The sequence below is a fragment of the Cornus florida genome, unplaced genomic scaffold, assembly GCF_030987335.1.
Source record: "Cornus florida cultivar Cherokee Brave unplaced genomic scaffold, ASM3098733v1 CherokeeBrave_3.0.0_Hap2_Chr08, whole genome shotgun sequence".
Lineage (NCBI taxonomy): Eukaryota > Viridiplantae > Streptophyta > Magnoliopsida > Cornales > Cornaceae > Cornus > Cornus florida.
Genome location: NW_026775578.1, coordinates 59187425 through 59259513, shown reverse-complemented (window position 1 = coordinate 59259513; position 72089 = coordinate 59187425). Strand labels below are relative to the sequence as shown.

The following is a 72089-nucleotide window of genomic DNA, read 5'->3' as shown; positions in this document are numbered from 1 at the left end:
CAGATTGTTATAACAAAGGATCCAACTAAGAGATTAGTTTCATATTTTCCAAACATGGAAAAGATTGACTAGTATTGTTGTGAATTTCATACTGTGTTCTTAACCTTTGGCATGTCAGCTACTATTAAGCATTCAACTAACTTCAGCTTTAGCATCTTATAGGATCCCAAACAGGCTTCATTTGCATGCTGTGAGATAATAGGATTTGAGTTGCTTTCTCTGGGCTAAGGCATGTGCTAGGTAATGTATGACCTCCGACCTGTTTGTTTCTTGTTAATTATGCAGGTGTTTTTTAACTTTAGCTTTAGCATCAAATAGGACCCCAAACAAGCCCCATTTGCACGCTGTGAGATAATTGGATTTGAGTTGCTTTCCCTAGCCATTAGCCCTCCAGCTTGTGCTAGGTAGCATAGACCTCCGACCTATTTGCTTCTTGTTAATTATCCATCTGTTCGCTGTAATTCGTATTTGGAACCTATTGAATATGTATTTTGTTCAGAACTGAAATCAGTTCAATGCTAATTTTAGAAAATGGAGTTTGTTAGAACATTGTCACTCTTTAGAAAGGCTTCACTTATGCAACTTATTTTTGTTCCATGCCAATTTTGTTCAAAACTGAAATCAGTTCAATGAAAATTTTAAATACCCTCTCTATGCTTCCACTCATTCCGGTCACCAACAACATAGCTTTCCCCTTCAGCTTCAAATGTCATCTTTCTTTCTCTCTCAACAAATTCCTCACTAGCTTTCTCTCTCACCAAATCCTCTCTACGACCTGCTTCAGCCATCACTGGCATAATGTATAATTTTGTTCTCCCTATCCCTCAAAATTTATAGCATTTTTTTTTTTATCTTCCATCTTTGTTATCCCACTGAATTTAAGTCTCACTCCACCTAGATGAAGACATTACGTATGCTTCCATCTCTCTATTTCTTGAGATTGGTCTTTCTTTTTTTAAAAATAAAAATAATAATATTGAGTATAGACTTAGTTTCTTTTGATTGCCTTTTGCTCGAATCTAGTTCCATTTTGAATTAACCTATCACAACAAAAAAAAAAAAAAAAAAAAAAAAAAAAAAAAAAAAAATTGGTGAACTCCCCCATTCGGATACTCTATTTCACAGAATATCATGACTCTAATTATTATTGTGGCTGTTTAATTCTCATAAGTTGTCTTTATATTGTATAATAGATAGATATGTTCTTAGCTCAAATCTCATGTTGTTCTCATAACAAAGTGCAGCTCAGCATCATGAATAATAATACTCTTTTTTAGTGAGGTTGTGAATACTTTTATCATCATAAGGTTTGATGTTTAATATCTCATATATAGCATAATCCATCTATGCAAGATGGTTAGTCCTTTTGCTTGTTTGTTTGTGTCTATCTGTGTGTGGGAGGCTCCTCCATCTTACTATAATAATAGCATAATAATATATACTTATCAAAATAATAATAATAATAATAGCATAATAATATACATGAGTATTTTAAGATTTTTGACTATTTTATTGTCATTTTTAGGGCAAATGAGTTAAATGCGTAGGAGCATTATGGGTGATAGAACGGCACTGGTGACAGTATGAGAGTTTTTGATCAGATAAGAGAAGATTTGGAGTTTGAGTTTATCAAGATTTTTTGTTAATGTATTCTAGGTCTTCATCTGTTGTTGATTCCATTTAAATTCTTTGAGTCTGCTTTCCATTGTACTGCCTAAAGCAAGTATTTTCAATTAAACTACTTCTAATCCATGTGTCATGTGTCGGACTAGTCAAATTTTCGAACAGAAATACACACTGACACGACTAAATATTCATTTTATTAATTATTTTATTTTATCTTTTAGCGTAAAGTAATATTTTTATCTAATAAACTGTTCAATATAGGCATTTAATTCATTTTAAAGTAATAATATAATATGATTGAATGATTGGATATGGTTTTTAAGTATATGTTCAATCAGAAGTGTCGGACACGTGTCATATACCCATGTTTAAGCAATAGGTGTTTAACACACCCATGTCTAAGCAATAGGTGTTCAACACGGGTACTTCACTGCTTTTAATGAGTCTATATAACATAGCTTCTGATATCAGCTTGCTATGTGCACTTATATGACATCCTAGAGTAGGTCTGGTAATTCTTTTGTGTGTGTGGATTATCCTTAGATTTTCTTTACTTTAATGTTAGGCCAGTCAAGTTAGCTGATTTCTTTTGTGAATTTCATACTGTGTTCTTAACCTTTGGCATGTTAGCTACTATTAAGCATTCAACAAACCTTAGCTTTAGCATTTTATAGGATCCTAAACAGGCTTCATTTGCGTGATGTGAGATAATTGGATTTGAGTTGCTTTCTCTGGGCTAAGGCATGTGCTAGGTAATGTATGACCTCTAACCTATTTGTGTCTTATTAATTATGCAGGTGTTTTTAAATTTAGCTCTAGCATCAAATAGGACCCCAAACAAGCCTCATTTTCACGCTATGAGATAATTGGATTTGAGTTGCTTTCCCTGGCCATTAGCCCTCCTACTTGTGCTAGGTAGCATAGACCTCTGACCTATTTTTTATTTATTTATTTATTAAAAGGGTAAGCTTTATTAAAAGGAAATATGTACAACAAAACAACCAATGAAAGAGAATTTCCATGACTTAAAACAATACAAAACACCAACATCTTGCACAGTCAATAGAGCTATTACTAATGTGAGCCTATCAAGAGTTGTAACAGACGAATGTAGTCATTGTTGCAGTAGAAACCATGATTTACCTCTAGCATATGCACATCCTTGTATAAAGAGTTGTTGCATTGCTTCCACATTGCCAATCTTACTCAATTCAGTAGCATTTCTTAACTTGAGAGAAGCAAATCTAGCTCTGATGCAACCTTTGATGAGATTAATGATTTGGTAGGCTGTTGCAGACTTGTTCTTGAAGGCTCTTGAATTTCTTTCTTGCCAAATGAAGCATATGGCACATGAAAGGAGAAGCTTGTGAGTGATGAAGTGTTATTGTGTCCAAGTTGATAAGCACCAAGCAATTAGGTCTCTCCATGAATTTGGTTTGATGTAGAAGCCTGCAGCATGCTGTATAAAATCTCAATGGTACTACTGAACTTACACTTGAAGAATAAATGATCCACAGTTTCACAATTAGCAAGGAATAAGTAGCATGCATTTGTATAGTGTTTCTTCATCATTGGCTTTGTTTCCAGTGTTGCTAACCTTTCTTTCAGTGTTAACCATGCAATATAACCATGCTTGGGAATATGGTGTTTGAACCATATTAAGTGAGACCAAGCAAAGACAAAAGAGGGAGGAGAGAAGTAGTCCAAAGTGAGCTTGTAAGAATACTCTTTTGTCAAACTGGGGAGCCAATGGACTTTATCAGTATCACTTGTTGGTGAGGGGATAGATTGTAGTTGAGAGTTGAATTCCTATGATTGAAAGAAAGGGATCTGCTGGAGAGAATGTGGAATCACCCACTGATCATTGGAAATTAGGCTATCAACTCTAACCTGGGTCCAGTTGAAGAATTTTCACTTCAGTTAGGTTGAGCTGCTATACAATAGGGCCATTTGGTAACCAAAAATCTAACCACATGCTGATGTTGCTCCCCTTCCCTACACTATGCTTTACAAGTCCCCTAGCCATGTCTCTCAGCTTGAGTAGCCTTCTCCAAAACCCTGAACTTGTGCTTGTTGCCTTTACTGTCCAGAAAGATTTTCTCTTGATTAAATACCTGTATGTCCAATCAACCCAAAGGCTTTTCCTTCCTTGAACAAAGTCTCCACAAATGCTTAAGACTAGAGACCCTATTTGTGAGATCAAGGCAAGGTAAACCAAAACCCCCAAGGTTTTTTGGTATACAAATTGCTGTCCATGCCACCTTAGCACCTGTCTTCTTAAGCTCCACACCAGACTAAAAGAAACTTCTTAACACTTTGTTAATTTGATCAATTACTTTCATAGGAAGTAAAAAAAGCTTGAGTCCAATATGATTGAATAGAAATTAAGACTGACTTGATAAGCAAAGCTCTTCCAGCATATAAAAGGAACCTTGATGTCCAGCTACCTATTCTTGCAGTGATTTTTTACACAAGGGTTTGGCAGTCAAGTGCATTTATAGCTGAAGAGGACAGAGGTAGACCTAGGTATTTGATTGGTAATGTACCAATATCAAACTAAAGAGAGGATGATATGGTGTTTCTGGTGTGATTGTCAACCCTTGCAAAGAAAGCTTGACTTTTGGAGCAGTTGATGGATAAACCATAGATTATCAGGAAGTTATCTAGAGCTGTATGTAACACTTCCACAGATGCAGTGTCCCTATAAGAGAAGAGTATTAAATCACCAGCAAATGCTAAATGAGATAAAGAGAGCTTACTACATCTCCAATGATATTTGAAGTTTGAACATTGTGCAATAGCTTTATTAAGTGATAAAGAGAGAACTTCCATGGTAATAACAAACAATTGAGGGGAAATAGGGTCTCCTTGTCTCACTCCCCTCTTCCCTTTGAAAAAACCACACAATTGACCATTTAGGGAGATTGAGTAGGAAGGGGTGGTTATACACTGATTGATCCAATGAATGAACTGATATGGAAATCCAAAAAGGTATAGAGCATCAATTAGGAATTGCCAGTGAATGGTATCAAAAGATTTCTTAAGATCAATTTTGAGAGTACAAGAAGGAGGGTGAGAAGCTTTGTGATAACCATTAAGCAATTCTTGAGCAAGTAAGATGTTGTCAGTGATATGCCTTCCTTTCACAAATGCAGTTTGATTTGGGCTAATGATTGAGGGGAGGACAAGACTCAGTTTGGCTACAAGCAGTTTAGAAATACATTTATACAACAAGTTATAACAAGATATTGGCCAATAATCATTAACTGTGGTGGGGTTGGGGACTTTGGGAACAAGGGCAATATAGGAACAGTTAAGCTCAGCTAGCATTCTCCTAGAGACAAAAAAAATCCCTAATAGCAGCTGTGATTTCTTGGCCAATGATAGGCCAAGCTTGTGTGAAAAAATAGGAGTTAAAGCCATCAGGTCTAGGGCTTTTGTAGGGATTAAAGGAGAAAATGCATTGCTGAATTTCCAAGTCTGTGGGAATTTTAGTGAGTAAAGTAATGGGGATAGAGGGAACAGACTTAGAAATAAGACTAGAGAAATAAGACATACCTGGGTATTGATTGTAGCTTTATCCTAGCAAGCTTTGAAAGTGATTGAGAAACTCATTCTGCATGAGAACACCCTAAACAACATCACCATTTTGATTCTCTACTATGATAATTTTCCTTTTATTCACCGTCGAGGAAAAGCACTTCATAAAATAGGCAACGTTTTAGTCACCGACTCTTAACCAATGCACTTGTGATTTCTGTTTGTAAAACATTTCTTTAGCCAAACAAAGATCGACATACCTTTTAACAATTGCTTTCTCACTAATCCTCAGCAAATCATCAGCAGTGTTATGGTCAAGGCTTATATGGCACTATGAAAGTTCTTTCTTACATGTTTAGACCTTTAAGGTAATGTCACTGTATTCATTTTTGTTGAGTGATCTCAGGGGGTGCTTCAAGGCTCTTAACTTTTGAACAATACAAAACATTTTAGTGCCATGAACTTGCCTTTGCCAACCTTGAAAAACTATGTCAATGAACTTATCATTTGTAGCCTAGAAATTGAAGAATCTGAATGGAAGGTTCTTTTTTGGTGCAATAGTTCCAAGCTTAACCACCATTGGTGAATGGTTTGAAATTCCATGAGGCAGAAATTCAGTTGAGGATTGAGTAAAAAGGTTCATCCGGGCATGATTAGCAAGGACTCTATCTAACTTTTTAGAAATATTTGCAGGTCCAAGGCTGCTGTTGGTACAGGTAAAGAAAATACTCATGAATCTCAAATCCTTAAGCTTATTACTTGATAAACAATTCCTAAAATCATCCATTCCTTGAGTCTACCTTGGTGTTCCCCCAAAAGCTTCATTGACATGAAGTATAACATTGAAATCCCCCATTAAAATCCATGGTACATTGGGGTCATTATGATTCTTTAGGCTCCTCCATAAAAGTACTCTTTCAGAGGCAATATTGGCTGTATAAACAAAGGATACAAGGCATCTTATCTTTAAATCAATTAACCATACAACACAGTTGAGGACTTGACTGTTTTATGTCATCACCATTAAGGATAAAACTGCAGGGTTCCATAACACCCATACTCTTCCCATCACTGATGATAAGTAATTACATCTTATTTGCCAAGAAAGAGCAATGACCTTATGAATAGTCTCCATGTTTGCTGAGCTAACTTCAGTTTCAAGTTTAGCCACTAAACTTAGACCAGCATCTCTGATTAAGTTTTTAACCTCTACTTGCTTGGGGTGAGAGTTCAACCCCCTGATGTTCCAAGCAGCCCAGTTCATTGAGATGAACTGGTGAGTTTACACAATCCCCTAAACCCCTTAAGGGTTGAAACTTGGCTCAAATTTGGCTTAGTAACCTTTGACTTTTTGGCAATTTTGGAATGTTTTCCCATGGAAGGCTTTCTTGTTTTCATTATTTTGTTTACAATTGGTGAGTAAGATGGATCATAGGGTTCAAGGTTTGATGACTTTGCATCCTCTGAAGCAGTATCCTCCATATTTGCAACTTTATCCACATTTGCAGCTTCATCCTTCCCATCTGTACTTGCATCATAACTTAGGACTGTAAAGTTATTGGAGACAGTGATTGGTGCTGGGGGAGGACAATTATCAATATCAACAGACAAGTTGTAACCAGTTAAATCAACCACCAAGTCTAAGGTTTTAAAGTTCATAGTTAACTGAGGTTCAATTTGTAAGAGTTCAATGTTAGGTTCAATTTACAATGGTTCAGCTGGTGGTGAGGGGACAGGGCAGTTTGATAGTGCTGCTTTGGTGATTCTCTTACTGGTTTGCAATGTGCTCTCTGTGGGATTTCTATTTGTATAAGGGATTTTTGACTAAGGGCTTGAGGTGAATGCTTTGTGGTTTGTGGTTCCAGCACTCAACTGATTAAAAGGATTGGGGATAGTTATGCATCTTGCTTGTGACTTCTTCTTCTTTTTGGATATGGTAATCCATTCATTGTCTATTACTTTACCAGTGTCAATACATGAGGTTGGAAAATCACTGCTTTGTTCACTAGTATTTCTACCAGTGTCAATACATGGGACAGGGGAAATACAACATTGTTCACTAGTGTGCCCAAATGAGGAACATTTATAGCATACATTAGGTTTCCATTGATACTCAACTTTGATCTCCTCTTTCAGATTACCCTTAAACTTCACATTAAATGATTCAGGTAAAGGGGAAAGGGGATTGATTTCAACACAAACCATGGCATAATCAATTCTGTTAATGTTTTGTGTGTTGGCATCTGCAAACAAAGGTTTTCCTACTGCACTAGCAATATAGCTCAACCCTTTAGGAGACCGGTAATGAAGAGGTACATTAAAGAATTTGACCCAAATTGAAGCAGTTTTGGTGGATTCAATTGTGGATGGAGTGGATTTAGTGTGCCACAATTTAAAGGTGATAGGCATACTTGCAAAATGCCATTGTCTACCTCTAATGATTTTACAGCAGCTTTCCTTGGAGTTAAACTTGAAGAAGTAGGTCCCTTCTCTGTTAACAATGATTTTCTGCAGTCCTCTGACATCCCAAATTTTGTGAGCAATGCTTGAGATAAGCTTGAAGGGCATTCTCTTGGAGAAGACACCAATGAGACATTCATTCCAGACCTAGTCACCATCTTCAAAGATATTATCCAGAGGATCAACTACTATGCCTTCCTCTTAAATTGTTGGCTCAAAGTATTCAAAGTTCCATGTTCATTTCTGTGCTTGAGCCACCGAGGCCCAACTATCTGCCTTAAGGGTTACATCATTTTCCTTTAGGATAACTAGACTATTTTGCACTTGGTTGGACATGTAATCATGGTGGTTGAGATGGAACAAGAATGATGTGGAGTTAGTTGGATTTGAGGTGTGAAATTCTTGAGCCCTGTGCTGAAGTGTTTGGATAGGACTTTTCATTGGTGGTTGGTAAGATACAGGGGGCAAAATCTAAGGCCTGGATTTGGGGACATTTGACTCACTATTTGAATTTGAAATAAACTATGAATTATCAGGATTACCCTTTTGCTGTCCTCGTGGTGGCGCGTGAAGAGGGACTGTTCCTTCATGGTGGCTTGACTTTACATGCTGATCATGAACAAGTGGCGGATCATGTGTCACAATTTAAGATGCCTTTACTTTTTCCAGTGTTTCCTTAAGCATATCCTGTAACTTTGCAATTTCTAGCTCTTTCTCCTGGTACAAGGACCTAAGTTTTGCTAACAATTCAATGAGCTGGAACTTTGGAGCATCCATGACGCTGCATCAATGCCCTCTGGTAGGCATGGTTGTCAAAATCGCCATTCTGAGTCATAGAATCGCACGATTTTATGATTCAAAATCCAAAATTGATCTAAATCGTAACAAAATCATTCAATTAGTAGAATCAGGGTAGAATCGATAGAATCGGGGGTAGAATCGTTGAATCGTACGATTCTACACGATTCTACAAATTTCATAATATACTGTCAAAGACAATCCCCAATTTCATAATACACGCCAAAGATTGTTATTCAATCATGAATCCTAAAGGTTTCATCACTCCGACTATACTATAGGTGAAGAGAAGAGGGGAATTCACTAGACAATTATAGAAATCAGATTAAAATCACATAAATAGGTAAAACATGGTACCTTCGTCCTTGCTCGCTCGCTGGTAGAACTAGTCACTAGTCTTCGTTGCTGATCGCTAGTCGCTGCTTCATCGGTCGTTGCTAGCAGGTCGCTGGTCTCCGTCGGTAGCTAATTGCTCCCCTCTGGTCGCCGCTCGTGTCGCTGATCCCCTCTTTTTCGTCGTTGCTCCCCTCTTCTTTGTCGCTCCTTTTCCTCTGTGTTTGAGGCTTGTCTGTGTAATTGTGTTTGAGGTTTTTTATTTTTTATTTATCTGTATATTTTTTACTCCCCTAATAATGAAATGCTTTATAATAGAAATGTGAATAAGATTTTTTATTTTTTATTTATCTATATAATTTTTTTAAGTGTAATTTTAATTGTGCACAATTTGGGGGAGGGTAAAAAAATTTGGGGGAAATCGTTTTACTTATTCACGGGACAAAAAAAATCTTTTAAATGTCAAATTTTATCCCTTGATAGGCTATGTTGAGGTTAGATATGTTTGGTTGTGTGTTTTGGCCTTATTTTTGTTATATTTTACAGATCGTCTTATTGTTTAAAAAGTTAGTTTGAATTGTTTTTTCACAATTTGGTAGAATCTTACGATTCATGATCTGATTCTACGACTCCGATTCTACGGAGACCAAAACGATTCTGCGTAGAATCCCGATTTTAACAACTTTGCTGGTAGGAGAACAACATCATTGATCTTTACCCCCGTGGGATTCAAGACTTTATCATTCTGCAGTGCACGCCTTACCTTCTCCTTAGTAGCCCTTGTAACTGAAGGTGATTGAGGTAAGGAAGGGTGATTTGAGTAATTATAAGCTGGTCTCTTGGGTGGTAGTGGGGGTTTGGGTGCTGCGGTTGATTTAGGAGGAGTGGAATTTTTTTCCATGAGCAAGGTGTGGTGAAACATTAACAGGTTTTGTATTGTGGGAGGGTGATTTGTGATGTACTTTAGCAGGAGTTGTGTATTGTTGTGATTTTGTACTATGTGGTGGAAGGAAAGGAGGTTTCAGATGATTAAGCGGCAGGCAATGGAGGTTTGGTGGTAGGGGTGTAGGTTTCATGGTGGGGGTTCTTTTTATTGCTTATCTTGAATTATGTGACCTCTGACCTATTTGCTTTTTGTTAATTATCCATCTGTTCGCCGTAATTCGTATTTAGAACCTATTGAATGTGTATTTTGTTCAGAACTAAAATCACTTCAATGCCAATTTTAGTACATGGAGTTTGTTAGAACATTGTCACTACTTGGAAACGGTTCACTTATGCAACTCATTTTGTTCAAAACTGAAATCAGTTTAACGCCGATTTTAATTACCCTCTCTCTGCTTCCACTCGTTTCTGTAACCAGCAACATAACATTCTCCTTCAGCCTCAAATGTCATCTTTCTCTCTCTCTCAGCAAATTCCTCACTGGCTTTCTCTCTCACCATTTCCTCTCTCCGCCTGCTTCAGCCATCACCGGCATAATGTATAATTTTGTTCTCCCGCTTTTTCTTTTTTTATCTTCACTATCCCACTGAATTTAAGTCTCACTTCACCTAGAAGAAAAGATTGCGAATGCTTCCATCTCTCTATTTCTTGAGATTGGTCTTTCTTTTTTCAAAAATAAAAATAATAATATTGAGTATAGACTTAGTTTCTTTTGATTGCCTTTTGGTCCAATCTAGTTTTATCTTGAATTAACCTATCACAAAAAATAAAAAGAAAAATGAAAAAGAAAAGAAAAAAGAAAAAGAAAAAGAAAAAGAGATAAGTGTTTTAATTTGAGTAATGATAAGTCTTCCGACGTCAATTGCCGACTCCTCCTCCAAATACAATGTGGTTGGGAATGAGTAGAAGAAAAAGAGATGTTTACGGAATTTTTTTTTAAGAGTTCCAATGTGATCCAAGCACGTTGTATTCGAAGGAGGAGTCGATAATTGAGGTCGGAAGACCTATCATTTCTCTTTTAATTTTATTGCCTTTTGTTGGCTTGTTTCTATTTTGCTACTTGGTGAACTCCCCCATTCAGATACTCTATTTCACAAAATATCATGAGACTAATTATTATTGTGGTTGTTTAATTCTCATAAGTTGTCTTTTTATGGTATTATAGATGGATATGTTTTTAATTCAAATCTCATGTTTAGGGCTGCAAATAAATTGAGCCGAGCTTGGGTCTGCTCGGGCTCAGCTCGTTTGTTTACGGAGTCTGTTCGGGCTTGGCTCGTGACGAGCTCAAAAACTTGTAATAAAAGTTCGGGCACGACTCATTTAAAAGCTTGGGCTCGGCTCGTTTAATAAAATTAAATTTTTAAAAAAAAATTCTAAAAATTAATTAGTATTTCACAAAAAAAAAAAAACAAAAAATCCCCGCAGGTAAACTTGTATTAAAAATATAAGAATAATGTACATTAAGCCCATAACATAGCCAAGCCCAAATTAAATGACACAACCCAAATAAGTCACCCCGTGATGATTTCAACTTCAAGCAAAACCCAACCCATAAGCCCAAAAATAAAGCTCAAAGTCACATGTATTTTCAAAGTCACTATCTTGAATCATCATTATTTTTATATATATAAATATGTATAGATGTATAACGAGCCTGAGCCTTGTTTACAAGCCTATACGAGCCGAGCTTAACGTTGTTCGGGCTCAGCTCATATACTAAACAAGCCCGAAAATTGGGTTTGGGTATTTTACTAAATGAACGAGCCCGAGCTGAGCCTAAATTGTTCATAAATAACTCGGCTCATTTGCAGCCCTATTCATGTTGTTCTCATATCGAAGTGTAGCTCGGCATCATGTATAATAATGCTTTTTTAATTTTTAATGAGGGTTGTGAATACTTTTATCATCATAAGATTTGATGTTTAATATGTCCCTTAATCCATCTGTGCAACAGTTGTGGTGGTTAGTCATTTGCTTGTTTGTTTGTGTGTCTGTCTGTGTGTGGGAGGCTCCTCCATCTTGCTATAATAATAGCATAATAATATACATAAGCATTTTAAGATTTTTGATTGTTTTATTGTCCTTTTAGGGCAAATGAGTTAAACGTGTGAGCATTATGGGCGATAGAGTGGCACTGGTGAAAGTAAGAGAGTTTGTGATCAGATTACAGAAGATTTGGTGTTTGAGTTTATGGAGATTTTTTGTTAACGTATTCTAGCCCATAAATCATGTAGTTTATGGATCACTACTTACTAGCTAAATTACTTTTATAGATTCAGTTCTACATGATCCCCCATGGATTTAAACAAACATTTAGAAAAATAACCACTACATATTTTGAACTTATCGTGTATAATACAAATCTAGGCTGACTTCAAATTTTATAATGGCTAAAATTAATATCTGAGGTAATTTTAGTCATTATATGGGTGTATGAACATGGTGACAAGATTTATTATATATTTTTTAATGTTAACTTGATATAATTGATAGATCACAAGCAGTAGTTGTAAGTATAAGATAGTCAAATTCTATTTTTTTTTATTTTTTTTTTATTTTTTATACTGTAGTTTGAAAGACCCGAGTTTGTTTGATTATTTATAAAGAATTACCAAAGGCAGTTCTTTGATTACGGATTAAATTTTTACAACCCAATTTTAAACAAATTCATAATTTTTACGGGCATGGAATATTGGTAGGTAGGAAGGAAGAGAGGTGGATGGAAGTTAGAAAGGAAGAAACAATTTTTTTTTTTTTTGTTTGGTAGAGAGGATGCAAGGAGAAAAGAAAAAAGATGATGGATGAGTCATCCTTCCTCTTTCATGAATTTTTATCTTTACAAATATGAGTGGAAGACAGAAAAATATAGGCTAAGCTATTATAAATGTTTTTAAATTACAAAATTTCTTTATAAATATTTTAAATTTATAAAATTTTCCTTATAATCAACACTTTCTCTTTTTTCTCTGTAACAAACAAAATACGGTATTGTCTTACTATCTTCTCTTTCATCTAAACAAACAAAAAGAGATAATGACACAATCCCTTCCCTAAGAATATTTCATTTATCTCTTCTTCTACCCTTCTATAATTCCTTCCATCCTATTAAATAAAACTCAAAGGAACTGTCTTCACAACATTTAGAACTTAGAAGTGCATGTTCAATTGGCGAATGGCTACCTATCTAGGTCAGTACTCATCTTTAGTTCACATTTAAATTAGTTACTTTTGAAGGCTATTCATGGATATGATCTACTGTCAAGATATTGCACACTCTCTTCTTTGTGTTCACAGTTCTTTTCAAAATGTGTTTACGCATATTTTCACATATAAATGTCGACAACTGCTCTACTCAGACCATATAGAACGTCACAATCTTCCCAGACCATATGGAGCATCACAAGCTCAACGCTATACGAGTAGGTCGTGACATCAACATTTGAAAATGAACTTGTAAATGGATGGCAAAGATTAGTCCGACATGGTGCAAAAAAATTACAAAAACAAAACATATAGGGCCTGTGTAGTAACACTTTTACTTTCTGATTTCTACTGCTAATTCTTAAAATTGTGAAGTAAAAGTGAAAATTATGTTTAGTAATATAATTTTACTTTTTACCTGTTAGAAAGTACTTTTAGATTTAATGAAGGATGTTACTTTTCCTACTTTCTACACTTTTCACAAGAAATGTTTTCTTTACTGTAGCGTTATTATTATAAAATAAAATAAAATAAAAACCTCAAAAATTATTATCACCGATCGGTCCATGCTGCCTCCCCCGACCATGGCCGTCGGCCTATCGCCGCCACCATCACCTCCTCCCCACACCAATAGATGGAATGAAGAGAGAGAGACTTTGGGATGAACTCTAGAGAATTTCAGCTAAACCGTGGCCGGAAGTGGTGATCGGAGGGCTCGCCGGAATCTGCAGAAACTCGCCGGAAGTTGTAGAGATCCGGAAAAATAAATAAATAAATAAAATAAAATGAGAGAGAGAGAGAGACTTTGGGATGAACTCTAGATAATTTCAGCTAAACCGTGGCCGGAAGTGGTAATCGGAGGGCTCGCCGGAATCTGCAGAAACTCGCCGGAAGTTGCAGAGATCCGAAAAAAAAAAATAAATAAATAAAATGAGAGAGAGAGACTTTGGGATGAACTCCAGAGAATTCCAGCTAAACCGGGGCCGGAAGTGGTGATCGGAGGGCTCGCCGGAATCTGCAGAAACTCGCCGGAAGTTGCAGAGATCTGGAAAAAAACAAAATAAAATAAAATAAAATGAGAGAGAGATCGCAGGGAAAGCAAAATTAAAATTAAGGGGAGGTGAGAGAGAGAGAACCAAGTTTTGGTGTCTTGTGGGGTGGGGTGGGGGGAGGTGAGAGAGAGAGACGAAGTGGAGGGCGATGAGAGAGACTGAGATGTGGTTGGGGTGAGGTGGGTCTGTGATGGGTGGGGCGATGAGAGAGACTGATGATATATATATATATATATATATATATATAACAGACTTTGTGAAATATAAAGTAAAATCAAAATTATAATTATTAAACTTAGTTTCTAATTTTTTACTTTAAAAATATTAAAAGTATGAAAAGTTAGTAAACATAATTTTACTTTATATTTTATTTTTAGGAATAAAAAGTATGATTTTACTTTTGAAGAAAGTAAAAGTAAAAACGTTAATAAACGGACCCATAGGCTGGACTTGCAGTTGCACCGAAGATTTTTAAACTCGCTTCCACAGTCGTAGCATAAATGGGCCCTACATCTGAATGTACATTAAAAGTAAAGTATTCAGAAAAGCAAACTTGAAATGACAAAAAAAAGAGTGAAATAGCAAACTGATTGCTTTAAATACAAAATATATAGGGAGAGAGAAAGAGTGAATACCTGCATATAACACTTCTGCAACCTGTAAAACTCAACTAGTCGAACGACGTCCCTCCTGTGACCTGCGTAGTTTCCGACAGAGTCATGAGCTTCACCCTCAAGGTCGCCGAGGAATTGGGTATTCCGAATGTACTGTTCTGGACCACCAGTGCTTGTGGGCTCTTGAGCTACGCCTACTATCGCCCATTGGTCGAAAAGGGTTTCACACCATTCAAAGGTATTTTTGTTAATCATCCGTTGAATCCTCCATAAATTTCAAAAAATTATAAGATAGTCTGGACCATTAATAAATTAAGAAAATCTCCAATTGAGAAAATAGTTTTATAAAAATGTATTAATAAATTACAAAATTTTATGATCCGAGAATTTTCATTAAATTAGTCGCAAATATAAATATACAGTTAGTAGTCGCAAATATAAATATACAGTTAGTTTCTTACTTTCCAATGGCCAGTGGTCTCTTACTTTCCAAAGAAAATTCTGAATTCGAGTTAAATGTGTGTAAGTATCAACTATAAAAAAAAAAAAAAAAAAAAAGATGCGATAGTTAAGTCCTTTCCTTTCTCTTCTTCTCCATTGGGTATTTTTATTTTGTCCCAATCTCACGTGGCTGTCCACCTTATCACTTTATCGTGGAAAATTCCTCGCGTGAAATAGGAGAACTTAATCGGTCCAACAGAGTATTATTACCCCTTTTCAGAATGGAACATAAAAATACCCAATAAAAATAAATAAATATATATATATATATATATATATATATAAGTCAAGCTTGACAAGAAAACGAACTTCCAGATCCAAATAGGAGTAGTACTACTCTCAGACACTCTTATAAAACCGAGGATGGGGAGGTCGTAAGTCAACCTGCCTACGGATTGTCTAGAGTCAGAAGAAGATCGAGAATTTATCGCCCAAATCCCTGATTTTTATAACACAGTGAACATTCTGTTTTCTTCTTGTCTGTCCTTTTCCTTCTCTTCTTTTCCATTGAAGCCCTAATTTTCTTTCTTATTTTAGATTGTTTAACACCAAATTTCTTTGAGTAAAGTTTAAATCTTTAATCGCCACTCTACTTGTTCTATATTTCTATCTAATTTCCTAATTGCAGATCCGTTTACAAGTCTATTCTGTCTATAGCACTATATATATATATATATATATATGTATACAAACTTTAGGTAAATCTTCATCAATTTTAGTCTCAATATATTCCGTTTTCTTATTGTCCCTAATTTTATATCTTTCAATGCAAAATTATTTATGATTTGTTAACAAAGTTATCAATTTTGTTGTTCAATTTCTTTGAGTAAAGTCTATAATTTAAATCACTAGTCTACTTATTTTATATTTCAATCTATTTTCCTAATTGACCGATGTACCCAATTCGTATAGAACAAGTATATATATATACACGGGTTAAGTCTATCCTTCATCGCACAAACTTTAGGTAAATCTTCTTCAATTTTAATCCTATTACGATTCTCTCACCTAAACAATGTCTAATTAGATTTGGTTCGGGTTACATTGTTTTGTTTTGTTATTATAACGACTCAAAACTAATACTTTTTAAACAAAAAAAAAAAATTCGGCATGACCTCTCCTAAAAAAATAGGCCTATCACAACCTGTTTAATTGCATTTTTAACCTGTCATGGCTCAAATTCCGAATTCACGGCAACAAAAGATAATGATACAACCAACTAATCTAGACAATGCTTCAAACTAGGATTATCCATCCATTCCTCAATAAGTTACATACTATCAAATCCTCATCCAAAACATCATCAATACTTTAGTTATATTACATGACAAAGTTTCACAAAATAATTATACATCTTTGCACTTCTAGTGTTTTACAAAATAATGGGGAATATACAAAGATACAAAAGTGGACTTCTAACGCCGTTCAAGCTTGAGGTGGGTTGTCATCCACCAGTTCCTTTCCAAGACCTGAAAAAAATATATATAGATATAGGGGTGAGCATATAGCTCAGCAGGTGATACTTAAGACACAATTCTTGTGTCTTAGTGAATCCAAATAAAGTATAGGCCAATAGGAGATTGGGGACATGCATTGAAGGGGAAAAAATAATTACAAGTACAAGTCAAATTCAATCACACACAAATGCAAATGGAGTGAGATGCAATGCATGCTAAAGTCACTCCCCGTTTTCATTCTCAAAACCATCACGTTCAAAGTTAATGTAACCCCCTTTGGTAACCCTGCCGCGACGAGAGGAGGATTGGCTACCGTCCCTAGGCCCTTGGTGACCCCGTGGCGCCGTCGAGGGGCCCGAATAGCTCAACCACGCTAGGGTACTCTCCCTAATCCTCCCTAGGCTACATTAACCTCCGGCCCGTTGGTAACCTCGCAGCGACCGGGTTTGTCAAAACCAATTTTTTTTTTTTTCCAAAACATTCATTCCAAATCCCCATTTTCATTTCAAGACAACCACTTCCCTTTTTCATGCAACCCAATGAGATGTAGGCTCATGTCATGATCTCAATATAATGACAAATGGAAACTTAGCACAATAATAAATAAGCATGTTCTCATGGCATCATTATAGCATGTTAGTAACCTCAAAAAAAAATGTAAACAACCATCATATAGACATACTTTTCATTCAACCATGTTATACACATTTACATAACTAGCATGTTGTCAATTAAATCATTTTAATCAAAATCAACAACAATTAAACATGCTATAACACACATAGAGGAGCATGATTCATTATAGAGCAAGATTCCATGGCTTAAGATGTCCCTACCTCATAATCCAAGCCGAAATCCCTAGAATAGGTCCTCTAAATTCGAGCTCCAAGGAAGACTCAAATCTGGAAATTGATAGTATGGATGCGTAGAGCTCGCTACAAGCTTCGTTTCGCCTCAAACGGTTCCTAAATCCGATGAAAGATGATTGAGTAATCAAACCTCAAAGTTTTTGTCTCCAAAATGAAAGAAAAAGAGAAGGAACCGAGAGGGAGAGAGAGCATACGGGAAAGAGAAAGAAAATGAGAAAGAAAAGAAGATTTCTTGGCCAAATAAGTTAGTGGTGGGCCCCACTTGAGATTATTTTCCTTTTCTCTTTATTTTTTTTTTGTCTCTAATTACACCACAAATACACAATTGCACCATACAAATGCTACATCACCACATAATTTAAAATGTAGGAAATGTAACTGGACCCAACCACAAACCCGGATGGTAAAGTGAAAAGATGAAAATGCCCTTGCATTAACGAATTTTTAGAAAATTCTAAAATGTTGAAAATTAGAATTATCACAATCTCCCCAACTTATAAGGATTTCGTCCCCGAAATCAAGACATACCTGAGGAAGAAAACAACGCTGGATACTTGGACCGAACCTCCTGTTCGAGCTCCCAAGTAGCTTCCTCGACTCCGTGGTGTCTCCAAAGGACTTTCACCATTAGTATCGTCTTGTTCCTCAACACCTTCTGCTGAGTGTCAAGGATCTGAACTGGTCCTTCCTCGTAGGAAACATCCTCATCAATATCCACATCAACCCAACTCAAAATGTGAGATGGATCCGGGTCGTACTTTCGTAACATCGATACATGAAAGACATTGTGAACTCTGTCCATCTGTGGTGGTAAAGCAAGTCTGTAGGCAACCTCTCCAACCCGATCCAAAATCTCAAATGGTCCAATAAATCATGGCGATAACTTGCCACTTTTCCCAAATCTCATCAACCCCTTCCGTGGAGAAACCCGTAGAAAAACGTGGTCTCCCACCTCAAAGGATAACGGTCGTCTCCGCTTATCCGCATAGCTCTTCTGTCGGCTCTGAGCTGTAAGTAACCTCTGTCTTATCAACTTAATCTTCTCAGTAGTCTCGAGTACAATGTCGGGTCCTAAGGCGGCTGTCTCGCCTGCCTTAGTCCAACAAACAGGAGACCTACAAGGTCTACCATACAACGCCTCAAATGGAGCCATCTGGATGCTCGCCTGATAACTGTTGTTGTAGGCAAACTCAATAAGTGGAAGGTGATCCTCCCAACTACCTCCCAAATCAAGTACACATGCCCGAAGCATATCCTCCAAAATCTGGATAGCACGCTTTGACTGACCGTCTGTCTGTGGATGGAATGTCGTACTAAGATGCAACGCTGAACCAAACACTGCTTGAAGTCCTTCCCAGAACTTCGAAGTGAACTTAGCATCCCTATCTGACACAATGGTTACAGGGACTCCATGTAACCTTATAATCTCTTTCACATAAAATACACCAAGCTTCTCTGCATTGTCTGTTGCCTTAATAGGCAAAAAGTGAGCCGTCTTGGTCAATCTGTCAATGATGACCCATACGGACTCATTGCCCCTTCGTGACCTTGGAAAACCTGTCACAAAATCCATAGCGATATGCTCCCATTTCCATTGCGCTACAGGTAATGGTTGCAACAAACATGCTGGCCTCTGATGCTCGGCCTTCACCTACTGACAGGTAAGGCATCTAGCCACAAACTGTGCAGCATCATTCTTCATCCCGCTCCACCAATACTGGCGTCTCAAATTGTGATACATTTTAGTACCACCTGGATGAACTGCAAAACGGGAAGTGTGAAACTCCCATAGGGTATCCTCACGACATACTGTGGGAACCACCAACAAACACCTGAATCGTAGACCCCCATCTGCATGCAAGGCCCAATCTTTCACCGTCTCACCACTAGAGATCAAAGCGTGGATGGCATCTAAGTCCGGGTCCTGTCTCTGTGACTCAATCACTCGTACAATAAGAGTAGGCTGAGCCACAAGACTAAATAAGAATGCCAACTCACTGTAACCATCATCATCAAAACACTGTAATCCCATCTCTGCCAGATCTTCAAGCATCTTCCACTTCCGAATAGCTAAACTGGCCAAAGTTCCATGAGATTTTCGGCTTAAGGCATCAGCTACAACATTTGCCTTGCCCGGATGATACTGCAAATCAAAGTTGTAATCTTCCAAGTACTCAACCCATCGTCTCTGTCTGTTGTTCAAGTCCTTTTGGGAAAAAAGGTACTTGAGACTTTTGTGATCTGAAAATACCTCGAATCTCTCACCATACAAGTAATGTCTCCAACACTTCAAGGCAAATACAACTGCCGCTAACTCCAGGTCATGAGTAGGGTAGTTGTACTCGTGAGTCTTCAACTGTCGAGACCCATAAGCCACTACTCTACCATCCTGCATCAACACACATCCCAACCCGTCACGTGAAGCATCACAATAGATCACATAACCCAAGCTACGCTCAGGTATCACCAACACTGGCGCTGTAGTCAATCTCATCTTCAACTCCTGAAAAGATGAATCACAGGCCTCATTCCAGACAAACTTGACCCCTTTCCGGGTCAAACGGGTCATAGGAGCTGTCAAACGGGAGAAATCCTTCACAAATCTCCGATAGTAACCCGTTAACCAAGAAAACTGCGGATCTCAAACACATTCTTGGGTCGCTCCCAAGTCAAAACTGCTTCAACCTTTGATGGATCAACTGATACTACACCTTCTGAAACAACATGTCCCAAAAACTTCACCTCCTGTAGCCAAAACTCACATTTCTCGTATTTGGCATACAATCGATGCTCCCGCAAAATCTGTAAAATAATACTCAAATGGACCTCGTGATCTTCCCGAGTCCGTGAGTACACAAGAATGTCATCCACGAAAACTACCACAAACTGGTCCAAGTAATCGTGAAAGACGCGGTTCATCAAGTCCATGAATGCCGCTGGCGCATTAGTCAAGCCAAAAGGCATAACAAGGAACTCATAGTGTCCATACCGTGTACGGAATGCTGTCTGTGGGATATCCTCATCCCTAACCCGCAACTGATAATAGCCAGACCTCAAGTCAATCTTCGAGAAACAACTGGCTCCCCTCAACTGATCAAATAAATCATCTATCCTTGGCAAAGGATACTTGTTCTTGATGGTGGCATGATTCAACTTCTGATAATCAATGCACAACCTCAAAGATCCATCTTTCTTCTTAGCAAATAAGACCGGTGCGCCCCACGGTGACACACTCGGTCGGATGAAACCTTTCATCCTCAAATCATCAAGCTGCCTCTTTAATTCTTCCAATTCAACTGGGGCCATTCGATATGGTGCCATAGAAATTGGCGCGGTACCTGGCATCAAATCAATAGAGAACTCCACTCCTCGGTGTGGAGGCAACTCTGTCAAATCCTCCGGAAACACGTGCAGAAAATCACAAACAACCGCAGGATAATCCTCTTTCCCAACATCATCTTCTTCGGCTATAAGGCTAGCCAAGAAGTAATCACCATAACTTCGTCCATGAACTCCATAAAACGATGAAATGTGGGAATCACTCCGATCTCCCACGAAAAAGAAACAGTCTCCCTCGGAAGTGCAAACTGTAACCCTTCCTCTGTAACAGTCGATCGTGGCATGAAATAAAGCCAACCAATCCATCCCGAGAATGACATCAAAGCTCGTCATCTCCAGGAGGATAAGGTTAAACACGAAAGTCCGCCCGACTATCACAATGGGACACTCCCGCACAATTCGGCTCAAAGACACTGAAACCCCAACTGGCGTATCCACACTCAACGCCCGTTCCAAGAAACTAACTTCCAACCCCGATGCAAGTGCAAATGATAATGAAATGAAAGAATGAGATGCACCAGAGTCAAACAAAACACGGGCCCAACAACCAAACACTGGAAATATACCTCGAAGAACTGACGGTCCAGAAGATGCATCGGTCTGTACCAGTGCAAAAACACGTCCCTGTGGTACCTGTGCCTGAGGACTGCCAACCTGAACACCTGACTGCTGCACTGACATAGTAGGAGTATCCCTCCTAACTAACCGTGAACCCTGTGAAGACATGGCAGGCTGTGGTGGTGGCGGTCTGAAACCTGACTGAACTGTAGCCGACTGAGACAGCCTCTGTCATGACCCCCTGCCACTACCTGTGCCTGCTCCCTGGCCTGGACAATCACGAATCAAGTGACCCTGCTGGCCACACCCATAACAAGCCTTCGGAGCTGACGAAACTGAAGACGATCTCATCGGACAACTGGACTTGTAATGCCCAGACTGCTGACACTGATAACAAACAACTGCACTCCTGTCAGATCCAGCTGGCATAGGAGTGGTAGGAGCAGATCTTGTAGACTGTTATCCCTGAAACTGAGATGAACCACCCTTGTTCTTCTTCCAAGAAGATCCTTCTGAAGATAGCCCTGCACCCCTCTTTTGCTTCCATTGTTCTCTTCTTGCATCTTTCTCTTTATTATCAGCCTCCAACATCAAAGCCCTTTCCCCTGCTTCAGAATAAACCTTAATGAACTGTGCCATGATCAACGGCCTCATCCGATCATTAAGACCGAAAACAAACTTCCGAGTCTTATTAGCTTCATCTCGTACCAATTTTGGAGCAAAACGGGAGAGTGAGGTGAACTTGTTCTCATACTCCGCCACTGACATGTTCCCTTGAATAAGATTATGAAACTGGTCTTGTAACTCCCATCTTTTGGAAAGCGAAAAATACTTCTTATAAAACAGCTCCTTGAACCTGTCCCAACTCATCTCTTCAATCTTGTACTGGTTGGTGATCGACTTCCACCAAACCTTGGCATCCATAGCAAACTTGTAAGTTGCTAGGATGATCTTCAAGTGATCCTCTGTCACATCCATTGAGGTTAGTTGGGTTTCAACTTGATCCAAGTAGTCATCTGCTACCATTGGATCCGCACTGCCCTCAAACACTACCGGCATCAACTGAGAAAACCCTTTTAGGATCTTGAGACGCTTCTGAGCTGGCGTCTCCTTAACTTGAACTGTAGGTTGTGGTGCCAACTGCGACTGAGCAGCAATCGTTGCCCTCACGACATTTTGCAACAAACGATTAAACTCCAGTGCCACAGAACCTTCACCCACTTTTACGGGTACGGGTGTTTCAACATTCTCTCTTCTTGGGGGAACAGCTCTTGGGGGAATCAAGTCCCTAAGAAGCATGTTCTCATCATTTAGCTCCTCCGGATTGGAGCTGGAGCTCTCACCAACATCACCCCTTGTTGGCCTAGGGCCAACTTCTCTAGGTTCCTCACGCCGTGACATTGTGCTATAAAACGAGAAAACGATTCAGAAACATGACACTAAGACTGTGGACGACTCAACAAGAATTGATACCGTACAACACTTAGCATGCAAGACTATGCAAGAAACATTTTAACATAAACAAGTAAGTAGTAAGCACATAGGCAGTTAAGCATGCTCATTTAAGTAAAATATCACGTAGCAAGTAGTCAAGTAAGCAACACAAACAACATTCCATGTGACCCTAAGTAGGCCTCTACCCGTCGTCCTAAAGGTTTTCGAACCTTTGCTCTGATACCAAATTTGTAACGACTCAAAACTAATACTTTTTAAACAAAAAAAAATTCGGCATGACCTCCCTTAAAAAAATAGGCCAATCACAACCTATTTAATTGCATTTTTAACCTGTCATGGCTCAAATTCCGAATTCACAGCAACAAAAGATAATGATACAACCAACTTATCTAGACAATGCTTCAAACTAGGATTATCCATCCATTCCTCAACAAGTTGCATACTATCAAATCCCCATCCAAAACATCATCAATACTTTAGTTATATTACATAACAAAGTTCCACAAAATAATTATACATCTTTACACTTCTAGTGTTTTACAAAATAATGGGGAATATACAAAGATACAAAAGTGGACTTCTAACGCCGTTCAAGCTTGAGGTGGGTTGTCATCCACCAGTTCCTTTCCAAGACCTGAAAAATATATATATAGATATAGGGGTAAGCATATAGCTCAGCAGGTGACACTTAAGACACAATTCTTGTGTCCTAGTGAATCCAAATAAAGCATAGGCCAATGGAAGATTGGGGACATGCATTGAAGGGGAAAAAGAATTACAAGTACAAGTCAAATTCAATCACACACAAATGCAAATGGAGTGAGATGCAATGCATGCTAAAGTCACTCCCCGTTTTCATTCTCAAAACCATCACGTTCAAAGTTAATGTAACCCCCTTTGGTAACCCTGCCGCGACGAGAGGAGGATTGGCTACCGTCCCTAGGCCCTTGGTGACCTCGTGGCGCCGTCGAGGGGCCCGAATAGCTCAACCACGCTAGGGTACTCTCCCTAGGCTACATTAACCTCAGGCCCGTTGGTAACCCCGCAGCGACTGGGTTTGTCAAAACCAAATTTTTTTTTTTTTCCAAAACATTCATTCCCAATCCCCATTTTCATTTCAAGACAACCACTTCCCTTTTTCATGCAACCAAATGAGATGTAGGCTCATGTCATGATCTTAATATAATGACAAATGGGAACTTAGCACAATAATAAATAAGCATATTCTCATGGCATCATTATAGCATGTTAGTAACCTCAAAAAAAAATGTAAACAACCATCACATAGACATACTTTTCATTCAACCATGTTATACACATTTACATAACTAGCATGTTGTCAATTAAATCATTTTAATCAAAATCAACAACAATTAAACATGCTATAACACACATAGAGGAGCATGATTCATTATAGAGCAAGATTCCATGGCTTAAGATGTCCTTACCTCACAATCCAAGCCGAAATCCCTAGAATAGGTCCTCCAAATTCGAGCTCCAAGGAAGACTCAAATCTGGAAATTGATAGTATGGATGCGTAGAGCTCGTTACAAGCTTCGTTTCGCCTCAAACGGTTCCTAAATCCGATGAAAGATGATTGAGTAATCAAACCTCAAAGTTTTTGTCTCCAAAATGAAAGAAAAAGAGAAGGAACCGAGAGGGAGAGAGAGCATACGGGAAAGAGAAAGAAAATGAGAAAGAAAAGAAGATTTCTTGGCCAAATAAGTTAGTGGTGGGCCCCACTTGAAATTATTTTCCTTTTCTCTTTATTTTTTTGTCTCTAATTACACCACAAATACACAATTGTACCATACAAATGCTACATCACCACATAATTTAAAATGTAGGAAATGTAACTGGACCCAACCACAAACCCGGATGGTAAAGTGAAAAGACGAAAATGCCCTTGCATTAACGAATTTTCAAAAAATTTTAAAATGCTGAAAATTAGAATTATCACAGTTATCTTATCATTGGGGCTTCTCTTATTTTGTTACTAGGTTGATATTATTTTTTTGTTATGAAAACTCACTAGATTTTGTAATTGATTAGGTTCTCTTGTAGATTTGTTGACGTAGCTTGCAGTGCTATAGTGCAAATAAATAAATGGTTTTTGATATGAATTCGTTGGTGGAGTCGGACTGGGCATGGCTTCCTAAGAACTTATTGGATGTGATTATGGACAAGTTAAATTCACAATCGGACTGTGTTCGCTTTGGTGCAGTCTGCAAACCATGGCGGTTTGTGGCAATGGAGAACAAAGTTAAATATGTTAAAAATAAATGTTACACACAAGTTCCATTGTTGATGGTCCCTACAAAAGATAATAGCGAAGAAAGGCGCAGTCTATACAACATCACCCACAACAAAATATATGATTTTCAATTACGGGTACCTTACAAAAAGAGGTGTTGTGGTTCTTCGTATGGTTGGTTGTTCACTGTTGAAGAAAACATGGGTGTAACTCTATTAAACCCCTTCTCTGGTTCTACCATTGGGCTTCCTCCCATTAAGGACCCCCCAAAAGAAGAAGAAGAAGACGAAGACGATATAGCTATCTCTAATGAACCTCCTCGTTTTGAGTACCTAGTTTCCAAGGCTATATTGTCGGCTGATCCGACATTGTCTCCCGATGACTACATAGTTACAGCATCTATGATGATCGCCGCCGTTTGGCATTCTTTCAATCTGGTGACAAAGCTTGGACTTATCTAGAGAATGAGGCGTTTGATTTAATCTTTGATGTCATATATTATAAAGGCCAAATTTTTTGGGGTGAAGTCATAAGGATGGTGAATTGCAAGGACGAGACACGTAAAGCTAAAATAATTACACGAAGGACCAAAGTGTCTGCTGACCAAACATATCTCGTGGAATCATCTAGTGGAGACTTGCTTGTTGTGCAACGGTTTATGAAAGAAATAGGAGGTGATTTTCAACATGAAACTGTGGGCTTCAAGGTTTTCAAGCTGCTTCTACCGCCAAACAAGAAGGGTTATACTAAGCGGATTCGAGTGAAGCGCTTGGGCGGAGACACAATGTTTTTGGGAGATAGCCATTCTACTTGTATTTCAGCTTCAAAGTTCCCTGGATGCCAGCCAAATTCCATATATTACACCAATGATTATTATATGTTTTTAGCTTACCCACCGAATGGGCGCCGTGATATTGGTATCTTCAACGTAGAGAATGGAAGCTTTGGCACACATTACATTCTTGATCCTTCACAGAGGATCACGCCGCCTGCAATTTGGATCGTCCCAACTATGCTTGGAAATTGAGTATAGACTTGATTTCTTTTGATTGCCTTTTTGTCAAATCTAGTTTAATTTTGAATTATCATATCAAAAAAAAAAAAAAAAAAAAAAAAATTGTATTTCAATTTTATTACCTTTTATTGGGTTGTTTATGCTTTGCTACTTGGCAAACTCCCCCATTCGGATACGCTATTTCACAGAATATCATGATTCTAATAATTATTGTGGTTGTTTCTCATAAGTTGTCTTTTTGTGGTATGATAAATTTATTTTTAGCTCATACTCATGTTGTTCTCATAGCAAAGTGCACCTCAGCTATAAGCATTCAACTAACTTTAACTGTAGCATGTCATAGGATCCCAAATAGGCTCATTTGCGTGCTGTAAGATAATTGGATTTGAGTTGCTTTTCCGGGCCCCTAGCCCTCCAGCATGTGCTAGGTAACATAGACCTTTGACCTCAGTATCATGAATAATACTCTTTTTAGTGAGGCCTGGGGATACTTCTATCATCATAAGGTCTCCTATATAACATAATCCATCTTTGTAAGGTCTCATATATATATATATATATATATATATATATATATATATATATATATATATGTGTATAATCTGTTTTGCAACTGCATTTGTTAGTTCACGAGACAAAGATATGGTACTGATCTCTTACATGAGGATTTAATTGCCTCTTTTATTATCTTATTTGAGGTTCTCTTACCTCTCAATATGGGAAAATCATCAAAGAGGCCCCTTAATCCTTTTTATTTGTTTATTTGTTTGTGTGTATGGGAGGCCCCTTCAACTTACTGTAATAATAGCATAACAATATGCATGGGTATTTCATGATTTTTGATTTTTTTGTTATCTTTTAGGGAAAAAGAGTTATTGTTTAAGATATTTTAAAGTCCAGCAATATGGGTGATAGAGTGGCAATGGTGAATGAAGAGAGTTTGTGATGAGATAATGATAATGGAAGATTTGGAGTTTGAGTTTATGAAGATGTTTTATTAACACATTCTAGGTCTTCATCTGTTGTCGTTTCCATTTTTTTTTTTTTTTTTTTTTTTTTTTGTCTTTTGTTAATTTATTTTCTTCGGGACACTCACCTTTCACTTTCCATCTTTGAATTAAACGACTTCTGATATCAGCCAGCTAAATGCACTTACTTGATATCTGAGACAGGGAAGATCTGGTAATTCTTCTCTCTCTGTAGATTAACCTTAGATTTTCTTTACTTTGCTGATAGGCCAGATATATATATATATAGGGCCAGTCAATTTAACTGTTAGTTGATTTCTTTTGTCTAAACTTTAAAAAAAGTGCATTGAACCATTAATGTTTATTATCAACTTTTGTGATGATATTTTACTCCCTCCCAAGAATTTTATATCTGCGGTTTAGAACCAAGAGCTCTATCAATTAGTTTATTTCTCAAACATTGAAAAGAGTGCCACATTCAAGTAGTACTCTTATGATTTCCATTCTGAACAATGCATTCACCTATTTATGTCCATCAGTTATTATTATTATTATTAAATAATTGAAAAACGCGATGAATTATATGTTATTCCTCAGATTGTTGTTATAACTAAGGGTTTGATCCAACTAAGAGATTAGTTTCATATTTTCCAAACATGGAAAAGATTGACATACTATAGTAGTACTGTTGTGAATTTCATACTGTGTTCTTAACCTTTGGCATGTCAGCTACTATTAAGCATTCAACTAACTTTAGCTTTAGCATCTTATAGGATCCCAAACAGGCTTTATTTGCGTGCTGTGAGATAATTGGATTTGAGTGGCTTTCTCTGGGCTAAGGCATGTGCTAGGTAATGTATGACCTCTGACCTGTTTGTTTCTTGTTAATTATGCAGGTGTTTTTTAACTTTAGCTTTAGCATCAAATAGGACCCCAAACAATCCCCATTTGCACGCTGTGAGATAATTGGATTTGAGTTGCTTTCCCTGGCCATTAGCCTCAAGCTTGTGCTAAGTAGCATAGACCACTGACCTAGTTGCTCCTTGTTAATTATCTATCTGTTCGCCGTAATTCGTATTTGGAACCTATTGAATGTGTATTTTTTGTTCAGAACTGAAATCAGTTCAATGCCAATTTTAGTACATGGAGTTTGTTAGAACATTGTCACTATTTGGAAACGCTTCACTTATGCAACTCATTTTGTTCAAAATTGAAATCAGTTTAATGCCAATTTTAATTACCCTCTCTCTGCTTCCACTCGTTTCTGTAACCAGCAACATAACATTCTCCTTCAGCCTCAAATGTCATCTTTCTTTCTCTTTCAACAAATTCATCACTGGCTCTCTCTCTCACCAATTCCTCTTTACCGCCTGCTTCAGCCACCGCCGGCATAACTTATAATTTCGTTCTCCCGCTTTTTTTTATTTTTTTTTTATTTTTTTTTTATCTTCATTATCCCACTGAATTCAAGTCTCACTCCACCTAGAAGAAGAGATTACTAATTAATGCTTCCATCTCTCTATCTTGAGATTGGTCTTTCTTTTTTCAAAAATAAAAATAATAATGTTGAGTATAGACTTAGTTTCTTTTGATTGCCTTTTGGTCCAATCTAGTTTTATTGTGAATACTTTTATCATCATTAGGTTGGATGTTTAATATCTCCTATATAGCATAATCCATCCGTGCAACAGTTGTGGTGGTTAGCCATTTGCTTGTTTGTTTGTGTGTGCGTGTGTGGGAGGCTCCTCCATCTTACTATAATAATTGCATAATAGCATCTGAAGATTTTTGATTGTTTTATTGTCCTTTTTAGGGCAAATGATGGCTGATAGAGTGGCACTGGTGAAAGTAAGAGAGTTTGTGTTCAGATGACAGAAGATTTGGAGTTTGAGTTTATCAATATTTTTTGTTAAGGTAATCTAGCCCATAAATCTTGGAGTTTATGGATCACTACTTACTAGCTAAATTAGTTTTATAGAGTCAATTCTACATGATCCCCCATGGAAATAGTCCACCGAATCCATGATTTTAAGCGAACTCGGTCGAGGAGTGGAATGTCAACTGGTGAAGTGTGGGTCAATGACGACATCCACAGCGGCGATTGTCTTGAAAACTTCAGCCGGTTAAGGGTTTATGAAAATACACTGGACCAATTCCTCTTGATCAAGTTTTGAATTGAATTTGAGGTGAGATGCTGAGATTTTCAGGACAATCGCTGACGGATATGATCCATTTCCTCCACCGACCTCAACCCATCGCCGCCGCTGCCACAACAGCACCACCACCTCCATTAGATCCAAAAATAGTGTGTTAATTACCTCTACTAAAAAAAAAAAAAAAAGCAGCAGCCATGTGGGCAGGTCCTCAGGCAAAGCCCTAGACACTCTAGTTATGGAAAAAAAAAAATTAAAGCCTTAGACATTTTAATTATCGAAAAAATAAAAAGAAAAAAAAGTGATATATGCTTAAAGAAATTAATTTGTGCAACTACAGGATTAAAGTTTAAATTGAAACCACAAAACAACCATTGACCATTGTTAAAACAACCATTGAGCATGTAATTGTGTGCGAGCGTGTGGGTGTTACTTATATCTAAACAAATACATACATATATATATATATATATATATATATATATATATATGAAGCTGAAATTAAGGTAGAAATACTTTACAAAAAAAAAAAAAAAGGGTAGAAATTACAATAATTATTGTTGCTACATGCTATATATTATTCTTAAATGTAATAACTAGAAAAATACATGATTTAGAGTGAGAGTATTCTCTTTTGCTATATTCAGAAAGTGTTGAATAAAGCTGATAATATCTTTCCCTTTAATGTGAGATAGGAAGAGGAGAGTGTTACTAAATTCAGAAAAGTGTTGAAGAAAGTAAATTAATCATCTTTCCATTTTAAGATCTAAAAAAGCTGTAGGAGGGGAGAGAATCAATTATCATAATCTCAATATATTTCATGTGCTTACTAAACACCCATCAAGGGCTATTTTTTAAAGCAGAATACTGGATGAAAATCAATATGATCCTCTAACACCAACTACATACCATACTCAATTCAAGAGCATATACATATTATATAAATATCTGTGTGTGTAATTGTGCGTACATATTATATATATCTATCAGCGTATTATATCTTGTAAAACATAGAAAGCTGAACCTTGAAGCCATAACAAAAACTTGGAGTTACTGACGGAAATTTCCCACGGGATCGCATGATCCGATAAATGAACCATGCATAAACTCAAACTAGTTCATGCATGGGAAATTGGATCAATGCGATCCCTTTGGAAGTCTCCACCAGCATCAATGATTGAACTACAATTTTGGAAGTCTCCACCAGCATCAATGATTGAACTACAATTAAAGCTTGTTTGGAAACGCATTTTGAGGTTTAAATTGTTAAAATATAGGATGCCCCATATAGGGAAGTCTCATTGTTTAACGATATGCCTCGTTTAGAGATGATCAACGTGTCGGATCAGCTCCGTCACCGAACCACCATGCGCTTCATGTGGTAATTCCACTATTCCATGCCCCTTTACGCGCACCAGCGACAATCCCGCGCCTCAATGGGTTGGATCAGTTCCATCACAATGCCACTATGTGCCTCAAGTGGTAATCCCACTCTTCCATGCTCCTTCACGCACCCCAGCGATAATTCCGCACCTCAACGTGTTGGATCAGCTCCTTCACCGCGCCATTAGTGGTCATCATGTGCTCACATGTGCCTTCAACGTGGTGAATCTTCACAAATTCATCACCCATTCACACTTCACACCTACCTCCAAGATCTTCATAGATCCACCCTACGTCACCTGACATGTCAGCATTGGTGCAATGTCAGACACATTTTGCAACGATGCCACTAGTTATGCCACGTCACCTACCACGTCAGTTGCCACGTAGCAAGGTGCAAACAGTAGTGCCAAGTCACCTGCCACTTCATTTGCCATGTCATCAACCACATTTGCATCGGTGCCGCGTCAGCTATTTCAGGGTGAAAGGTTTATCTTCAAACTCAAGATGGCTTCATATAATCCACCTTGACTTTGAGTGGGGCTGTTAGAATATATTATATAATATATTATTACCATGTTTTGTTAGAATATAGGGCAAAGTGCAAAAAATCCCCCTGAACTATGAGCATTTTGCAAACCACCCCCCTGAATTACAAGAAACCCCCTTGAACTATCAATTTGTTGCAATTGAGGAAAATACGGTAGTTGGGTTATTCAAAAAAATCAAAAGATAATTGTACCCTTCACTAAAACTACGTTATTTTGGCAGTTATCCACCTACTTGTATGATATGGCAGCTGCCCTTTCTAGGGATAGGGATGAAGTAGTCTCAACCGGATATTCCTTTAGGTCTCATCGAGCCTCCTCTTGCCTTTTTTAGGAAATGGATGAAGGGGTGGGGTTACCCTGTTAATACACCCGAAATTTGCTTTTAGAAGCCTCACAAAATTTGATGATATATATATATATATATAGACACACAAAACAACCGGCAACGTAAATATGGCAATAGGCGCATATGTTGATCTATAATAATATACAGGATTGGGTTTCTAATGAGCTATTCATATTTCTTTCCTTTCCGACCATGTGATTTTGCTTCCATTAGCAAGTTTGGTGGCGTCTGGCACGGTGGATTGAGAATTACCTTTCAAAAAAAAAAAACTTATAATTAAGTTATATATATATATATATATATATATATATATATATATATATATATATATACACCTTCTTGCGGAATTGTGATCGAGAGACACACCTTCTTGCTGGAATTGTGATCGAGAGACAGAGATGAGAGGGAGAGAGACAGTTAAACAGATAGAGAGAGATGAAATATATATACATATATATATTTCATCTCTCTCTATCTGTTTAACTGTCTCTCTCCCTCTCATCTCTGTCTAAATACAAATTATGGTAATGGATTTGAGAATAAAGAAAGCTTTTTGATATTTTTGTATGACAAGGGTGAAATGGGCATTTAGAAAAAAAGTAGCATACATGTGCCTAATAACGGTCAAAAATTTTCTGACAGTGACCAGAGTGGGTAAATTGCAACGAAGTACAATAGTTTAGGGGGTTAATTGCATTTTTTGTTGTTCAGGGGAATTTATTGCATTTTGGCCCATAGTTCAGGGGGGTTTTTGCACTTTACCCTAGAATATATTCTACAATTTATTATAATTACCATATATAACATTACCTTATATGGTAGCTGTCTTAACTTACCCTTATTACCATATATAACATTACCTTATATGGTAATGACTAGCTACCCACACATGACCTCTCCTATATAAATTCCCATGTACTTTTATACTAAATATCTCATACAAATCAATATCAATATACAAAGTTCTCTCTTTTATATTACTAACAATAAGTAAACCCTATATGTATATGGTAATCCTATACAAGGTTGGAATCATATATATGGTAATTGTAATACCCCTAATTTTAAAAAGGACAATCTTGGAATTTAATTTAATTGTTTATGTGCATTTTTAATAAATTAATTGTTTAATTGCTTGTATTATTGGAATTAATTGATTAATTGTTTAATTGCATTGTTAATAGGTTAATTGTTTACATTTTTATTGCTTTTAATTATTTAATTGTTATTATTAAAATTACTTGAATTAATTGATTAAACTGTTTTTATTGTTATTTGTTTTATTTGAATTATGGTAATTGTTTAATTAATTAAGTAAGCTAATTGGTTTAATTAATTAAAGGCGTAAATTGGAGTTAGGGTTTTAGAAGTCACGTATGTGTAGTCGACTTAGGGTTGGTGTCGTATTAGAATTTAGGTTTGTTGTGTGAAGCCTATATATATGTTATTATACATCTGTATAAGGGTTACAAACAAACCCTATTCACGTATTGAGGCTAAGAGAAAACAGAGAGAAACAGAGAGAGCTAAAGAAAGGAAGGCTATGGTTTTGGGCTTAAGCTAAGACTAAATCAAGGAGGGGAGTTTGGTGTATGTTACAGGATTGAACTAGGAGCAGCAGAGGTCGTGTAACACAACCGACGTTACCGGAGTTGATAGAGACGACAGTGTAGGACATGAACGGGAAACTTCAGAGACGTTGGTTTAGAGACTCAAAGCAAGTTTATATTCTTCTTTTTCCCTTTAATCTGTGTTCTGCGCATGCCTAGCTAGACTCCAGGGGTTTAATTAATGCTAAAATTGAACAATTATGCATGCTTATTGGGACCAAAACAGAGGGTGTATGATTTTAGTTTCATAATTCTTATTTTGAATGATTCTGAAAGTTTTGATGCCAAATTGATGTTTAAGTTTAAATCTTTGCATGTTAAAACACTTAAACTAATTTAGTATGGACGTATGGGACGTAGGTTGAAGCTTAGAGGCCTTAGCAATGAAGTTTTAGGGTTACAGAGGCTGAAACAGAAGAAGAAGACGGCATCGGCACCAACTTAGCCAACTCAGTTGGAGACTGAGCCGACTAAGTTGGGAACTTAGCCAACTAAGTTAGCAAATTAGCCTGCTCAGTTGTAACTTAGTTTTCTCAGTTCGGATTTTTGGTTTTAAACGCCCAGTTTTGCGTATTGTTGGTTTTAGGCCGTGTTTGGACTGTGCAGGGTGTTTACACTTGGTTTAAATTATTTTAAATGATGTTTATGATTGTAATAAACCTATAGTATCATAGGAAAACATTAATTCATAAATGGATTTGGGGATTGGACAGTATAAATTAGGAAAATCCTACATGTTGCACTTTGATGGTAAATCAGTTTACATATTGGAACTTGAAGAATTGCTTAAATGTGATGCAATATTTATTAATCGTATTTAACCACGGTTTAAGTGCCATGGATTACTTGAAATTAACCATGCTTATGTTGGAACAAATTGATATTTAACTTGCTTTTAATTATATCAATTTATGGACAGTTTAGAGTATTTAAATGCTTAGACGTAAGTTAGCATTTTTAAGGATTGGAATATGATTTTTAGGCCCTATAATGAATGCCTAATATTGATATATATGTATTAAATTATACTGATGCATATTGTGGAGAATGGTTGTTGAATACATAGTGTGGTTCTATAAACTATGCTATTTGGAGGATGGTGTGCACCGGTATAGGACGGTGGCATACTGGGGACGGATTAGTTAAAATACTAACTCCTACCTATTTTGGAATAAGTTGGATTAACTATAAAAGTTAAGTCCTACTTATATGGATATATATGCACCAGTATGGGACTGTGACATATTAGGGGTGGCTTAATTCAAAACACTAAGACCTACCTATTCTAGGGATGGATTAGTTCGAAACACTAAGTCCTACTCATATTTGTGTCATATCAATAAAACTATTGAATGACCTACTTTGGTTTCAGGATGGATTTGTAATACATGTATCTGACCACTATACCGATGGGTGATATTTTGTATTAGGAGTATGGACATTATATATTTATGATATGGTGCCATGGTATGAGCTTGAGTCTCAGGACTATGGTTAGGGTGCGTATATCGCCTAGGATGGATAGCTGGACAGTAGTTGTTGTTCCCTGGTAGGTCTAGGTACACATGACCACATTATGTGCGATTTGCATGGTACACATTATGTGCGATTTGCATGGTATTTTTACTCCGGCTGAGACAGATCTATTGGACTAGTGAGCGTCCTATAATGTGTAATATATACATATATGGACTACTCTAGATATTGTTGAGTTTATCTAGGATGTATCTGCGTATCGGATTCCTGTTTGGATCGTAGTAGAACAGGACTTGCATGTGGGCCTGACCCACTCTTTATTTTTCAGGTGTTTGTCAGTTCCAGAGTTAGAGCTTGGACGTGCATTGCAGATACAGACACTCATTCTACCGACTACGTAGGACTACTCTCTATGTTTAGTTTTATGTTTCATTTCAGTTGTTTCAGTTTCAGTTTGGGATTTTATTAGGGGTCCACAAGATGGATTCCCGAGTTGTTCAATAATTGGAGGTTTTGAAGTTTGGATTTTAAGAATTATATTTTAAGGATTTTAAATTAGTATTCCTTCAGTTTATTATTTTTATTTCTTATCTCATTTTGTATTACATGTTCGTTATAAATATTAATTGTTTGATATTTCCCTCGGGTTTGGGCCTGGGCCTGATCAACCCGTGTCTCGGATCCGAGGGGTATCACAGTTGGTATCAGAGTACTCCAGGTTCAAGTGTTTCTAGGGTGTTTCGTATTAAGTCTTCCGCATAGCATTATCTCTTGATTAGAGCTTAAGTTTAGGATTCGTTGAATTCCTTTATGGTTCGTTTAGAAAGTACTGATGTCAAGTTTATTCTGTAATTTCAGAATGTTTGACACTAGGAAAAGGATGTGGTCTGCGATGAAAACAAAGAGGGACCAAAAGAAGAGGAAGGTTACTTCGACAATTCCCCTGCAAAGGCCGACCAAGAAGGCAGAATGGGAAACCAAGGAATTGGTTCCAATTGGTGTTGCTTCGAAGTACAATCCAAGGAAGGTTTCTTGTGTACGGGATTGGCCACCATATTGTGGACCTAACACAACTTCGGTGGTGCTCGAAGCTGAACCAAGCGGAAAGGAAGACCCCGAAGAAGATCAGGATGGAGGAGATACCGGAGCATCCAAGATGGAGGGCACCGGAGTTCAAGGATGACTACTCTTTTAAGAGTACTTTTAATTACTTGTAGTAGAGGATGTATTAGTAAAAGTGTAGTACGGATTTAATCATGTGCACTAGGATTATGTTAAAGAATATTTTACGATTATTCGTTTGATAATTTATGGTTTGGAAAAGTTCTTAATAAAGTGAACTAGCGGTTTTGGCTATCATTATTGTGTTTTGTGATAGCATTTTTGAGATATATACACATATGGTTTTATTAGACTATATTGGATTGTGTATGATGTGATGATAAAGGAATATCACAGTGGAGTGATTTGGTAGGCAAACAGATAATTGCTAATTGGTACGTTGGGTTGAGACGTGATGATTGCTAACGAGTTATAAAAGAACTTGTTTAAATCAATATGATAAATTTGATATTAAAGGAAGAATTCTCAAAATAGAATGACGTTCTAACTATGTGTAGATTTCGGAGTATGTTATATATGTTATGTGTTTTGCTCTACGGAGTATTCAACATTGTTGATTTGGATAGTTTAAATTGGTGACACAGGTATGCGATAGACCTTATGGTGTTTTTATACCTTTAAGCGATATTGTCAATTTACTTGAGGGTGATGTGCCTGTGACACTAAATATTGGCAGACTCAGATTTCTAGCCGTCTTTTGGTCCTGGACATGCACACTTATGATATGATGCATGGGATGGATTGGTTATCTCACTACCATGCCTAAGTTAATTGTTTTGATAGGTCTATTGTGTTCACCATACCTGGTCAGGTTATGTATGTAGTAGCTATGCCATGTCCTAGTGGTAGAGGTAGCACTTATTTGTTCCATGTGGAGGAGGAAACAGAGGAGGAGGTTACTGTGTTATTAGATCGTATACCAATTGTACAGGACTTTTCTGGATGTTTTTCAGGAGATTCCAAGGTTACCACTTCGTCGTGAGATCGATTTTGTGATTGACTTAGCTCCAGGCACTACGCCTATTGCTAGGGCACCTTATAGGATGGCACTAGTGGAGATGCGCGAGCTGCGGGATCAGATTCAGTAGCTACTTAGCCAGGGTTTGATTCGCCGGAGTACTTCACCCTGGGGAGCGCCAGTGTTATTTGTAAAGAAGAAGGATGATTCGCTCCGCCTGTGTATAGATTATAGGGAGTTGAACAAGGTTACAATTCCTTTGCCCAGGATCGATGATCTGTTTGATCAGTTGAAGGGAGTTACCTATTTCTCTAAGATTGATCTGCGGTCTGGGTATCATCAACTTCGAGTTCAGGAGCAGGATGTTCCATGGACAGCGTTTCTTACGAGATATGGATCTTATGAGTTCCGTGTCATGCCGTTTGGGACGACTAATGCACTAGCAGTGTTCATGGACTTAATGAATAGAGTCTTCTGGGCTTATTTAGATCAGTTTGTCATTGTCTTTATTAATGATATCTTGATCTATTCTCGGTCGGAGGACGATCATGCTAGACATCTTTGGATAGTCTTGCAGACGCTTCGTGAACATCAGTTGTATGCCAAATTTGACAAATGTGAATTTTGGCAGCGGGAAGTGAATTTTCTGAGTCACGTGGTGTCAGAAAGGGGGATAGCAGTGGATCCAGCCAAAGTTTCAGCAGTGATCGAGTGGGGACAGCCTATTTCACCTACCGAGATACGGAGTTTCCTCGGTTTGGTAGGATATTATCGGAGGTTTATCCAGGGGTTCTCTAAGATAGCTGGACCACTCACACACCTAACTAAAAAGGGTGTACAGTTTGTATAGGATGAGCACTGTCAGCCAGCTTTTGAGGAGCTCAAAAGGAAGTTGACTTCTGCACCAGTTTTGTCTACCCCATAGAGTGGGATCGAGTATCTTGTTTACACAGATACTTCTTTGCAGGGTCTTGGATGTGTTTTGATGCAGCAGGAGTGACCGATTTCGTATGGATCTGGAAGCTTAAGCCGCATGAGCGTAATTATCCAACACATGATTTGGAATTAGCAACTATGGTCTTTGCTTTAGGCATTTGGAGGAATTATATGTTGGGTGAGTCCTTCAGATTATTTAGCGACCACAAGAGTCTGCAGTATTTGTTCACTCAGCGGGAGCTGAATATGAGACAGCGCAGGTGGTTGGAATTCGTGAAAGATTATCACTTCTCTATACAGTATCATCCAGGGAAAGCAAATGTGGTGGCAGATGCACTCAGTCGCTGACCTGTTGGTAGTCTTTCTGCTCTATTCGCTACTAAGTGGAATGCTTTGAAGATGGTGGATGAATTGTCAGATGCTTTTATGGCTTGCATGGTAGTTACACCTTCTATCATTCGCAAGGTGTTGGAAGCATAACTCACGGATCAGCAGTGCATTGACAAGGTTGCAGGGATAGCTTCCGGTGGGGTCCCATTTTACTATGTTGGGGCTGATGGAGGTTTGAGGTACAAGGGAAGGTTGGTAGTACCTTCTGCTGATGATTTGAAGAAGGATGTGATGACTGAGACTCACCATTCTGAGTTTTCTGTTCATCCAGGAGGCGATAAGATGTATCAGGATATAAAGCGGCAGTTTTGGTTGGTAGGTATGAAGAGGGACATTGCTCTTTTTGTTTCTCAGTGTAGTACTTGTCAGATGGTTAAGATTGATCATCAAAGGCCGCCAGGAGCTCTACAGCCACTACCAATACCAGAGTGGAAATGAGAGAGTATTTCTATGGATTTTGTGGAGGGATTGCCCACTTCTTTCAATGGTCATAATTCCATTTGGGTCATCATGGATAGGTTGACCAAATCAACTCATTTTTTACCTATTCGCACTAACTTCACTTCAGAGCAGTTGGCGAGACTTTACTTTTTTGAGAATGTGAAGCTACATGGCATTCCATTGTCTATTATATCGGACAGAGATTCTAGCTTTGTGTCTGGCTTTTGGAAGAGCTTTCAGCAGGCTTTGGGTACGGAGTTACATCTCAGTACTGCTTATCATCCTCAGACTGACGGACAGACTGAGAGGGTGAATCAGATCATGGAAGATATGCTTCGGTCTTGTGTTCTTGATTTCAAGGGCCATTGGGAGGATTACTTGCCACTGGTAGAGTTTGCTTATAACAATAGTTTTCAGAAGACTATTGGGATGGCACCATTTGAGGCGTTATACAGCCGACCGTGTCGATCGCCTGTTTGTTGGATGGAGGTTGGCGAGAGCAAATTCTTGGGTCCTGAGTTCATTAAGGATACTTCTAAGAAATTTGCTCTTATTAGGGATCGTATGCGCACTGCTCAAAGTAGGCAGAAGAGTTATGCTGATCGGCGTACTCGTGCTTTGGAGTTTAGGGTTGGAGATCAGGTTCTACTCAAAGTGTCCCCTATGAAAGGAGTCATGCACCTTGGGAAGAAAAGGAAGTTGTCACTGCGGTTTGTCGATCCATTCATGATCACGGATTGCGTTGGAGCTGTTGCTTATCGGTTAGCACTTCCGGATAATTTGGATCTCATCCACAATGTGTTCCATGTTTCCATGTTGCGAAAATTTCTACGAGATGAGGATCGGTATCAACATATCGATGTTGGGGAGATTGAGTTGCAGCCGGATGCAACATATTTGGAGCTACCATGTCATAAAGTCGACCGACGAGATCAAGTCCTTCGTAACAAGGTTATCCCTTTGGTTCGTGTGCAGTGGAGTCATCACAATGAGGCTGAGTCCACTTGGGAACGGGAGGACATCTTTCGCTCGCAGTTTCCTGAATTATGGGAAGAAGGTAAGAGCGAATTCTGATGACGGAATTCCTTTTGTTAGGGGGGAAGAATGTAATACCCCTAATTTTAAAAAGGACAATCCTGAAATTTAATTTAATTGTTTATGTTCATTTTTAATAAATTAATTGTTTAATTGCTTTTATTATTGGAATTAATTGATTAATTGTTTAATTGCATTGTTAATAGGTTAATTGTTTACATTTTTATTGTTTTTCATTATTTAATTGTTATTATTAAAATTACCTAAATTAATTGATTAAATTGTTTTTATTGTTATTTGTTTTATTTGAATTATAGTAATTGTTTAATTAATTAAGTAAGCTAATTGGTTTAATTAATTAAAGGCGTAAATTAGAGTTAGGGTTTTAGAAGTCACGTATGTGTAGCCAACTTAGGGTTGGTGTCGTATTAGAATTTAGGTTTGTGGTGTGAAGCCTATATATATGTTATTATACGTCTGTATCAGGGTTACAAACAAACCCTATTCACGTATTGAGGCGAGAGAAAACAGAGAGAGCTAAAGAGAGGAAGGCTAGGGTTTTAGGCTTAAGCTAAGACTAAATCAAGGAGGGGAGTTTGGTGTATGTTACTGGACTGAACTAGGAACAGCAGAGGTCGTGTAACACAACCGACGCTGCCGGAGTTGATAGAGACGACAGTATAGGACGTGAACGGGAAACTTCAGAGACGTTGGTTTAGAGTTTTAAATCTGAAACTCAAGGCAAGTTTATATTCTTCTCTTTCCCTTTAATCTGTATTCTGTGCATGCCTAGCTAGACTCCAGGGGTTTAATTAATGCTAAAATTGAACAATTATGCATGCTTATTAGGACCAAAACAGAGGGTGTATGATTTTAGTTTCATAATTCTTATTTTGAATGATTTTGAAAGTTTTGATGCTTAATTGATGTTTAAGTTTAAATCTTTGCATGTTAAAACACTTAAAATAATTTAGTATGGACGTATGGGACGTAGGTTGAAGCTTAGAGGCCTTAGCAATGAAGTTTTAGGGTTACAGAGGCTGAAACAGATGAAGAAGACGGCATCAGCACCAACTTAGCCTGCTCAGTTGGAAACTGAGCAGACTAAGTTAGCAACTTAGCCTGCTCAGTTGTAACTTAGCTTGCTCAGTTCGGATTTTTGGTTTTAAAAGCCCAGTTTTGCGTATTGTTGGTTTTAGGCCGTGTTTGGACTGTGCAGGGTGTTTATACTTGGTTTAAATTATTTTAAATGATGTTTATGATTGTAATAAACCTATAGTATCATAGGGAAACATTAATTCATAAATGGATTTGGGGATTGGACAGTATAAGTTAAGAAAATCCTACATATTGCACTTTGATGGTAAATCAGTTTACACATTGGAACTTGGAGAATTGCTTAAATGTGATGCAATATTTATTAATCATATTTAACCATGGTTTAAGTGCCATGGATTACTTGAAATTAACCATGCTTATGTTGGAACAAATTGATATTTAACTTGCTTTTAATTATGTCAATTTATGGAAGGTTTAGAGGATTTAAATGCTTAGACTTATGTTAGCATTTTTAAGGATTGGAATATGATTTTTAGGCCCTATAATGAATGCCTAATATTGATATATATGTGTTAAATTATACTGACGCATATTGTGGAGAATGGTTGTTGAATACATAGTGTGGTTTTATAAACTATGCTATTTGGAGGATGGTGTGCACCGGTATGGGACGGTGGCATACTAGGGAAAGATTAGTTAAAATACTAACTCCTACCTATTTTGGAATAAGTTGGATTAGCTATAAAAGTTAAGTCATACTTATATGGATGTATATGCACCGGTATGGGACGGTGGCATATTAGGAATGGCTTTGTTCAAAACACTAAGACCTACCTATTCTGGGGATGGATTAGTTCGAAACACTAAGTCTTACTCATATTTGTGTCATATCAATAAAACTATTGAATGACCTACTTTGGTTTCAGGATGGATTTGTAATACATGTATCTGACCACTATACAAATGGGTGATATTTTGTATTAGGAGTATGGACATTATATATTTATGATATAATGCCATGGTATGAACTTGAGTCTCAGGACCATGGTTAGGGTGCGTATATTGCCTAGGATGGATAGCTGGACAGTAGTTGCTGTTCCCTGGTAGGTCTAGGTACACATGACCACATTATGTGCGATTTGCATGGTATCTATACTCAGGCTGAGACAGATCTATTAGACTAGTGAACGTCCTATAGTGTGTAATATATATATATATGGACTACACTAGATATTGTTGAGTCTATCTAGGATGTATCTGCGTATCGAATTCCTGTTTGGATCGTAATAGAACAGGACTTGCATGTGAGCCTGACCCACTCTTTATTTTTCAAGTGTTCGTCAGTTCCAGAGTTAGAGCTTGGATGTGCAGTGCAGATACAGACACTCATTCTACCGACTACGTAGGACTACTCTCTATGTTTAGTTTTATGTTTCATTTCAGTTGTTTCAGTTTCAGTTTGAGATTTTATTAGGGGTCCACAGGATGGATTCTCGAGTTGTTCAATAATTGGAGGTTTTAAAGTTTGGATTTTAAGAATTATATTTTGAGGATTTTAAATTAGTATTCCTTCAATTTATTATTTTTATTTCTTATCTCACTTTGTATTCCGTGTTCGTTATAAATATTAATTGTTTGATATTTCCCTCGGGTTTGGGCCTGGGCCTGATCAACCCGTGTCTCGGATATGAGGGGTGTCACAGTAATCCTATATAAGGTTAGAATATATTATATAATATAGTATTAATATATTCTACAATATATTCTAGCACAAATAACAAGACTTTGTTTGAGTTCTTGACGTATAGATACTATGTTGTCTAAATATCACATATTTTAGTGTCCTAAATGTAATAAGGTTCACAGTGGACTAATGCAACCTAACAAGGGTCAGTCCCCGAATCTTCAAACCTCCGACCGCTCTTTCCTCGCCCCAAGGATGTGAAAGAGCGGGTCCATCTTACGTTGATGATTTGAGTGAGGGAAATTCTGCTGCCTTATCATTGCCTCTGAAATACACCAGTGTCCAATAGGCTGCCAACATACATACTCCCTCTATCTAACTTACAGGGTTAAATAGGATTATGCCATACAAAATGAGTGTAGTGTGTGTCGTTAAAAGAGAGGCAAACGGTTGCTTAAGCGGCAAAGCAGCTTTTAGGAATTAATTCTTTTACAGAAATTATAATAATGATTTTAAAAGATGATTATTTTGATAACATGGTTACTTTTATTATAATAATGATTCTAAAAGATGATTATTTTGATAACATGGTTACTTTTATAAGAATATGCATTTTAAACAAATGATAGAGAATGAATAGCTTAAGAAAATAGGTTTTCACAGATGCTACTCTTTAAAGCAGAAAAAAAAAAAAAAAATGATTTCAGAAAGATTGATTATTTAAAATCATATTGTCATTTAACCTATTAAAAATCAAATATGAAAGAAGTAACCGCCCAAATTATGTCAAGTAGGTATTGTATATATATGATTTGTTTTAAAGGCACACAAAAAGATGATCCGCATTTACAACAATTCAAGAGATCTAAAACAAAAGTTTGAATAACATAGTCTATGTAACAAATCAAAGCATATGAGCAAAATGGCTACGACTTGTGTGGCAATTAAGGTGCCATAAAATCGTCATTTTATTGGGGCCCTAGTATTTGCTCAAAGTGTCAATCATGAGAAGTTACTATAGCTCTCATGACAATTTATATGTCATGCAACCACAACGTATATGTGGATATTAGCAATATATATCAAGTTTGATCACTGAGAAATGCATAATCGTCCTCATTTTCTCACACTAGGACCACTGGACACATGTTATACAAGAGTCCATCATCTGCAATGACCAAAATACCCCTTAAGTGGACACTTGTACGTCATCATTTATAAATAATAAAAACTAACGATGCAATTGTGTGTACTCAAACAAATTGAATTTCTGAGCAATGTAATACAATGCAGTATCCCAGGCAAGTATAAAATGACCAAATAAATATATGAAAAGACTCATTTGTCTCTAGGAGTCTCTGTAGCCAAAACTTACATGAAGAACCAGAAATAGAGCACAGATTGGCCTGTAAATTGGACTGCCAGCACAATGTACCTTCCCTACTCATCATTAATAGTGCTGTCACACATGGTAAATGACCATACTGCCCCTGAGCATTACTAAAATGACCTGAGCACACCATAATTCATTGAGTAATGTTGTATTGGCCTGTTAACATAATTTTGACATTCACAAGAACAACAAATTCCCTAGGTCTTCTCTCTTGATACATATTCTCATTTAACTTAATTTATTTTTAGTTTTTACTTTCATTGCAATTAGAGTAAAATCACCAACCAAATTCTTTATCCTCGAATTAACTTTGAAGCGATCTCATACTTAACAATTCACCAACACGGTCTTTGAGGTTCGACACCCACAATATAGCCATATCCTACGAGGATTTGTTATATTGCGAGCGATTTTATCATTGACATCACATCAATATTTAGGATAAAGAACTAGGCAAACACACCCTCAAATCCAAATCTACCTAGAAAATTTACAGTTAAACCTTTCTTCACTCAGAAAATCACAACTAATTACACAAAAATTCCTTAAAGATCATCTTTACCATTATAGAAACCTAACCTCCATACCTACCACAATAAATAAAAAAGAAAAGAAAAAAAACCTAGCCTTCATTGTTGATCAGAAGACCCCCAAATCCTCCTCCAAAGTTTCTGCTCATGTTTTGCAAATCTGCAGAACCCTTATTCACTAAAAAGGACATCTCTCTCAACCTATAAGAAGTATTATGTATTTATTGATCGATATTAATAAGAAGTGGACTAAAAGGACTATTTCCTCTCCTAATCTCATCCCAGATTGGCCTTTATGAAATGTCCACAAATGGCTCCTTGAAACTATTGCCGTAAATCAGAGCCCTAGAAGTAAGGTGTTAAAGTTATTTTCTCTAACAAAACTTCCAAAGGGGCATCCAAAGAGGAATTCCACCAAGTCAAGAATCCTTTGAAACCCTTTCTCACATCATCTTTTACCCTCTTTTCTTTTCCTTTGCCCAAATGAAGGCATTCTTTTTGAATTTCTAGCATGATTTGTATGCTTAGGGATAAACTTGTGCATGCTCGAGGATATATTGTCATTTACATTCCTTGCATTTATATTATGCTTACAATTCATGTAATCTCAATTCCTGTAGTAATAGCCCTATGATAGGGGTTCCAAAGGCAAACCACACTATCTGAAGGAGGAATGAGGAATATTTGAGATGAGCTCATTTCTCACTATGTTAAAAAAAACCCTTAGAGCCCCCATTAGCTTTATTTTTCTTGCAAAACCTTAGATTTTATATGTCTTATGTGATATGTGATGATGATTAAATTCATACATTTTACGTGCATGTTTATTGTGGTGGGGTGACACTCTTGTCATACCATCATAATAACCAATTTTTATACTAAAGATCGATGATTTTCCTAATGAAAAGAGCTACAAGTACATCCTAATATGAATATGGCATCATTACTAATGGGAGATTCCAATCCAATGGTTGGTGGGTATGCATGAACTCTCCTTTCTTGGAAATGATCCTTGTCCTGAATGAACCATGCATAAACTCATACTATAGTTCATTGGATATCGGATCAATGGGATCCCTTTGGAAGTCTCCACCAGCGTCAATGATCGAACTACAATTAAAGCTTGTTTGGAAACGCGTTTGAGGTCCAAATAACACGACTTTGTTTGAGTTTTTGACATATAGATGGAGAAGACAAGAAGAAGAAGGTGTTCATCAATATTTTCCCTTCCCGTTTGGCCGGTTGTTTGTGTATGTAATTTGTTCACGCATTTGTTGTGATCAAAGGTAGTTAGAGACGGGGTGTGAGGTAAACTATTCAGAAAGGTGAAAGTACTGAATTAACCCTGTAGGTTAGGACTCATTTTTTTTGTGTTTTTCAATGTATAATGAAGATTGTCAAATTTTTTAAAATTTATTAGTGACTGAATTGGACTCTAGTTTAGCTTTTTTTTTTTTTTTGTAATTATCTTATTTTATTGATTAGGTTCTTCTTTTTTTTTCCATTTATTTATTTATTTTTATTTTTTTTGTGATTTTTAGGGGTAGTGCCAGATTGGGGCTATTAGTATGATACATTTACTATTATAATAAATAGGTGTATTACAGAGTATATTGTCTACATCAATAATATTCCAGTTTTCCCTAATAAATAGGTGTATATTAAGGATGAGTTGGCTAATAAGTATAGTTTCATTCTACATCATACCATTGTCAAGATATGGATGATGTGTCATTGTCAGGATATGGCTTTTATTTTATATTTGTTGTGCAATTATCAAGATATGGCTATATATATATATATATATATATATGTATGTACCATGATACGAGCTTAAGGTCTCGGGATCGATGGTTATGAAGGTTATATTGCCCCTAAGATGCGTAGCTGGATATAGAGGATTATGTGTGCCTGGTAGATGATGGTATTCATGACCACCTTTGTGTGCGTTTTGTTTGATGCCTACTATCCAGTTAAGTCGGCCCTCTAGTCCAGTGAGAGTCTTTAGTGTGTATGTATATATATATACCGACTACATAGCTATTGCATGAGTTGACTATGATGTATTCGTTTATCGGGTCTCTGTTTGGGATGTAGAAAAGACTTGTTCGTGGGTCTGACCTACTATTTATTTTTCAGTTCATCGTCAGTACCAGGTGCAGATATTGTTTGTGCAGAACAGAGACCAATTATCATCACTCTCCCGGTTATCTACGTAGTAGGTTTCCATCTTTTATTTCAGTATTTAGACTTACACAATTACTATTGTTATTTCAATTGAGATTTTATTAGGGGTCCACATGGTATGGATTCTCGAGTTGTATAATGGAGGATTATTGGTATCAGAGAAGTTTATTATTTAATGGAATTTATTCTGAGGATTTAATTATTATAATATTATTTTAGTTTCCTTTCAGCATTTTATTTATTATTTATTTATCTGTTTGTATTATGTGTTCATTTATTACCTTAACTGTTTTACATCCCCCAGTCTCATGCGCGGACCTGATTAACCCGTGTTCCAGAATCGCGCGCGTGCCCGCCGGGGGGGGGGGGGGGGGGGGGGGGAGGTATCACATGGACATCCTCTAAGAGCTCGATGGATACCCTTAAAGCACTCATGGTGTGCCCTGAACACCCCAACGTGCGCACTGAGTGCTCGCAGACATCCAACCTCAGTTCATCCCCTGAAGGATACGCAAAATCCAAGACAAGGAATCCCAACTACCACATAATAAGTCTCAAATCCAAGTCAATACATCCCTGATAGACCACACATTCGCTACCTAATACGTAGCTACATCATTACCTAACGGTAAAAGCGATTACCAACCACAATATCTAGTAATAATTAACTTAATGTCTCCCAAAATGGCTAAGCAGCAAATCTTCCAATGACTACGTAAACACGAGTCAATCAAACCATAAGGTGTAGTATCAAGTACTCATGATACAAATCCTCAAAACTTAACTCGAGAATTAAATGATCAAATTATTAAATTTTATAGGACACATAGTCTTGCATAAAACACCTCATCATCCGAAATAAGTTACTTGAATCCATAAAACACTATCATCTCCCAATATGAATCTCTTTTAGACCAAATCCATCTCGTCACACTTGCATAACGCGCCATACCACGCTCTCAGTAATCCGCTGAATGCCCACCATTCACTCTGGATCTAGACGGACTTGCGTTTAGAAAATCGCTCTCTGGTACCATTCCAAAGAGGATTAGAGAATATATTTTCAAAGTTGTTCATGTTTTGGCTTAAGAAGGAAAGAGAGGTGTAAGGGCAAAATTGTCAATTTATTTAACAAACGAAATAGGTGGAGCCCGATAGGCAAAATTTGGAGCTTCATTATCACCTCCCATATATATATATATATACTCGTTCTCGAATCCATTATGGTAGTAAATTTTTTTTTTTTTAACTTAAAGTCTCATAATTTTGTAAAGGATTCGACATTGGGCCCCTTTTTTTAAAAAATATTAGAGATTGTTTCTATTCATCTTTTTGTTAGTTAACAAACAGTAAATAAATTAAGAGTATCTTTCTTATAAAAATTTAAAACTACCCCTTTACCAAATTACCCTAGTCACTTAGTTAGCCGTCATCTCGAAAACATGAAGTACTCTTGCCCTTCCACTCTTACCTGTAAAGTTAATTTTATGAATATTGTTCTTAAATTTTTAAATAATCAATAGAGTAGTTTCTCTATTTTTAAAAAAAGTCCAAATCTTTGTTCCACACACAATCCTATTCAACAAAACATTGGCAATGTCTATTTTTTACATTCTCAATCCTTGATTTACTTAGTACACGTATCTTCTACCCAAAAAAGATTTAAAAAAAATAATGAAAAAAAAATTGTTAGTTTTGGAATTTTTTTTTTTTTTTTAAAAAAAAAAAAAAAAACTCTAACGTTAACATTATTTGTTGGACTGGACTGTTTGTTAACTAACAAAAATATCTAAAAATAGAACTGATCTCTAATATTTTTTTGAAAAAGTGACTAATCTTAAAAGTTATACAAAATTATAGGGCTCAAGTTAAAAAAAACTCTAAAAAATACTACCTTTGTTCCATTTTAAATGTCCCTTGGGATAGAGGGAGTAATGAACAATAAAGGATGTTCTGTACTTGATATAAACCATCTTGACCACATGGACTAATAATAAAATATGCCTCTTATTTTAATTACCAAATAAGAGATTAATAATAAATTATGGCTCCTATTTTGATTACCAAATAAGAGATTATAAGATAGATAATCACAATAAGACACTTTTATTGTCTAAAAGTAATACATTATTTTTAGAACGAAACATAAATTTTGAACATTCCAAAATAAAGATACCCAAATATATACTACAAGAAAAAACAGTTTTTTACCACGGTGAAAAATACTTTCTACCACGATTTTGAACCATGGTAGTAAGTGATGAATTTCTAGATGCCAAAATAAAGATACCCAAAGATATACTATAAGAAAAACAATTTTTTACCACAGTGAAACTTTCTACCACGGCTCAACTACGATTTTGAACCATGGTAGTAAGTGATGAATTTCTACCACGATGCCAAAATAAAGATACCCAAATATATACTATAAAAAAAACAATTTTTTACCACAGTGAAACTTTCTACCACGGTTTTGAAATAAAGATACCCAAATATATACTATAAAAAAAAACAATTTTTTACCACAGTGAAACTTTCTACCACGGTTTTGAACCGTGGTAGAAATTGCCGTAGTAGTAAGTGATGAATTTCTACCACGATTCCGCACCGTGGTTGAAAGTCCTCTTTTTACCACGGTGCAAAACCGTGATAGAAACTACTTTCTACCACGGTGCGGAACCGTGGTAGAAAGTCCTTTTTCAACTATGAAAGTCATTTTTTCAACCACAGTTTTGCACCGTGATAGAAAGTCCTTTTTCAACCACGGTACTTTCTACCACGGTTCAGAACCATGGTAGAAAGTGTTATATAATTTTTTTTTTTTTAAATTGTGCAGCCCCCATGAGGCCTTTTTTTTCCCTACTACTAGCCTTGCAAGGACTCCATGAGCAAAAAGTAAATAAATAAAAAATAGCATCATAACCAAAATTACTTACAACTAACCAATAACATCATATATATATATATATATAACCAATTCCAAATCATTATTTTATACAAAAATTAGCCATATACAAATTTCTTGCTTCTTATACCATATACCAAAATAAAACAAAAATTCTTATATCTTCTTGCTCTGTTTTAGTCTATCTCTTCCATTACATATTTGCAACTTCTTCATGAGACATACAAAAAATATAACGGCAACCAAAAAAGTAATGGCAACCGTAATCCTAGCTTTGACTTACAAAGATGTAGCAGTTGAAATCAGAGAATGTAAAGCAAGTTGTAAAGTTGTCAAAATTAAACCAAGCAAAGCAAGCATTATAATGAAGGTACATTGAAAAGATCTACTCTTCGTATTAACTCAATATCTTGGGTCATTGACATCCCGTCACCAAAGGAAATCATTTGAGTAGTAATGAGCAACAAAGGTAATTTGACAAAAACAAAATACCCCGTGCGAGAAAGTTTTAGGAAACAAAATACCCCGTGCGAGAAAGTTTTATGCTAAGACAGGTAATTTGTACTCATGACAATGCGAAGATATGATAGTTGACAATAAACGCGCATCCTAGTTAGTAAAGTTATGGAAAAAGCAGCTATATTATTTTGCATGATTAGTAGCCAATTCGATGGAGTTTACCTGGTTGTGTTTCTATCACCATCCTCTAAAGTGCACAAATTAGGTGCTTTAGGATTGAAATTTTATATTTATGAGTTTTATCTATTTTTGTTGGCACTTGTATAAGCCTTATCAAGTAAACTATTGGAGTTTCCTTTATAATTTCAAATTTAGCCACATTGAGATTAGATTAATTTTGCTCAAAACATAAAATTGCTATAAATTCAGGGGGGAAAAATTGCTACAATAATGCTTATCACTAATAATATTGGCGGAAAATGAGTAATGTTATTGTAGTTAATATACATATAGGTTCTCTTTTTAGAAAAAGAAAATATGCAACGTTTTCTCTTTTCTTTCTTTCTTTTTCTTTTTTTTTTTTTTTCATATATTGGTGTGCTTGCTCTTGTTTACAGGCAATCCTACAAGACATTCCACCATGAAAATTTGATAAAATCATAACAAAGAAGAACCCTTTCACTGAAAACTAATGTTTTTAAGTAGTATTGACCCGAAAATCACCATACCCATGTTTTAACTCCTCATATAATTAAAGAAGAATTAATATGAATAATAACAACTAATACATAAAAAAAATAAAAATTTAAATTGCCAACTTGCATTAACTTCTCAAACAACATATCAGCAACTTCTCCTCCACAACAATCAATCAAATCCTCTGCATAGAATGATCCCATACTCTCATGCTTTCAACATTTTAAAACAAGAAATAAAAATGGCCTCCACACGGGCCGATGTACCAATAAGGTAATAAAGTTCAAGATACACCGTAAAATTGGTCACTTAAAGGCACGTGACCCTCCTGAGTACGAGTATAAAAAACATTAAAAATTCACAATCACAAAAGAATTTTATCGAACATAAAGATCATATAACTTATAAATTTTGATGTACTTGATAGGCCATGCAATTGAAAGTGCTTTAACAAATGCGTCTTTCAAATCAAAGCAACGAATTTCAGGTTGGAATCAAAGATAATCTTACACCATGCGCTATTCAGCCCCTGGATCTGCACAAACTCTATTGAGATTTAAATCGCTGAAAAGATAATCTTAATGGTTCAAAGAAAGAGCAATGCCAGGTGGACAGAAATCCCTTGTCACTATACTTGCTGAATTTTTTTTTTTTTTTTGAGCTTAGCATGCATAAGGACATAGCTGCAAAGGTAGTTAATGGTTTGAAGAATGGATTTGTGCACACCTAACATGTTGTTCAACAAATAGAACAGTGTGAAGAGTGAAAAATTTTATATAGGAGATGGAAGGGGGAGGGTCCAGACGTGAAGACAAAAGGTCCATCACGTACTTTCTTGATATATGATTTTAATATTGGTGGTGCTTCATTACACATGGATGCTGGTTCAAAATTCAGAGTATGGTTATAAGATTCTGGAAATTTTAGTTACTAGAATTCGGATGCAAAAACAGGTTCTTGAACACTTATATTTGGTGAAATACACATCACCATAGTCAGCTAAATGAGGATGTTGTTGACCAGGGAGCAAAAAATTTGGTTAAATACTATCCATTTTATTTATTACTAATCTAGCTTGAAATCTAGACTAAAAATTCTGAAACTTTGAGTAGATTTGACAAATTGATCAGAAAGGTCAAAATTGGGGCTTGCCAGAGTTGTAGTTTCAATGAAATCATTATCAAAGCATTCTCCTTTAGTCACATGAAAAATATATATATATATATTCGCTTACTTTTCGTTTTTGCTTCTCTTTGGCAGTTGGGAACTTTCTTGAACACTATCAAGAGAATCCTTAATGTTCTACACTGTAGAGTTGAGGACATCTTAAAGGCTTGGGCATCCTATCTGCCTGTAGTTGGAGACAAGAAGTCACTTTTCGGGGAGCAGATGAATGGAATTACTGTTCTGTTGAGAACTAAATACAAAAACTACATGCAGGCAACAGTGGTGAAGCTTGTTAACAATGTATGCTCTACTACCCACAATCTGATTTTACTTTATACGGATCACTCTTTTTGCAGCACATCCCTGAGGTCCATCATAAATTAGAAATTGCCATGTTTAAAAATTCCTATTACTAGTGAAGTGTAATTCCTATTACTAGTGAAGAGTAATATACCTATTGTAATATTTTTATTTTTTGCCATTTTACTAGTGAAGTAATATACCCATTGATGGGAATTTACAAGTATATATTATCTAATATATATACCAATGATGAAAATCTACTAATTAAAAACAAGTAGAATTAACTTAAGGGAGCAATAATAATCAAACTCAATGAAGCACGTCTAAATTCATTAAATAGTGGGGAGAACTCGAACAGCATAAATATATAGCTGGACAAAAGATAGAATAGGAAATATGTTCTTCTAGACAGCATAGTGCATGTCTTTGTGTGTGTGTACATTTTTGGGTCCTATCCCGGACTTCTGTTTCTCTGTCTGGAGGAAACAAAGGGAAGCAGACAGAGAAACAGAAGTCCGGGAAAGGATGCAAATGCTGAGTTCACAACTCATTGATTCCATATCCAACTTGCATGAAGTGTTTACAAGTCGAATATTTGTTGCAATCTGTCGTGGATTCTGGGACAGAATGGGACAGGTAAAGAGAGAAATATACCCTCCTTTCCATTTCCAATGATGTTTGATTCTGATGTGTTTCACTCATGTTATTTTACTAGATTGTACTGAAATTTCTAGAGGGCAAACAGGAAAATCGTGTTTGGTACAATGGATCATATTATGCTCTTTGGGTAAGTGTGTTAGAAAACCGAATCTACGTCAAATTTTGTTTAGACCCTTGTGTTTACCTATGGCTGAATTGTTTCTCCTTTGCCTTGTAGATTCTGGATGATACTTTTGCTTCCCAGATGTAGCGGTTATTAGGAAATGCGCTGCAGGAGAAAGATATTGAGCCCCCTCGTTCAATAATTGAAGCACGGTCTATTCTTTGCAGAGACACAACAAATGCCACAGATACATCAACTTATTTGTATTTCTAGGGATGCATCTACATCATTGTCAAGAATCAAGCACATGAGCATAGTAATGTATTAAGTAGTTTTAGTTTGAAGTTTTTATTTTGATCTCTAGTATATTTATGTATGTAGTGCCAATTCTTTTGTATTGTAACATTTTTTTTCCTTCACTCTCAATAAAATCTGTAAAGAGTTCCCAGGAAAAAGGTTTTCTCGTTCTTGTATTTATACTAAAACTGCACTCTACTCACTTCTATAGCTTGAAGCTGAACACTTGATTAAAAGTGGTACTACTATATCTGAAGTTGGAACACAATAAATAAGTCGAAACAACCTAACCAAAACCTAGATTTTCTGCAAAAACACACAGGTACACTGCTATCCTACCTTGCACTTCCACAACAACAACCAAGCCTTTTCATTCCGCCCTATTTAAAACCATAGACTCGGTCAATCCACATGCTACCATATCTTTCTTTACTAACTCTACCTATGTTAACTTTGGTCTTCCTCTTCCTATAATATTACCGTCAATGTGGACAATGGCACTTTTCCCCTAACACTTCCACCTATTTTAAATCCCAAGATTATTTCCTGCATCCATAAAAGCACTTCCTCCATCCCCTTCATGAATGAGAACATATCCTATTTTTAGGCTTTTTTCACACTTCTATATAGGCTCAAGATTAACAAGAACAGGATTAAATCAATGCATACTCTTCAGATTTCAACAAGGCTGAAAATGCTAGTGGTTTTAGTATTTCTTTTGCTACTGACATCTTTTTTTTTTTATAAGTAATAATAAATTTAAAAAAGCGTTAGAAAGGGGAACGCGTCCCAAAGACATAAGAGAAACCGGAATCTAAGGCCCCAAGGAATCCAAAAAAGAAATTAAAACATCAGAAGAGGAACAATAACTTCTGTTCACGTAACTGTAGAGAGAACGAATAATAAAAAGTTTCAGTGTCGCTGTAAACGACTCCTTTCCTTTAAACATTCTACTATTTCTCTCTCTTCAAATGCACCACCAAATACAATGTGGTATAGATCTCTAATAGTCACAAACACTCCTACTCACACGACAACCTCTCCAAGCATGAATCAACTCCTTAGTAGAACATGGCATTACCCAAAACATGCCAAATAGCCCAAGAATAAGATTCCAGTAGTCGTGCACTACAAAACAATGCATCAGGAGATGATCGACTGAGTCCCCATCCTGCTTACATATGCAACACCAATTAACAAAATAATTTCTGCTTTTCCTCAAATTATCGATCGTCAGAATCTTACCCCAAACGGCGGTCCAAACCAAAAAAGCCACCCTAGTAGGAGCCATAGAGCACCATATAGTCTTCCATGGAAAATCATAGGGTTCAAAATTAGACAAACATAAGAACAAAGACCTTACTTCAAAACGACCTTGAGAGGAGGGAATCCAAATCAAGTTGTCATAACCCTTGCCAATTCCTTCCCACCGATACAAATGATCCAGGAAAATGCTCACATCTTCCAACTCCCAATCCTGAAAAGAACGTCGAAAAAGAGCATTCCACGTAATTCCACTATTATCAAGCTGATAACAATTAGCTATGATGGCATGTTTATCAACTGTAATACTATATAACCTGGGAAAAGTACGACATAAAGGCTGATTCCCACACCAAAGATCGTCCCAAAAACGAACGCAACTGCCATCACGAACTCTGAATCTAACATGAGAAGAAAAGGCATCCCATCCTTTCCGAATGGATTTCCAAGCCCCAATTCCTCCCGCAATAGAAACCGGACGTGTAGTCCATCCGCCAACATCATCCCCATACTTGCAGGAAACTAATCTACGCCAAGGGCGATGTCATTCCTTCCCATATCTCCACAAACATTTGCCCAGAAGAGCTTGATTAAAAGGAGTCAATCGTCTAATACTGAGACCCCCCAGTTTTATAGGCTTGCAAACTTGCTCCCATCTAACAAGGTGATACTTGAACTCTTCTCCCCTTCCTCCCCAAAGGAAATTCCTTTGAATTTGTTCAATTCTATCAGCAACGAAGCATGAAATTTGAAACATAGAAAGAAAATAAGTGGGAAGGCTTGATAAAGTGCTCTTGATAAGAGTAATTTTACCTTCTTTTGACAAATATTGCTTCTTCCAACCTGCCAACCTCTTTGCATACCGATCAATCACAGAATCCCAACTCCCCACTAATCTCGGGGAAACCCCTAGGGGTAATCCCAAGTAAGGGATAGGACAGGAACTCACCCTACACCGAAGAACTGCAGCTAGAGAAGAGATGTCCTGAACATTCCCGACCGGAACAAGCACACACTTGGCCACATTAACCTTTAGCCCGGAAATTGCCTGAAAGCAAGCCAGAATGCATCTCAAATATCTAAGTTGAGACACATCTGCATCACAGAAAACCAGAGTGTCATTTACAAATAACAGATGAGAAATCTCCACCTATTTGTAATATCTCTTCCCACCCGAAATCCCTTGATGAGACCAAGATTCTCTACCCGACACATAAGTCTGCTTAAGCCCTCCATAACAATAAGAAAAAGAAAAGATGACAATGAATCACCTTGTCTTATACCCCAAGAGCACCTAAAGAAACCGGTTGGAGAACCATTCACAAGAATTGAGAACTTAACAGACGAAAGACATGTCTTAATCCATGTCCTCCATCTACTGCCAAACCCCATTCTTTGAAGCAAATAGTGAAGGAAATTCCAATTTACATGATCATAAGCTTTCTCAATATCAAGTTTACATAGAACTCCAGGAACACCATTACGCAACTTTGAATCCACACATTCACCGGCGATAAGAACTGAATCAAGAATTTGCCTTCTTCCAACAAAGGCATTCTGGGAATCTGAAATAATCCCATCCATACATTCTCGCATTCTTTGAGCAAGCACCTTAGCTATGAGTATGTAAATACAACCCACTAAGCTAATAGGATGAAAATCCTTAATATCCGAAGTGCTTCCCTTCTTGGGGATGAAGGCAATAAATGATGTGGTAAGCGATTTCTCAAATACACCTATAGAATGAAACTCCTGAAATGTACTCATCACTTCATTACTCACAACCGCCCAACTTTCCAACAAAAAATGCATAGTAAACCCGTCAGGCTCGGGGCTTTATCCCCATTGCAACTGGATAAGGCCTTTAGAACTTCTTCTGTAGTGAAAGGAAGCTCTAACCCATCTCTCTCCATCTCAGAAATAGCCTCAAAAGGAAGACCATCAAGCTTGGGTCGCCAACCTAAAGGTTCTGTATAAAGCTTTTGATTAAAAGAAACGATCCCGCTACGCACCTCTTTCTCCCTCCACAACTCCACGCCTTCTACCCGTATATAGCCTATGTGATTACTCCTTTTATGGGCATTAGCAAGTCTGTAGAAAAAATTTGTATTACGGTCTCCTTCTTTCAGCCAAAGAGCCCGGGATTTTTGTCGCCACGAAATCTCCTCCATACAAGAAATCTCAGCAAGAACTATCTGACAAGAAGCTCTCCTAGTACAAAGAGACTCCACATTCCCACTCGCCTCCTCTAACCGATCAATCTTAGAAAAATCAGCAAAGACTCTGTTCTTCCTCCATTCAAGGTTCCCAAAAACATCCTTATTCCATTGCTTAAAAGCGAGTTTGAAAGCTCTTAATTTTTATGTTAATATAAATCTGGGCGCACCTGTAACGATCGTTCCCTCCCACCATGAATGAATTGTCCCTTGGAAGTCCTCCACTCTCAGCCACATATTCTCAAAATGGAATGGGGTTTTCCGAGAACACAAACCCCTACAATCCAAAACTAAAGGAACATGATCAGAGGTAACCCTTTCTAATACCGCCTAAACAACATCCGGGAATTTTCTTCCCACTCCCCGGAGATAAAAAATCTATCCAATCTTGAGAGAGTAATTGGGTCTTTAGATCAATGAGAATGTGCTCATCAATAAAGTCAGAAAATTGATCCATGTCTATGGATCTTCTTCCCCCGTTAGACCTCTCTGACGGGAACCTGACTGAATTGAAATCCCCACCCAAACACCAAGGTAAAGAGCACAGACCTTGAACGTGGCTTAGTTCCTTCCATAAAATAGGTCTCTCAGTATCAATGACCGGTCCATAGACCCCAGAAGAGACACATCTGAAATTATCCCCTTCCATCTGAAACTCACAGGAAACAGAAAATCTCCCCTTCCACACATTCATTATGGACAACCACCTACTATCCCACATAACTAAAATACCACCCGAAGAGCCTATAGCATCCAAATCCTCCCATTCCACAAACCTTCCTCCCTACAAACTTCTAACCACCCCGTCAGTAATGGATGTCATCTTAGTTTCTTGCAAACAAACAACCTGAGCTCCATTTCCTTAAAGCTACCTTCACCACCCTCCTTCTATTTGGGTCATTGAGACTACGAACATTCCATGTAATGATTTTTAGCTTCATTAAAAACCAGTTGAGATTAACTCCCCTCCCCCCTTCTTCAAACTCCTGCTCCTAGTCCTGCCCCATTCCATCACCACGTCTTTCTTCTTATCGTAGTTGACGTCAGAGATGAGATTCTTAATCTCGTGAATTCCTTTCCAAGACGATATGGGATTTGTGTTTATAACTTCATTAGTGACTGCTATCTCAATTCCAGTCACAATTGCTTGAAGAAGAGATAAAGTCTGAGTATTATTACCTTCTAAAGATACACCAAACAACTCACTAGTAACTCCAATGTTATCAACCACCCAATGTTAGAGTCATCTTTCAGCCAGGGTTGAAGTTCATTAAAACAGACCTGTTGGGTAGACCCCAAGTCATCAGCCAACTCCTCTTCAATTTTTCTGTCATGCTCATAAACAGAATCTGATTCTGTAACATAATCACCCAACCCAACAAAACTGCCAACCTCATTCTCCTCGTCTGGTGCAAAAGGCATACATTTGAGACCTTGTAACGCAACATTTAGTCGTAGCTCTTTGAACAGAGCTACAACCTCATCATTGGATAACTTAAACTGCAAATCTCTTCCCACACAAACTGTTACTCCTTCAGAGAGATCATTAACTTCACTGCCAACGGTGACTAATTGGCCAGGAAAAACTTCCTTGCCATTTAACTCAAAGATCAAAAGTGGCAGCCCATCCATCTTCTCTGTAACAGCTGCATCACCCCTCATCACCTCACAGGAAGGGGTAGAAGAAGAGGGTGGTGGATCAGAAGAGGACTCTGAAGATCTGAAGACATACCTATACTGTTAGAAGAAACCCACTTCTGCTTTTCTTTTCTTGACCACCGAACTCCATGAGAGCCCTCAGACAGAGATCTAATGTTTCCCCTTGGCTATGGATTAATAGATGTGTCAGCGCAACAATGAGAATGACTAAACCACTTGTCAACAGGTCTTACACCAGTCTCGGCAACCGAAAGTTCTATCCACCTCTTCTTCGCCAGCGAGTTCCAGACAGTTCTGGAAAAGCCATTGAAGCATGGGCTCTGCGAAGTACTTATTACATGAGAGTGAGGTGGGCTAGGCTTTGATTTAAGAAAAGAAATGGGCCCCCGCGTAACCTTGGTCATTGGGTTGCTCAAATGGTGCCCATTACACTTGGGCTTTGTCAAGATAAGAGAAGTGGACTTTCTCATTCAGGACTGATATTGATAGCTGATTATTGGGTCCCAATTAACGGCCTTTTTAAACTTCTGAGTGTTATAGGAGAGCCCATTAGAAGAAAGCCCACGACGTGCATCGGCCCCAAACTTAAGCCCATTCGTGGCTAATGCATAAATGGCTCCATTAATGCCACGATCGTTGCCATGTGTTTGATGATTTTTGAAACGGGTGAACCGAGATGGTGGGCGCTGATTAAGGGCATGATTGATACGACTCCTGGACCTACCCTTTATACGCGCTTCCGGCACATGGACGCGTAATTGGCTCTTTCCTTTGAGGTCCTAACGAACCTGTAAATTTTAGCGACCTCATTTGGTGATCGCTTCAACACGCGGCATGTAAGAACTCTCCCTAGTGCCATAGTAAGACTTCGAGAGGATACGAGATGTAACTTCCTGAATCAAAATAACCTTAAAGGCCACTCTTTGATCCTCAACCAAAACATGCTCTGGCATCGTTTTTCTGGCAGAAACATAGAGAAGGATTCTCTCTCCGCTCACCGCCACATCTGCCTCAACACCTCTAAGTCCACCATATAAATTTCTAATTTCTTAAAATAACTTATGACACCATAGGTGAAGGGGCAAGCCAAATAACATTACCCTCCGTATGCTACGATCTTTCACTGCAGAACATCCAACCACGAAATACCAGATGTCGATGGATAGTAATGCATCACCCCATCTTTTCCTTCCTTCATCCAGAACAGAACCCTTAAAGCCTCATGCTCCGATGAAAACCTGAACAGAAAAAGATTGTTGGGAAGGGAAAAAACCTTCACTCCGCTTGAAACCTTCCAAACTTTCGTTGCCCACGCCTCCATCCCTTCAATACACCCCACATCTCTATCAAAGCGACCAACCAAGCATGATCGCAAGACAGATTCACGTTCCTTCATGCTTTGATGATCAACCCTAAAGATCGGAATCACCGCCAACGGAACAACTTTTGATATCACCATTGAAGTTGAGACGAGGTAAGGTCGCAACACTAAAATAGGAGCGATGCATAACAGAAATCCTTGCCAAAGAGACAAGATCCAACAGCAAAGAACATAAATGAAAACGGCTAACGCTGGAGTGAAAGACTCCGGTGTCAAAAAAAGAAGAGAGTAAAGTCAAACATGGTCAACAGACATCTTATGGCCAACCACCTAAAAAGCTGAAAATGCATGCTTATATGTCTGTCATCAAATCTGCACTATATCAGTCATGTGTCCTATGGTAGGTATAATAATAATTTGTCTAAGATATCTTTGAAGTGTAACAAGCCTCACTAAAATACAATAGTTCTCTAACAGATTTTACCCCATCATCTCAATTCTCAAACAATTGACAAAACGAAGGTCATCATTAATTCCATTAAACCAACTCCAAGGTCAACAGTGAATATAAAAAGCCTTTTACTTGGTTTATTCACAAGAAAATATACGGGATGTTAAGTTATTTTATATTTCATTCTCACTTTCCTAACAAATCAAGCATACGAGTCTTAATTTCCTATCAAGTTAAAATGACAAAGAAGAAGCAAAGATTGTGTTAGATACAAAAAGCTTATCACGGTGAAAATCACAAAGAAAGGCAATTGTAACTAGGTGCTACCGTGGTACCTTTGTCCTCGCTCGCTGGTCTTCTCCCCTAAAAGAGTCTTCAAGAAGCAATATGCAGTGAAAATTCTAAGGAACAAAAATAGAAAATAAGTTCAAAAAGGAAACAACCGTTACTGTTAGAGTCAAAAGCCAAAATCCACACTGGACTAATAAATGAAAACTTATAGGATGGTTAAGAAATGGAAATGATTCAAGCAAGTGAGCAACTATGCCTTTTATGTTTTTTTTTTTACTTCCCGTAAATCCTTTTTATGTTCTGCACATGTTGAACTTCCTATTACTTTTCCTCTTTTTTGCAGCACTATGAACAAATTAAGTAAATTTGTTCCTATAAGAAGTATATTAGAAAAAGACTAAGAAGACCTCCAATTTTCATTCTTTTGGAACACTAGAAAATTAATACATACACTAATCATCTCATAGTGTGGATAAATTGATTATATAGCTTCCAAAATTTAAGATCACAAAAAGGCATGCCCTTGTTAGCATACTCAAAATATCTACTTGATTCAGCTTTCCCATGAAAGAAATGAAAGCATACTACGTTGTAGTAAAACTCTTAAAGTGCTAAATAAGGTTCTTCACTCTCTGAATGAAGATTCTTCAAGTTCATTGACATTCACAAAATCATCTACAAACTCACAAGTTATCTAATTTTCTTTCTCTTACTGTGATAAATAATTTTTCATTAAAAACCCAAAATGGTACTCAATTTGTGAAATCCCAACTCTGACCAAGGATTTAAAAGTACAAATAAATGTACCTATCCATAAATTTTTAACCCTTGTAAGAATCTCATTAAATAAAAGAGCACATACATGGTTAATTATTAGGTTTTTCAACCTGATCGCCACTCCTTTTGCTAATAAACTTTATGATTCCAAGAAACTAAAAACCATCAACCTAATAGAGACCTTCCATAGTTTCATATGAAACAACTATCAATAATTTCATTCCCAATAAAAATTAAAAGCAGTGCCCTCAACCAATTTCCACATACACATACATAAAACATGAATACATATGTGTGTGTTTGTGTGTGTGTGTATATATATAGAGGGATAAGATTTTCAAGAGCTCTTTGAGACTGGTTGTGACGGTCCAAGTTTTTCAACCCGGTGCGTCAGTGATGAACCGAAAGTGATCCGATAACGGATCCGAAATGCGGAAGCTAAAGGTAAACCAAGGTCTCTAGAGATAGGAGTCACTCCTAAGACACAAATGTGACCCTCCATGAGGTCACGGAACTTAAAGAGGACAAAAACGGAAACAAAGGTCAAAAAGGACAAAGTTTGCTACCCAAGGGGCAAAAAGGTCAATTCACTATTAAAAGGAAAAACTTGACTCTAAATAAGTCAAACAAGGTTAATACAACCTAATCTAATCATTTTGAAACATTCCAAGAGGTTCCATGAACATTGGCTAAAAATCCCACAAAATGCCTCGTCCCGGTTGAAGTGAAAACTGACACTGCTTCACTAAAAAATACATAACTCCCACCATGTTTGGAATTTGAGAATTATATTGATATCATTAGAAATCTGACTCAAAATCCTTGATTTTAGGCTCAATAATCACCCCATTTGGATTAGAAACGAAGAAGTTACGACCCGTTGAAGTTGGATGATTAGTGCTGGAACTCCACAGAGACTAGGCTCGGGATCAAGCTATTTCGGTCGACCGAAATGGAATTTTGGACGACCGAAATGAAAGTGCTGAGACCTAAAATTATGAAGAAAAGGCTCGTGTTGCTTCGGTAGACCGAAATGAAGGTTCGGTCGACCGAAATGACTCATGAACAGTGCATTTGGCTACTGAAATGTGATTATACTGTGCATTGGCAATTCCATTTGCCATCGGTCGACCAAAATGAAACACCACGAAAAGCTACTAAAAAGGCTGCTATGAGTCCAAGGTGTTAAGGTTCAACCTCATCTTTGAATCCCATGATGTTTTGGTTCACAATGAATATGTAAAATTAATTTTTCATGAGTTTTGAGAATGTGAACATGTCAACAACTTTGATATGAATAAATAAATATAAAACCATAGTCCATGGCCTCATACACATCATTTACAAGATTTTCATATGTCAAACCTCAAACTTTGGTTTAAATATACTTTTGATGCAAAGGTTGATACCAAAAGTGTCTAAGTACAAAAGTATACATGTTTGGCCCTTTGGCCTCTTTACATACATGTTTATAATGTCAAAAGTAAATGTTTAAGTGTCATTACATATCAAGAAAGCTACTAAAGCTCCAACAGTACCATACATCCATGGCACTCAAAATATGATATCAAAAGAAAGGCATGCTAAACACTTGCATGTCAATATACAAAAATGCTTCATTTAGCTCAAAAACTTCTAAGGATGATGGGCCTCCTAGAACATAGTCTTTTTACCTGAAAAACAACCCAAACCACTAGGGTGAATAATCAAGTTACTCGTAGGATGTGGTGCATGCGCATACCCTATAGTTTCAAGTATAATGTGAACCAAACATAGACCATCACAAGGGTGCATTCCACCTAACATCTATGTTCCCATGGTGTTCTAAGAGATCATCTCAAGCTATACAAATGTTGAAACGGTAAACACATAACATCCAAGTATACATAAGCAAGTACACTAACCACATTAAACTAAGATTTACCAAATCATAAGCTACAAGAAATCCATGATTTACAACTTGGAAAGTAATGCGAAATCAAGTAATGGAAAAACTAGGATATGTGGCCACGAGACCATACAAGTTATTTTGGGTAATTATGACCCACAAGGTACTACCTAGTGCGCACTATGACTTAGGAGAATTCCTATCCTCCATACTAGAGCCAAACTCTAGTCATCAAGCATTTCATATCCTTACAAACTTCCAAAAATTAACAAGTTCATGACATTTATACAATCTCAATGCATGAACTACCTACCAAGCACAAGTAGGGTAAAACCACACAAACCATGCCCTAAGGTTTCATGTCTAAAGTGGCAAGCTAATGATACTACACATTATGCCACATGGATTTAATATTAATGTACTAATTATGCAATATGACAATTTACCTACAAGTAATTTCAAGTGATACTTACAAGACTTTCAATGAAATCTATATTACTTAACAACACAAGAGTAATTTCAAGATATTCATCATAAATCCTCAATGAAATCACAAGTAATAGGCAAATCATTAAGCAATAATCTACCTATACAATTTAATAGTTATATACATGCTTTAATCCACAAATCCTAAGTCAAGCATACAAAATTTCTACTCATATACAAATACAAGAATTTTAAAGCATGTAATCAATATATATCAAGCTCCAATATATATAAAACTCAAAGAGGATAAACATACAACCACCCCTACCTCAATAGAGAATTGAATCTCTATAATCCAAGCTACCAAGCACAAAATGGAAAAACAAGCTTAGGGTTATTGAAAAGGAGAGTGAGAGGAATCTTTTCTCTCCCAAGGTTTCTATTCTAAGGTGTAAGGAGGTGAGCCAAATTGAAGGGAGAAGCTATGAACTAATTTTTCCTCCAATGGTGTATTTGCTAGGGTTCAAGAGAGATAATGAAATGAAGAAGGTAAAGTGTAAAATGGTGAGTGGAAGGGCTAGAAATCCTCCACTCACTATGTGCTCTTGCACTACCTCTCTCACACACACAATGCAAGACCAAACCTTGATCCTACACTTGTCACTAATCCAATGCCTCTTCCAAGACTAAATCCTAAGCCCACACTTGTCACAAATCAAAGGCTACATGTGCACTAATCTAAGGTCAACACATGGATGAATCCCCACCCACCAAATGCCAAGAAGTCATGGTGCCAAATCTCTTCACCTAAATGTCAACAAATGGCTCCATGAGAGTGTGACACTTGTCACACTTTCCAAAAATTGCAAAATGGTCCTTTTTCAAAATATCTTCCAAAATAAGTCACAAAAAGGTCCCTAAAACGAAAAATAATTATTTTACATAATTACACTAAAACCCCAAAAGTTATAAATAATTACACATTCATGCCCTTTACAAGAAAAGTACTAATCTAGCATGCTTTTTAAGAAAATTAAAAATACCAATGTCATGAAAATCAAACATCATGAATGCATGCAAAACCGGAATCAAATCCGAGCACAACAAGTGAGGTTATGCAAGGAAAAACGAAAAACGACTAAAAGACGAAATAAGAAAAAGACAAAAAAAGAAAATCGCCGAAAAAAGAAAATCGCCGAAAATGGAAAAGAAGGAAAAGACCGGGTCATTACACCGGTGGCTAGACTCTGCTATTAATTTCCTCAGAATCTTGTACATTTTTTCTATGTTGGGAGTGACGTTGTCTCACAAGGGCATTTGTGGGTGAGACATGCCCGGATTCCCTTAAAAAGGTATTTGACATCTGACTTTTGAATATCTTGTTGTCCTCCATCTAGACTACTGTCATAGAGGATAGCTACGAATAATTTGGGAAGGATGGGAATATTCATGCCTAGTTGGTTGGCATCTATAAGAGGGGCTGAAAGGAGAACACTTAAATATATTTCCACCATTGTGTGGGAGCCTGGTAGCTCAAGAGTTGTTTATATGGTTTTCTCTGCCTAGAAGGCTTAAGGTTATGCCTAGGCTTGTCACCTACAGATTCTCTTCTTAAATGTTGCAAGGAGGCAGCGGTAGTAAGACAGATTATCAGGCATGCCAACTGATGCTTTCATGTCTGATATAGAGTGTTTAGTAGAAGTGAAATAGGCACAGCATTGAGGATGTGGAGATCTATGTTCATAGGCTTAAGAAAGCTATGTCAGATAATTTCCATTTTAGGATATCTGGAGGATTTCAAAACTCTTCAAACCTTTTTTTATGACTTTTTAGGAATTTGAGTTGTATAGGAGTCTATTTTATCAACTCTTACATACCTTGAAAAAGAATAGTACTATTATGCCCCTATTCTCTTTTTGGGTCATTATCAGTAAACCAGTAAGTCTTACAACAATCCAGAGCTTCAAGAACTAAAAATTTGCTCCCAATTTACAAAATATAATGTTTAAGAAATTCAAAAGAGAAACATGTTCATATACTTAAAAAATTCCAAGAAATGAAATGTTAACATATACAAAACCCAACAATAGAATTATTCTTTTACCTAGAAATCAATAATTTAGACCATTCAGATTAGTTCAAGTTCAGGCTTCCCATGCATAATAACAAACTAACACAACAGGCATCTCTAAAAATAGAAACAACACAATAGATGTTAAACAACATACCTATTATTTAGAAAAGCTATGGTAAGAGCTGTCAATCCGGCAGCAACAATGGCAAGCAGCCTCCTAAGAAATCCTAATCCTACAATTGCCAAAGCACACTCATACTAACACAAACATGTGCATATAAATTGAACACTGTGATACCCCTCGGATCCGAGACACGGATTGATCAGGCCCAGGCCCAAACCCGAGGGATTATCAAATAATTAATATTTTATAATGAACACAGAATACCAAATAAATTAAGAAATGAAATTAAAGCTGGAAGGAACTAAAAATAGAATCCGCAAAATGTTATAATTATTAAAATCCATCAAACCCAAACTCCAAAACTCCATCAGTTTACAACTTGGGAATCCATCTCTAGTGGACCCTTATTAAACATCCAAACGAAAGATAGAACAAATGTAATAAACGTCTAGAAATAAAACTATAGAGAGAGCCCAACATCGTCGGAAGAGTGAATAGAGACCTCTGCTCAACACGAACACGTCTAAGCCTGGAACTATCGTGTACTTGAAAAATAGAAGTGGGTCAGGCCCACGCGCAAGTTCTATCCAACTACAATCCAAACCGAGGCCCGATACGCATGTACATCCTAAACAATTCAACAATAGCTAATAGTCCCTAAATATATATATAGTCACACTAAAGGACTCTCACTGGACTACAGGCCGGTCTCAACCTGAATAGAGGTAATATGTTAAAACGCACACGAAGTAAGCATATGTACCTATACCTAAACAGGGTACACCTCCAACCATCATAGCCAGCTACACATCTCGATGCATATACGCTCCCTAGCCATCGGTCCTGAGGCTCAAGCTCATACCGAGGCACCATAACAGTACATATACAAAATCCATCCAAAATCCCTGGTATTGCCGCTCCACAAGTAGTTGCCATGACAATACAAATCCACGGGACTTAACTTTTAGTTAATCCCATTCTTATTCCAAGTAGGTGGGTAATGGTATTGATTTAAAAACTAAACCCATCCTTAGTATGCCACCGTCCCATACCGGTGCCTACTTTCCAATCCTCCAGTAGTCAATAATACCAATAAATCAAGTATATATTAACTAAATTCCAACATCCAACATTCAATGTTAGCAGTGATAAAATAAGCATTGATAAACAGGGTCACAACAACAACATATACATGCCCAATTTAAGTTGTTCCCTTTAGTCTGATATAAAGACAGAATTAATTAAAACTTCTATTTAACGCCTTACAAATGACATACAGATATGTAGGGTATGTATCACAAAATTCTAACCTCCACAGTTGATACTAACTGTGATAATGTAAGCATCAAAACAATATTCACAGTATGTATGTAGACATGCTCAAATTATAGTGTTCCACAAAACCGATCTAGTGTTAAACTCAAATCCTCCTAGTATTTAAGTTCCAACAGTTGCTATTACAGAAGTTAAGATAGCTATCATCTAGACCCATCCTTCCAATAATTTATACTAGCAGTGGTAAGGAAAAATGTGAACCACAGAACCACAATGCATCCACAAACATGCTTAGTCTAGGTTGAACAAGCATACAACACTACTGTAACTACCAGTTTCATAGCAAAACAGATATCATTTTAGTTTGGTTTAATCTTCATTAATCCTGGAATCATTTAAGAGTGCAAAGAGTATGAAGCCTAAGGGAAAGAGTAAGGATAGAATCTTGCCTCAGAAACTTTTGTTCAAAGTTTCAACGTCGTCTTCTTAAAAAATCCCGGCGAGTTCCAAAACCCGGTTACTGTTCACGGGTACGAAACACTATTCCTGAACTCAAAATCTGATCTCCAACATTCAGATTGTGGAACACTGAGTCATGAACCTATCCTCCAAATTTCAGCTCGATCGGACCATGGACGAAGCGGGATCGGATGATTGATGAAATCTGGGCAAAATAGAAAAAAACCTGTGCGACCCAGTTACTGTTCACGAGTACGAATCACTGTTCCCGAGGTCAAACTCTAATCTCCACCGTTCAGATTGTGCGTCACTGAGTCGCGAACCTCTCCTCCAAAATTTAGCTCCATCGGACCACGGATGAAGCGGGATCGGAGCTTTGATCAAACCTCAGAATGTGAAAAACTGCGTTTTTCCTTCTCCACTTCCACAAAACGTGTGCTTTGTTTAAAAAAACCCTACACAGACGTCTACCTTATACTTATAGAGTTTTCCTAAACCCTAGGTTCATTTAAGTCCAACTCACAATCCTAACCGGCCCATCCAATTAACGTAGAAACCTACGACGGCTATAATATAAAACCCTAATTTATACTGTAATTAAAACCCTAGTTAGATGTATTTACCTAATTACCCTATTCACCATTAAATACTTAACAAATAATCTAATTGAGCAAAATAATAATTAGTAAACCCAATTAAACCAAATAAGACACACATAAAATAAGACACACATAGAATAATTAAACCAATTACACTTAAACCATTAACGCCAATTAAATAATTAAAACACTAACGCCAATTAAATAATTAAAATACTAACAAGTAATTCCAATCAAATAACTAAAAATAAATATCATTTAAATAAATTAAATCACCACAAAAGAAAACAATTAAGCACCTAATAAAAAAATAATGACACATAATCAAATAAAATGTACTTAAATAATAAATTAAATACCATTAAATACCAGGAATATCCTTTTTAAAATTAGGGGTATTACATTCTTCCCCCCTAACAAAAGGAATTCCGTCCTCGGAATTCACTCTTACCTTCTTCCAATATTTCAGGAAACCGTGAGCGAATGACATCCTCTCGTTCCCAAGTGGACTCAGACTCATTGTGATGACTCCACTGAACACGAACCAAAGGAATAACCTTATTACGAAGAATCTGATCTCGTCGGTCGACAATACGACACGGTGGCTCTAAATAAGTTGCATCCGACTGCAACGCAATCTCCCCAACATCGATATGCTGATACCGATCCTCATCTCGAAGAAATTTCCGCAACATGGAAACATGAAACACGTTGTGGACGCGATCCAAAGTATCCGGAAGTGCCAACCGATAAGCAACAGCTCCAATGCGATCCGTAATCATGAATGGACCAACAAATCGCGGTGACAACTTCCCTTTCTTCCCAAAGCGCATAACACCCTTCATATGAGACATTTTGAGTAGAACCTAATCCCCAACCTGAAACTCCGAAGCCCGAGTACGACGATCAACATAACTCTTCTGCCTACTTTGAGCAGTACGCATGCGATCTCGAATAAGAGCAATCTTTTCAGAGGTATCCTTGATGAACTCAGGACCTAAGAATCGATTCTCTCCAACCTCCATCCAACAAACAGGTGACCGACACGGTCGACCGTACAATGCCTCAAATGGTGCCATACCAATAGTCTTCTAGAAACTATTGTTATAAGCAAACTCCACAAGTGGCAAATATTCCTCCCAGTGGCCCTTGAAGTCCAGAACACACGACCGAAGCATATCTTCCATAATCTGATTCACCCTCTCAGTCTGTCCGTCAGTCTGAGGATGATAAGCAGTACTAAGGTGTAACTCCGTACCTAAAGCCTGCTGAAAACTCTTCCAAAATCCAGATACAAAGCTCGAATCCCTATCCGATATAATAGACAATGGAATGCCATGTAGCTTCACAATCTCTGAATTGTAAAGCCTCGCCAACTGCTCCGAAGTGTAGTCAGTGCAAATAGGCAAGAAATGAGCTGACTTGGTCAACCTATCCACAACGACCCATATGGAATTATGCCCCTTGAAAGAATTTGGCAACCCTTCCACAAAATCCATAGATATGCTCTCCCATTTCCACTCTGAAATTGGTAGTGGCTGTAGAGCTCCTGACGGCCTCTGATGATCAATCTTAACCATCTGACAAGTACTACATTGAGAAACAAAAAGAGCAATGTCCCTCTTCATACCTGCCCACCAAAACTGCCGCTTTATATCTTGATACATCTTATCGCCTCCTGGATGAATAGAGAACTCAGAGTGATGAGTCTCAGTCATCACATCCTTCCTCAAATTATCAGCAGAAGGTACCACTAACCGTCCCTTGTACCTTAAACCTCCATCAGCCCCAACATAGTAGAATGGAACCTCTCCAGAAGCTATCTCTGCGACCTTGTCGACACACTGCTAATCGGTGAGTTGTGCTTGTAAAACCTTGCGAATGATGGAAGGTGTAACCACCATGCAAGCCATAAAAGCATCCGATAACTCATCCACACTCTTTAAAGCATTCCACTCAGTAGTGAATAGAGCAGAAAGACTACCAACAGGTCGGCGACTGAGTGCATCCGCCACTACATTCGCTTTCCCTGGATGGTACTGTATAGAAAAATGATAGTCTTTTACAAACTCCAACCACCTGCAATGTCTCATATTTAGCTCCCGCTGAGTGAACAAGTACTGCAGACTCTTGTGATCACTGAATAATCTGAAGGACTCACCCAACAGATAATGCCTCCAAATACGCAAGGCAAAGACCACTGCTGCCAACTCCAAATCATGTGTTAGATAATTAAGCTCATGAGGCTTAAGTTTTCGAGATCCATAAGAAATCGTTCGCTCCCCCTGCATTAATACACATCCAAGACCCTGCAACGAAGCATCCGTGTAAACAAGATACTCTATCCCACTCTGCGGAGTAGCCAGAACCGGTGCAGAAGTCAGCTTCCTTTTCAGCTCATCAAAAGCTCGTTGACAGTGTTCATCCCACAAGAACTGTACACCCTTCTTGGTCAGATGAGTGAGTGGTCCTGCTATCTTGGAGAACCCCTGGATGAATCTCCTGTAATATCCTGCCAAACCGAGAAAACTCCGAATCTCAGTAAGTGATGTAGGCTGTCCCCACTCAACCACCGCTGAAACCTTGGCCGGATCCACTGCTATCCCCTTTTCTGACACCACGTGACCCAGAAATTTCACCTCCCGCTGCCAAAATTCACACTTCTCGAACTTGGCATATAACTGGTGCTCACGAAGCGTCTGCAAGATTATGCGAAGATGTCTAGCATGATCGTCCTCCGACCGAGAATAGATCAAGATGTCATCAATAAAGACAATAACAAACTGATCCAAATAAGCCCCGAAGACTCTATTCATTAAGTCCATGAATACTGCAGGTGCATTAGTCGTCCCAAACGGCATAACTCGAAACTCATAAGAACCATATCGCGTGAGAAATGCTGTCTTAGGAACATCCTGCTCCCTGACCCTCAGCTGATGATACCCAGAACGCAGATCAATCTTGGAGAAATATGTGGCTCCCCTTAACTGATCAAACAAGTCATCAATCCTGGGCAAAGGATACTTGTTACGAATCGTAACCTTGTTCAACTCCCTGTAATCTATACACAGACGAAGCGAACCATCCTTCTTCTTTACAAACAGAACCGGTGCTCCCCAAGGTGATGTACTCCTACGAGTAAAACCCTGGCTGAGTAACTGCTGAATCTGATCCCTCAGCTCTCTCATCTCTACCGGTGCCATCCTATAGGGTGCCCTAGCAATAGGCGCAGTGCCTGGAGCTAAGTTTATCACAAAATCGATCTCGCGACTAAGTGGCAACCCTGGAATCTCCTGAAATACATCCGGGAAATCCTATACAATCGGTATGTTATCCAATGACACAGTAATCCCCTCCTCATTTTCTTCCTCCACATAGAACAAATAGGTGCTACCGCCCCTTTTAGAACGTGGCATAGCTACTACATACATATCCTAACCAGGTATGGTAAAAATAATAGATCTATCAAAACAAACAACTTGGGCATGGTAGTGAGACAACCAATCCATCCCAAGTATCACATCATAAGTGTGCATGTCCAGGACCAATAGATTGGCTAGAAATCTGAGTCTGCCAATATCTAGTGTCACAGGCCCATCACTCTCATGTATAATAGCTGTATCACCCAATAGCGTAGAAATACCCTGAGGTCTAGTGCATACCCTCATCCTTATCCCAGACAAAGCAACAAAAGTCCTAGCTACAAATGAGTGTGTAACACCCATATCAAATAAAACACGTCCATGCAAACCATGAATAAGAAACTTACCCTCAATAGTCTGAGGTGCCTGAACATCCTGTGGCATAGGGTTATACACCCTGCCATAGTGCAACTGCTGTGGTGCCTGTCCCTTAGTCTGCGGCGGTGCTGATAAAGCCAGATGTGTCTGTCCCTGAATCCGTGGAACCTGTGGAGCTGGTAGAGGCACTGGCACCCTCTGTCCCTGCTGCACATACTGTCTCTGTCCCTGTCCTTGTCCTGCTTTAGGACACTGCCTGGTGGTATGACCATACTCTCCACAAGTGTAACAACTACCCTGGAAAGTACCAAATGGCCTTCTCTGTCGGTTAGCCTGTGGCTGACCCTATCCTGCCTGTGGTCCCCCATTCTGTTGCCTCTGAATAGGTGCCCCATTCCGGTGAGCATTTGAACCACCTTTGTGCTTCTTCCAAGGCTGTTGTCCTTGGAACTTGCCTTTGTCATTCTGCCGGTGACCATTGCCATTCCCCTTTTTAGCTGACTGATTAGTAGAGTCTTTATCTCCCCGCTTCTCACCACGAGCCTGTCTAATGTCCACAGTCAACTGATACTGTTGTAGAGCAGCGTCTACCACCTGAGCATAGGTAGTATAGGCTGGACTACCTGTAATAGCTCTCTTGATAGACCACATCAATCCCTTGACAAAACTGTTGCACTTCTTCTCCTCTGTATCC

At 37.6% G+C, this 72089-nt stretch overlaps 1 protein-coding gene across 1 annotated transcript; it reads left to right on the top strand.

Annotated features, from left to right (window-relative positions):
* Positions 1-24857: 24857 nt before the first annotated feature.
* On the top strand, positions 24858-25466 carry LOC132270342 (F-box protein At2g17036-like). The gene has a single exon (XM_059771521.1). It carries the CDS (start codon positions 24858-24860, stop codon positions 25464-25466), a length of 609 nt encoding a protein of 202 aa, XP_059627504.1.
* The last annotated feature ends 46623 nt before the right edge of the window (positions 25467-72089 follow it).

Coding starts and splice junctions, on each gene's coding strand:
- LOC132270342 (XM_059771521.1), top strand. CDS start 24,858: ATGGTTTTTGATATGAATTCGTTGGTGGAGTCGGACTGGGCATGGCTT.